The 56,172-nt window shown below is 35.9% G+C and overlaps 5 protein-coding genes and 3 pseudogenes across 7 annotated transcripts in view; 1 reads left to right on the plus strand and 7 right to left on the minus strand.

Moving 5' to 3' along the window:
* Positions 1 to 831, minus strand: part of LOC110772928 (uncharacterized) — a 4,925-nt gene extending 4,094 nt beyond the window's left edge. The window contains exon 1 of the mRNA XM_021977419.2: positions 572 to 831. Coding sequence (XP_021833111.2) covers positions 572 to 622 — 51 coding nt within the window. The 5' untranslated portion in view covers positions 623 to 831. The remainder of the gene's footprint in view (positions 1 to 571) is intronic.
* A 3,481-nt stretch (positions 832 to 4,312) lies between these two features.
* On the minus strand, positions 4,313 to 7,330 carry LOC110772940 ((-)-germacrene D synthase-like; annotated as a pseudogene).
* Positions 7,331 to 12,346: 5,016 nt separating this feature from the next.
* LOC110746130 ((-)-germacrene D synthase-like) lies at positions 12,347 to 15,471 on the minus strand (annotated as a pseudogene). The gene is made up of 7 exons (XR_015835217.1): positions 15,275 to 15,471; positions 14,828 to 15,116; positions 14,367 to 14,739; positions 14,075 to 14,292; positions 13,711 to 13,849; positions 12,976 to 13,221; positions 12,347 to 12,865 (listed from the first exon to the last, which is right to left on the minus strand). The product of XR_015835217.1 is annotated as a (-)-germacrene D synthase-like (transcript).
* A 13,484-nt stretch (positions 15,472 to 28,955) lies between these two features.
* Positions 28,956 to 31,802, minus strand: LOC110772942 ((-)-alpha-pinene synthase-like). Its single transcript, XM_021977432.2, has 7 exons — positions 31,458 to 31,802; positions 30,948 to 31,227; positions 30,462 to 30,834; positions 30,134 to 30,352; positions 29,896 to 30,034; positions 29,545 to 29,793; positions 28,956 to 29,469 (listed from the first exon to the last, which is right to left on the minus strand). Exons 1-7 carry the CDS (start codon positions 31,707 to 31,709, stop codon positions 29,176 to 29,178), a joined length of 1,806 nt encoding a protein of 601 aa, XP_021833124.1. The 5' UTR covers positions 31,710 to 31,802; the 3' UTR covers positions 28,956 to 29,175.
* Positions 31,803 to 32,765: 963 nt separating this feature from the next.
* LOC148295073 ((-)-germacrene D synthase-like) lies at positions 32,766 to 33,926 on the minus strand. Its single transcript, XM_088251802.1, has 2 exons — positions 33,681 to 33,926; positions 32,766 to 33,371 (listed from the first exon to the last, which is right to left on the minus strand). The coding sequence occupies exons 1-2, from the start codon at positions 33,924 to 33,926 to the stop codon at positions 33,078 to 33,080; spliced, it is 540 nt and encodes a 179-aa protein (XP_088107928.1). The 3' UTR covers positions 32,766 to 33,077.
* An 828-nt stretch (positions 33,927 to 34,754) lies between these two features.
* LOC110772948 ((-)-germacrene D synthase-like) lies at positions 34,755 to 38,211 on the minus strand (annotated as a pseudogene).
* Positions 38,212 to 40,656: 2,445 nt separating this feature from the next.
* On the plus strand, positions 40,657 to 42,172 carry LHCB3 (light-harvesting chlorophyll B-binding protein 3). Its single transcript, XM_021977437.2, has 3 exons — positions 40,657 to 40,964; positions 41,085 to 41,246; positions 41,551 to 42,172. Exons 1-3 carry the CDS (start codon positions 40,827 to 40,829, stop codon positions 42,058 to 42,060), a joined length of 810 nt encoding a protein of 269 aa, XP_021833129.1. The 5' UTR covers positions 40,657 to 40,826; the 3' UTR covers positions 42,061 to 42,172.
* An 899-nt stretch (positions 42,173 to 43,071) lies between these two features.
* ATM2 (myosin 2) lies at positions 43,072 to 53,861 on the minus strand. Of its 2 annotated transcripts, none has more exons than XM_021977435.2 (23): positions 52,772 to 53,860; positions 52,257 to 52,358; positions 51,985 to 52,128; positions 51,749 to 51,899; positions 51,600 to 51,627; positions 51,268 to 51,436; positions 51,022 to 51,085; positions 50,873 to 50,886; positions 50,713 to 50,797; positions 49,724 to 49,827; positions 49,492 to 49,630; positions 48,783 to 48,901; positions 48,516 to 48,668; positions 48,335 to 48,424; positions 48,115 to 48,192; positions 47,634 to 47,792; positions 47,025 to 47,228; positions 46,587 to 46,792; positions 46,359 to 46,494; positions 46,032 to 46,140; positions 45,553 to 45,686; positions 44,413 to 44,601; positions 43,072 to 43,892 (listed from the first exon to the last, which is right to left on the minus strand). In XM_021977435.2, the coding sequence occupies exons 1-23, from the start codon at positions 53,168 to 53,170 to the stop codon at positions 43,434 to 43,436; spliced, it is 3,435 nt and encodes a 1,144-aa protein (XP_021833127.2). In that variant the 5' UTR covers positions 53,171 to 53,860; the 3' UTR covers positions 43,072 to 43,433. The 2 variants fall into 2 exon arrangements, with proteins under 2 accessions (XP_021833127.2, XP_021833128.2); XM_021977436.2 differs by having other exon boundaries at positions 43,751 to 43,892; positions 45,539 to 45,686; positions 52,772 to 53,861.
* Positions 53,862 to 56,172: the final 2,311 nt, after the last annotated feature.

Consider the following 56,172-nt stretch of genomic DNA (forward strand, 5'->3'; position numbering starts at 1 on the left):
AAACGCTAAATCCTTTTCTATTCCCACATTTGTAAACAGAGAACCAGAACGAAATCAACTCTGAATTGATAGCCGAGCATAGATGCAGAAAGAAAACTATGAATAGCTAAATCAAAGCAAGCATAATCAGAAGATGCACCTTCAGAGTTGATTAAGATAAGTTGCTAGCAAAATACAGAATAAGAAATAGATATAGAAGGGTAAACATGAACACTAATAAAGAATGCAACATCCAATATGAAAATTTGGAAATAAATAAGTAAATACTAAAGCCCAAAAAAATCCAAAAATCCAAAATCCCAGAAAATGAAAACAATGATAAACTCAAATGAACCCAGAAATGACACTAAAGATATCATATTCATATTCAAGAACCCCAAGAAGAGGACCAACATTTCAAACAAACCAGATTACTAAATTCAATAAATCCATTATCATTTGGGAAGAAAAATTAAACAAAGACAAATAAAACCTAAGCTTAAAAACACAAGAACCCAAATTCCTAAACCAGAAAAACCATTAATACCGACAGAGAAGAAGAGAACAAGTTCAAGAAAGATGAAATCTTTACCAGAAAAGCCCAGTGATCGTTGCTTTTCTTCAAAACCATATTCTTTGTCATCTTCAACCTCCTTGTGTCACGCTAAGAAAGCTCCAAATGGCTCAGACGAATGGGCTTCTATCATCAATCCTCCATCCTCTTCTATTTGGCTATTTGGGAAGGAATTGTAGGATGTTTCAGCTTTCACGGCTGCGAACCGAACGACGTCGTTTCTGCATGGACGGCTGAGATTAATCAACAGAGCCCGGGATGGGAAATGTTATGTGTTGTTCTGAATGGCGATGGCGAGCTCAATCCTTTTGACCGTTGGCGTGATTCAAATTTGATCCAGAAAAAAAAAAAAAAAAATCATTTTCTTGTTATTACCGAATGGTCAAATTTGTCTCTGAAAGGCAAGTCTCAAAATCACACGTTTGTTTGTTAGAGTTGGGATGGAAAATTAAGAAAAACTATTGGGCCTTTCTCATACTGTCCACTTCTAATTATCATATTATTTGCTGTTACTTTTAAAAGAAAGTTGCTTATATTGTGCTTTGAAAAAAATTAGCTGTAAAGAAAAGCACCTTCATGTTTGGTAAATAATTTTTTTTAAGTGCTCTTAGTATAAAAAGTAGTGTCAAAACTGTTTGGTAAATTTTAATATAAAACTGTTGCAAATGTGAATAATAATTAAAATAGACATGATATTGAAAGTGTTATGCACTAATCATGTGGTGGTAATGGTGGTGGTGGTGAAAGAGGTGGTGGTAGAGGCGGTTTATAAAATGCGGTCTCAATATTGCCACTGAAACAAAACTTTTTACCTACCAAAGGTTCGGAACAATACGTAATGCATTTTGTGGGATTTTTTTACGTACGTATGCTTTGTTTGGAGGACCGGCTTGCTATGACTATTCCAATTAAATTGGACTAGTCTCTCGGCTATTGTGTGGTGCACCAATAAGGGTTGTGGACTAGGGCATCAGGACTGGAAAACCGGAACACCAAATCGGACTGGATGAAAAAAACCGAAAAAAAATCAATTGACTAAAAAAGTCAACAAATCAGCATCGAACTGGACAAGACTGATTCCAACTGGTTTCGAAGGTTTTTCACACCACCAAACCGGACCGGTTGTGTATAATTTTTTTTTTTTACAAAATTATATTAACTCTAATGCTACATTTTTAATCTAATAACTAATATTTCCCCAAGCCCAACTTCAAAACATCTCTCTTTTTTATGAAATTTGATCATTTGTTAATTTTCAAGTCCAAAAAAAAATTAAATTTTAGTTTGAATTTGTATAAATAAATAAAAAGTTTCAAAAAAAAAAAATTCTGGTCCAAAATTGGATCAGAATCGGTTCAAATCGGACTAGTCAGTTTCAAAAAAAAAATTCACTAAAATCAGACCGAATCAAACCGATTAAATAGTATCAATTCCAGTTCCAGTTTGAGGTGAAAACCAGATCGAACCGGACCGTGCCCACCCTTAGTATAATGTAATAAGGCCCAATTGTCTCTAAACTGAAGTTTTTTAAACTTGTTTTAATAAAGAGTATAGCCACCCATCTATACTCTTTAAATATAATATAATTAGTTAGTATAGCCGATAATATAATTAATTAGTATAGCGATGCAGCTATACTGGCTTCTAATTTTTTCTAATAAATAGTATAGCGGTGCAGCTATACTGGGTTCTTTATTTTTAAATTTGTTTTCTTGAAATTCATTTAGTGATAAGAGTAGTTTAGAAAATACATATTTTTTTTAAAAGCAAATGTATAATATATGTATGTAGGTAGGTTTCATGTCTAATACACATGTTTTTATTTTATTTTATAGAATTTGAAATTTCAAACAAAGATTTATGGGTATAGTAGTAAGAGAGAATGTAGTATTCTTCATGTAAAGTGTTGTTTGAAAACTGAAGCATAAGCAAAAGCATCATGCCATGTCCTAAAATCCTACGTGCTGTATCAAATACAAAATGCTTCTCTACACGTCTTTAACATATGAATGCATCCTTCAACATATAAAATACTATTATAATTAAATAGTATAGCATACGAATTCAACTCTCAAATTGATTTAGTGTCAAATTTCTCTCTCAAATTGATTTACTGTGAAATTTCTCTCTTCAATATCTGCTTTGGAGATGTCGAAACTAGCAATATCTATAAAGTATAAACTAATGCAACTAGAAGGGTATTGTTCTTTTATTTTTATTTTTTAATAAATGGTATAGCCGTGCGGCTATGCTCCTTTTAAATATAATATACTTAAAGCGTATAACTGAGCGGCTATACTATTTTTTAATAATAAAAAACAGTAGTATAGCCGAGCGGCTATACAATTATAAAAAAATAGAAAAAAAAACCAAGTATAGCCGCCTGGCTATACTAATTAAAAAAAAAAAAAAACCTCCTAGTGTGTCAAAATAAGTATAGCCATGCGGCTATACACTTTAAATACCTTATATTTAAATGGTATAGCCGCCCGGCTATACTATTTAATATAAAAAAAAAATTAAGACAAAAGGACCCTCCTAGTTGCATTAGTTTATACTTTATAGATATTAGCCTTTCCGCATGCGCTTCCGTGCTTGCATGAGGCTTTTTTTTTTTATAAAAAATTTAAATTTATTTTAGAATTAAAAAAGATAATGGGTAGTTGTATTCCATAAAAATATGATCCATTATCTGATTTTTATTTTTATTTTTATTTTTTTTAATATGAAAAAGTGTGAATTTACCATATTATCCTCATTTAATTAATAATTTCAATTCTTAATGTTTGCATTAACCAAGGGCATTTTCTAGTATTTTGAATGTTTTACCATTTTCTGCCTTTTGCTTTATATATATAGATTAATTTGCTAGTTTCACAGTAAATCAATATGGGAGTTCAATTGTTTCTTCTTCTTTTTTTGGTGTGGAAATTTCACAGTAAATCAATAGAGACTCGGGTAATGGCCCAATAGTAATGGATAATGCTCTAAATTACTCTTATCGATAAATGAAAATCGGGGAAAAAATTTAAAAGAAAAAAAGGATCCCAATATATATATATATATATATATTCTCTTATCCGGATGTCTGCACGTTATTATTGTGTGGATCCTATTGTAAACAGGCAGGAAAACAGAGATGGGTAGTACAAAATACAAGGCGTCCGCACGATAATAATGTCCGGATGTCTGCATAAGATAATTTCTATATATATATATATACAGAGTATAGCTGCTCAGCTATACTATTTTTTTTAAAAGAAAAAAATAGAGTATAGCCGCGCGGCTATAGTCTTACTCGAACCAGTCTTATTCAATACTTAAATTTGGTCAAACGTAGTTTAAGTCGATCCACCAAAACGATGCTTTTTATATTCGTATATACATAGAACTTCAATTGAGTGATCTTTCAAATAAGCTTACTCTAAGATAGACATAAAAAATGAGAAATAAAAGTCAATGCACTAAGATTAGTAAAAGTAAATATCCATACAAAATCTATAGTAGCAAACAAGATTTTTGAACCAGGATCTAAAGTCCCAATTTTTTTTTTACTGATAGTATCAATAGCTATTCGAGCATCGTTCATTGTTGTTTCTTCTTCTGGGGCACCATTTTCTTTCGGAAAATGCTTGAGGCACCAACTTTGGGCACCAACTTGGGCACCAACTCTCTAATAGAACGTGAAACCCATTGTATTGGCGGGCTCCACCTCTATTAGAGAGTTGTTGCCCAAGTTGGTGCCCAAAGTTGGTGCCTCTAGCACCACCCCTCTTTCATGTAGCTCTCCACAACTAAGGGAATATGTCCTCTTTCTTGCTCAAGCTACATATAACGACATATGACTGGTAAGGTTAAAAAGAGTTATTCTATGAGTACATACACAGAGTATAAGAGTGCTGCTATTTTGTATCACATTCTACGAAAATATATGTGGATCATGACCATCTCTATTAAAGTATATGTACGTAGTCAGTATTGTAATCAGTAAATATAGTACAAACAATATTGCTCAAAGCATAATACCATAACTGCATAATACCCATAACTACATCTATATGAATAAACGTACCTTGTGGGACCTCATGTCACCCATGAGTCTGCAAAGTACTAATAAAGCGTTTACAATGTTAGGTTCATTACTAATCCATTCGAAGGAGTCTCGATCTTGTGACAATGTCTCCCATTCCAACAAGGGAAGTGGTTGCTAGCATGAAGTAGGATGTACCAAGCGCTATTGACAAATATTCGTCCATTGTTGGTGTGTACTTCTGGTAGAGCCATTTGACTTCATTCAAGTAACTTCGAACTTGAAATTTCGTCTGTGAAATCAAGACACAATCTTTATATGTAACTTAGTTTTTAATTATCAGGTGGGAATATTCAAATGATTTCATAGATGATCTTTGAGAAAATATCTAAAAATTAATTAATTCGGATCATTGAAATATAATGTGTGATGGGTCCTACAAGAGTGTCCCTCAATAGAAACTTTCTATATATAAATACAAGTTAGAGAAACCAATCTAGAAACAATATGGCAGTTTGGATCGAGCCGGTTTATAAGCCTAAATGATATATTTTTTTTAAATTAAAAAAACTGTTATTTAGGTCCAAGTTTGGAAGACTGTAGGAAGGAATTCTTTGTACATATTTGGCTCAGAATTTATCATATATACTAGAAAAAGAAATTAATTAACTAAAAGATTAATTTCTGGCCATGTAATGATGTTAATCGTGGCTAGCTTAAAACATATTAATGAGGCTTACTGCTTCTCTAGCATAGGATAGTGACTGTGATATAAATCTCCCTCTTCTCCAAACTTTTCTTCAATTTCAGTGTAGAAATCAAACATTGCTTGATAACAAAATTTCATATACTCTGGCAGGTTGTCCATGGCTAAGATGTCCCACCTGATGATTAAAATAAGTTAATATAAGACTTGTGTCAAACTGATGATCATTATTCAGTATTTAGCTAAAACTTCTTGCAATAATTAAATTTAAAAAAAATTAATTCGGTTTATATGGATTTCAATAAACCTTTCCACAGCTTCAGCAAAGAGCTCTAGTTCATCAGCTGTGCCATACACATCATAGATGTCATCATCAAAGCAATAACTTTGGCCAATATCATCCTAGCAAAGTAATATTCAGGCTCAAAGTAGACTCCCAAAGCCCAAAAGTAGCTCTCAACTATTCTGTCTCTTGCAAAGGGCAGCTTGTTTACAAAGTCCATGTCCTTCCACCCCCTGAATAAATATCAATTAGTTAATTAGCATTTCAATTAATGTAGTTAATTAACCTTGTAATTTCACTTAGTTCTTTCTGATGGACTTGCTGCACTAGGTTAAAATCCAGCTTTGCCAAAGTTAGGAGAGTTTCATTTTGTGAGTGGCCTTCCTCCTCATAGATGGACAAGTAAATCCTTGCTTCCAGCCTTGTGAAGCCCTTCCAGAATGGTTGGTACAAGGCATGAGTTACTTGTTTCGCAAGTGAGGGGCTTAAACGCTGCGTTCGTGGTGGTGAAGGCAAGCGCCTCATCTAGTAAATCCTCTCCATGCATCCTAAGATGTGTGGCTTCGTACAAGCTTAGTAGCCCTACTACATCACTCACAAGTGTCTCCTCAAACTTCCCGTCCTCGTCCTTGAATTTGTTGAACATGTCTGCTAGCTCCCATCAGCACATGCATTAATATTATTACAAGATTAGAGGAAGAAATTAAAATTAATTAATCTAGCTAGAATATAAAACAAATGTGTGACCAAAGACTAACGGCATGAAACCTTATAACCTTGTTGCCCAGGGGCAGAGCTAGAATTGTAAAGTTGGGGGGGGCCGAAAGTAGAAAATACAAGTATATAAAACACCAAAGCATTCAATACTTACATGTTTAGAGCTAAATATTTCTAATTGAGTCATGTCTAATTTGTTTTAGATAACTTAAATTCTAAGTTGTTTATTACAAATTTTATATATTATATATAATATAATAGAAGAGTGATAAAAATATGGTTGTTGCCTAAGCAACCGGAATCGGAGAGACAAACAGTATCTATTGTTTTCAGCAATACTAACAATCTCCAATCACCCATGTAAATTGTAAAGTAATCAATTGTCAGGCCAAACAGTATACGCACCAAAATAATAAGGGAGCATTTTTGCTCACCACCCTTAACTAGAGGTGTACCCTCACCATCACCTCCAAAGGGTGACACCTGTCCTATTATTAACCTTAGTTAACTTTTTATGTGGAAATCTTAAAAAACAAATAAATAAGGGGCCCACAGCCTTCTCTCCCCTTCCTTCCTCCTTTTCCCCTTCCTTTTTTTTTCTTTTCTTTCTTTCAGCCTCTCCCGACCCATTCTCTCTTCCTTCCTCCTTTTCCCCTTCATCTTTTTTTTCTTTTCTTTCTTTCAGCCTCTCCCGACCCATTCTCCAATGGCCGCTACTTCTCTCCCCTTCCCCTCCTCTTCCTCTTCACATTCTTCAATCACGGCGAGGACTAAAGGGTGGCTAGAGATGGAGGCGACTTGGTCAGGGGTGAGTGATGCGGAGAAGCCATGGAAGACGGTGTCGTTTACGTGGAGGATCTGAGGTGGGTCGGCGAACTCCGATGCGTACCAATGATAATGGGTCGGGAAAATCGACGGCTTGGAGTGGCTGTCTACTCGGAAAAGGAAGGTCTTGAGTGTTTGATCGGCGGTTTGCGAAGCTGAAAATTTGAAGAATGTGAAGAGGAAGAGGAGGGGGAAGGGGAGAGAAGTAGCAGCCATTGGAGAATGGGTCGGGAGAGGCTGAAAGAAAGAAAAGAAAAAAAAGATGAAGGGGAAAAGGAGGAAGGAAGAGAGAATGGGTCGGGAGAGGCTGAAAGAAAGAAAAGAAAAAAAAGGAAGGGGAAAAGGAGGAAGGAAGGGGAGAGAAGGCTGTGGGCCCCTTATTTATTTGTTTTTTAAGATTTTCACATAAAAAGTTAACTAAGGTTAATAATAGGACAGGTGTCACCCTTTGGAGGTGGTGGTGAGGGTACACCTCTAGTTAAGGGTGGTGAGCAAAAATGCTCCCAAATAATAATGCTAATAGTCCTTTTCTATCGAGGGACATTGTGTGGGTTCATTATGAATTTTACTGTTTATTTTTTAAGCTTTCATTTATAAGTTATTAATGTAAAAATTTAGACAAGTCGGAAATCATTAATGCATCAAGTTGAGGAACAAAATAGGCAAACAAGTTATTTCAAGAAAATATTAAAATGACAACCTGTTTGGGGGTGGTGAAAATTCACCCAACTTGGGCACCTTTCGAAAACACAAACAGCCAGGCGTGAAGAATAGTAGCCGGGCTCTAAGGATTACAGCCGGAATCGAAAGAAGCAGCGGCCGGCTGGTTGGCCCATGCCCAGCAGAATCACAGCCTGAGGAGCGGCAGGGCTTGGAGCGGCTAGAATCAAAAGGAGTTGTGGCCTAGGGTGTTGGAGCTTAGCAGCCGGGCTTGGAGTTTTAGAAAAATGGTGCCCGGGTGTTGAAGTTTGAGAGAAATATCGACCGGTGGTGGCACGCCCCACACTCAAAAGAAGAAGGACCAAAAGTTCCTTCCGTCGGCCTCTTTGGCCGAAAAGAGGGAAACACAACCATTGAATTTAGTGGTTAAATACTTTCATATTCGAGTGATTTTTCACACGCATGATGTTTGAGACCCATATAACTTCTTTTATGTACTAATTAAGTTAGATTTTTTTTTTTTTTAAATCACAAAACATCCATGAGATTTATGAACTATCATCTTTTGCTCTTAAGGTTTTTTTTTATATATATTTTTTATTTTTTTATTTTTTCTATCAGGGATTGATAGTCCTCCAAATTAACCTTCGTCTTTCAAGTTGCTCCCTATTGTTTGATTATGTCAAAAAGCCTATTAAATTGCTGACGTGACACACAACCAAGGATGAACCCAGGATTTTAAAATGGGGTGGGCTAATTTTACCTTATATATGCACCGAAGAGTGGAACATAAAGGTACAGCTATTGCAATGTACCAATTCATTCTTTTATTTATTTAATTTTTTTTCACTTAAAGGGATTATGTGTGACAAGGGTTATCAGTGAAATGAAAATTAGCAATAGACTGTTCATAAAAAAATATATATAAAAAGAAGTTGGTAGTAGGCTTAAAAAGTAATAACAAGACTGAAATACTTATCATTTTACAGAGAACTTTACAGAGATGTCATACACAAGAATATCCTGGAATAGTCAAAGAGAATTTAATTCATTAGTTTGTCTCATCTTCTTTTCCTTGAGTGTCTTGTTGGATGAGCGATTAGCCTATGAGTCTTTGGATGTGCTCGTGCATTATTGTCATTAGTAGGCATGGGTGGGCTAAATTAAATTTTAGGCTGATAAAATAACAACTCACCTGGGCTATCGTCTGTGCTTGTAAGTTGTCGTGGAACCCTTCAAACGAAGATAAACTCTCATGTAATGGGGATTGCACGTTTTGCTATCCCTGGTAAAAAACGCAATGACATGTAGGATAACTTTTCCACATGTCATTGTATTGTTGGTCGAAGATACACTACTACAAAATAGTTAAACCACGACACAAAGTAGACAACGGTGCATCTTAAAACCGTCGTTATGTTTTAATAGTCGACGGTGTTTTTAAAACCGTCATCATATATTATCTTATACACTACTAGTGTTAGATTGATTTTTAAAAGACGACGGTTTTTTGAAAGAATTGTTGTCTATTATATGTAAAGACGACAATTTTTATTTACAAAAAAAGGCCACTTGATTTTTAAAAGACGACGTTTGTCACTAACAAGCGTCGTCTTTTAAAACACGCTAAAAAAAGGCCACTTAAGTGAATTCGCGCTCGACAAATTTTCAGATTTTCCCCCGTCTCTGACAACCTTATATCTCCCTCCTTGAAACCCTCCTGAGCTCTCTAAAACACCCTCATGAAACTCTCTACAAAATCATCAGAAAATCGATATCAATGAAGGAGTTGAGAGATTGAGGTCTTCGCAGATCCATAAGATGGAGAGGGAGGTTCTGTATTTGAGAATCAAAGCTAGTTGGATGGTGAAGATCTCGATCTCCACGCTCTTTAACGATGATCTCCATCTCAGGCGTTCAACTCTCTCATCAACCTCAGCGGCTTGGTCCAGTTAGCTTTCCAATTTCGTAGTCGCGATCTAGAAAGACTCGTCGAAATCTGTCGCGCATGCCACTTTAGGCCCATGGCTATCGTCACCACTTCAGGCCCTTGGCCCTCGCACTCCTCTGAAGGTCCAAACCCTATAATTGTCCTAATCTCCTGATAATTGTGAAGATTGAAACCCTAGCCTCCTACCTTTCGAAAGGTTTGATTTGAAAGTCACCTAATCTCTCAATACCCTTCTATATCTTGCTAGTGAATTCTGAATTAGTCTCTTTGCATTTCTGGTATGTTCTTTGTCTCCCTGATTTCAGATTTTCTGTCTCTCTTGATTTGTCTGGTTTGTTTACATTTTTTTTAAAATTTTTGGTTTCTTTTTAGATTTTTTGATTTGATTCTCAAGAGATGAGGAGAAAGCTTGCAGATTTATAACTTTTCCTTTTGCAGGTTTTCTATGGTCTTTTCTATGTGAGTCGTATGTTTTTTTGTTGTTGAAAATTTGTTACCTTCTCTTTTCACCATCATTTTATTTATATATTTTTCCTTTTGCAGGTTCTCGATGGTCTTTTTTTACAAGTTTTCTATGGAAATATGGTCCAATGGTAAAATTTCTCTTCCACCTAATTTTATATGTTTATAATCTTAGGTTTTTTTTTTTTTTTCCTCTCTCTGTCATTTTGATTTATTTACAGGGATGATGGAGGGGACTTCAGTTGTGCATCATTTTTATGTTTGGATGAGGAAGGCTTGGATTAGGAGTACGTAGGTCTTGTTAGGAAAAGATTGTACTACTTATTAATTACCATATGTATCAATTGAATCTTCAAGTTTTATGAAAGAAACTATTTTTGAGTGTATATATTCATTAATAAAGCATTATGGTTGGTTTTCTAGTTAAAATCGTTGTATAGCATCATAGGAAATCAAAATGAACTAAAATGTAGCAGTTTGGGAACTTATTAGACGACGTTTTTTATTATAATAAATCATGATTTTTACAGATAATTAACGATGGTTTTTATAAACCAACCGTACCGTCGTCTTTACAAACAATCCACGACGGTTTTCATAAAAAACCGTCATCTTAACCTACAATCCACGATGGTTTTATTAAAAACCGTCGTCTTTCCTCCCATAATTAACAATCTTTACCTCTAAACAACGACGATTTTCTTTAAAAACCGTCGTCTTTACAGATAAACAACGACGGTGAAAAACCGTCGTAGTTTGACACTCAAAAAGATAGCGGTCGATTTAACGACGGTTTTCAAAGCATTACAAAGACGGTGGATCCCCGTCGTTTTTTTCGTTTTTTGTAGTAGTGATAGCAAAACAGTTCTATCCCCGTTATAGGTAAGTTTTTTTGCTTCAAACAATAAGATTTTGGGTAATTGGGTCGATTTGGTGGTGTGAGGGCTGGTTGGAAGTAATTATTTAAATAAAGAAAAGGATGGGAATTCATTCTTAACAGAAATAAAAACGAAGTAGAATTCAATATTGTCATATACAAAGGTACAGAAGCAGTGTCACAAAACTTTCGGACAATGTTAAAAAAGTCCTCAAAATGGAGCTTTACCCCAAGCCCGGTAATCACTTTTTAAGAAATAGGTGATAATGGCAAGATTAACCTTTGAAAGCAAAAGGTTTTTTTTTTATTTTTTAAAAAAGCAGTAAAGCTACTACAACAATCAGAAATAATGGCCTTTTTGTTCTTTGACTTATTTTCCTTTCATTTCATGTACGACCTTTTCTCTTTTTAAAGAAAATATTAAAATGATAATTATTAAATTAGTGGTGAAATGATTTAGAATTTGAGTGATTTTTTGAACACGTGATCTTTTGAGACCCTTAGGACCTCTCTTATGTACTTATTATGCTGGATTTTTATCACAAAACATCCATGAGATTCACGAACTATCTTTCCTCCTCGAGGCTATTTTCTATCAAGAATACTCCTCCAAATTTGTACTTCAAGTTGGTCCATGTTGTTTGATTTCGTTAAAAGTCTATTAAATTGTTGACGTGGCACACAACCACCTCTCCCTATCACCCCATCCCGCAGCACCCAACCCCCCTCACCCCTCTCACATGTATTATGCTATGTACATGTGCCTTATATTACTAAGCAGAGGAATAATTGTGTTCAATAATATTTATTTCTATGTCGTTTTGTCAATGGTGAAGCTTGATGATTAGATAGAGCCTATGAGTCTATGACCACGAAAGAGAAAATGGGTATTTCTACCATACCTTCATAAATTGTGTAGGTATGGAACACGAGTCAATTGGGAAACCCATGCAAGAGATACGTGACCAAGTTTATTCTCAAAGAGAAGATTTGCAGTAGATCCAGGCCCATGTAAAGAACTGTGTATCAACTAAGCCATTTACCTCTTAATAATATAAATACAACCAGATTCTCACTCTACTAACTAATTTGGTAAATGCGATTGGATTGGACTTTGATGTAAAATTGGATTGCATTGGCTTACAATGGACTTTCCACTACAACTCCAATTACAAGTATATGCTAAAAAGATAAACAAATTTTATTTCATTCATAGCATCAAGTGCAAACAGAAAAACCAAACTAATTAATTCAAATAATGGCTCCAATCATGGAAGACTGGCTCCTTATTTTACTACAGGACTTGGGTAAGGGATATTCTGATTCTACTATGATATTTCTAAACAAACACTGATTTGGGCATCTGCGTGTTTTCTTGTAGGTACCCCCTTCTCTCTCATTTGTGGCAAGCGAAGTATGGTGATCGGCTTCTCAACATGGACATAAGATTACTTGTTGGAGGACCAGAATTTTATGCTCCAACAGAGGACAAGTTCAAATTCTAGGCCTCTAGGGGCACAGGTTCTACAAACAGAGAAACTACAAAATCCTTGAGAAAAATTCCAGCATGAGTAAAGCCATCATCATGCTTGTATACAACTTCAACCACACGTGCAAGATTCAGAATTCGCAGTAACAGGGGCATGGGGATGGTGGTGTTCTGGATGCACGCTTCGTTTATGTCCTTCCATGCATTATTCACTTGCTTGCTTAGTTCGATATTTGCTTCTTCTTCTGTGGCACCATATTCTTTCATGTAGCATTCCACAGCTGAGGCAACATGTCCTCTCTTTTGCTCAAACTGCATGAATATAGACATGAAAGTTAAGGCTTGAAAGGGGGGTAAGGTATGGGGGACAATTCAAATAAACTACTGTTATTTTAATTAGTACTTTTGATATATAAAAGTACCTGGTGGGACTTGATGTCATCCATGAGTCTACCAATTAATGATGCAGCCCTTACCATCTTAGGGTCGTTGAACACCCAATCCAAGGAGTCTTTGGTAGCAATATCTACCATTCCGACAAAGGATGTGGTTGCCATCATTAAGTAGGCTGTATCAAGCGCTGCCGACATGTATTCATCCATTGTTGGTATGTATTTCTGATGGAACCATTTGGCTTCTCGGAAGTAAGCTCTAACTTGGACCTTCATCTGAAAGACCAAACCATTTAATTAGTCTCTAATCTCTCTATAATTTCATCACACACCAAAAAACATAGGGAAAAAACCGTTTTTAGTCACTCAGTTTTACACAAAAATTCAATTTCATCATTGGGAAAAAAATTAAGCCTAGTGACCAAATTGAAATTTCATGCAAAACCAGTGACCAAAAAATAAGTTTTTTTTATCTAGCATATATAATCTATTTATAAAAAAAGAAAGACAGAGAATGGTAAAATATTCAAAATACCAAAAAATGCCCTTAGTTAAAAAAATATATTAAGAAATGAACATATTTATTACATTTAAATTGACTTATTAATATTTAAAAATAAAATAATTATATTTATTATAATAATAAAAAATTCTAATTGGCAAGGGGCTAGTATATGTATAAACTATAATCTCTCTTTATTAATTACAATTTTGTATTGGCACCATTCGTGTAGCCTTGTAATGGCATAATATTACAAGGCTTACTGTTTCTCTTGCGTAGTGGATCCTGTATAAGTTTCCGTCATTTGCAAGAGTTTCTTCAATTTCAACGTAAACATCCAATAGTGCCTGATAGCAAACTTTCATGTACTCTGGAAGATGATCCATAGCAGAGATGTCCCACCTTATCATACAAATAAGATGATATAAGACTATGCATGTCTTGTTATGGCTTATTCAGATACACTACGAGGAGCTGTTATTGACACTCCAAAAAAGTTGTCTTCTCATAATTATTTTGGATGAGTGTTTGATGACTATTTTGGAGTGTCATCTATCAAATTTCCTCTATCACCGAGGCTTTTTTCAAAATACTAATACTAACAAAATAAGGACTATTATTTTAAACCTTTCAACAGCTTCGGTAAAGAGCTCTATTCCTCATGTGTGCCATACACATCATAGATGTCATCAATGATGACTAACACAGCAAGAACTTTGCATAGTGTTCTCCTAGCAAAGTAATATTGGGGCTCGAAGTGTACTCCCGAAGCCCAAAAGTAGCTCTCAACTACTCTGTCTCTTGCAAAAGGTAGCTTGTTTACGAAGTCTAAGTCCTTCCACCACCTGCATGAATTAAGTACATTATGCTAATGTAAATAGGAGATTAAAATTGATTGACAATAATATATAATATTAACCTTGAAATTTCACTTAGTTCTCTTTGATGAACTTGTTGCAGTAGATTGAAATCCAGCTTTGCGAAATTCAGGAGAGTCTCGTTCCGTGAATCACGCTCCTGATAGAGAGATAGGTAATGCCTTGTTTCTAGCCTTGGCAAGCCCTTCCATAATGGCTGGTACATGGCATGAGTTACTTGTTTCAAAAGTATGGGGCTTAAACGGTGCGTTGCAGATTCAAGATGAGTGGTGGTGAAGGTTAAGGCCTCATCAAGTATATCCTCTCCATGGATCCTAAGATGTGTGGCTTCGTACAAGCTTAAAAGTCCTACTACATCATTCACCAGAGATTCCTTAAATTTCCCATCATCGTCCTTGAAATTATTGAATATATCTGCATGATGAGGCATTTTTAAAACAAACCATGATCAGAGGAAGAAAATTAATCCATAATTATAAAACAAACCACGAGGGCTACGTACCGCACGAAATATTATAACCTTGTTGTCTGAGTAATCGAAATCGGAGCGCTGCGGTGTAAAGCTCATTATCAGTTTCTTGGTCCCCAGACTCAGTACTGTCATGGGAGCTGTTGTGAATTTGCTGCAGAAGTTCCTGAATCTCATTTTCAAAATGGTGAGAGACACCCAAGCGCTGAATGTCATCAATCAAGTCCAATTTTTGTGAAGGCTTTTTAACTGGAGCCATTATGATCATCTTCACCTTTTCCTTCAGTTCTTGGGCACGTTGCTTAGCTTTGATGTTTGTTTCCTACAAAAACAGATTGAAAGGCCATTAAAAAGATAGGAACTTCAGCATGGTGCATGCAAATTTAAACCATGAATCTTTTAGTAATGAAAATATACATATTTATTCCCCCCTTGTTCATTAAAAAAAATATACATATTCAAAATAATTGTTGCAGATACGAAGTACAAATAGTATTAGCCTACCACAGAAGCATATGACAGAAAATGATAGCCCCAAATGCTCGGAGAAAAATTAGCACAACGTCGATTAACATCATCAGGAGTGGCCTTAGGGGTTTGAGGTTGATCCGATGCAAGTGAAACTTGAACAGACATTGTATTGCTAGTTAAGAATCTGGAAGAGATCGAAGGTAGAGAATAATGATCTTAATTGCTCAAGGATTGGTGTGAGTTGAAGAGCTATGATTCTTACCTATTTATAGCATTTGTTCATGTTTCCTTATTTGGGTTTGTTTGAATATAGTAAATATTAGAACACATTTTATTCGGAAAGCACATGAGAACATTGATAAGAAGTTGAAGGCTGCGGAGGTTACTGGTGTGTTGAGATTTTTTCCCTAAGTCTTTAGAGCATCTCCAAGGGAGATGTCAAATACCAAACATCAAATTTAAATTTGATGGCAGATGTGGCAATTTAACATCTTAGAGCATCTCCAACCGATATGTCAAAAGTGCCACATAGACATTTAACAGCTAAAAATAACATCTCACACACTCCAACCGATGTGTCAAAGCTGATGTGGAATGAAGGCTGAAGATTGAGGTATTATTTCTAACCGTTAAATATCTCTGTGGCACTTTTGACACATCGGTTGGAGATGCTCTTAGAAGTCATTTTACAAAGGGGTAAACTTGTCTTTAAAATTTTGAAGATAAGGTGAATGGGGAAATATGACAGGTGGGTGGAAATAGCAGCACCCTTAAACTAACGTACTCATCAATTTTGTCCAAAATAACCACAATATGAAGGGAACGTGCCATATTTGATTAGAGGATATGTCTCAAGTTCAACTCATATGAATGTAGAGACGGTGTATATCATCGGTCTACTACTACCAATATTATTGATATTGCCCCCAATTTAACCACTTATAACCTATCAGACCCATTAAATCGGCACTCTCTGATACCAAAGTATTTGAGAATTTATGCATGTATGTATTAATCTCCATAAAGAGGGATTTACAGAGGGATTCAGATCCTTAATTTGCTGCAATTTTCTTTGCTAGAATCCCCTTGACTTTTTTTTATTTTAAAATATAAACTTTACGACATCATTAAATAAAATCTAAGGGTTAAAAATTGGAGACATATATACGTATAATACAGTGGGGAAAAAAAACCAAATAATAATTTTTAATTTGGCAACATAAACACCGTTCTCTCACCATCTGTCTCTTCCAATCTCCCAATCTGCCATCCTCATACCCACCGATCACTTTCGCAACCCACAAAATTCTTTCTCCTCTCACAGCAAAGTAAGTAAATAACCAAAAGACTCTAGTTATATAGCTTCTCCGGTATTGCAGGCTGTTAATGTACGTAGTCATTAAAAATAAATATAAAAACTTAGTAATGGGGTATTTTACTGAAATAATATTATCCCATCAATAATTCGATCGATATATTGTAAAGTAAACATGATGTCATGACACGTCTTTGTCCACGCTGAAAACATGCATTGAAGAGGAGATTAAGACATCATTATGATTGATTAAGCTGAAAAGAGTTTGAGTACCATGCACCTGTGATTTTCATAGGGTGAAATTTGTTGGTAAAATATAATGATAATTGCTATATCTACAGAATTTCGAAAATAAAATTTCATTATAAATTCGAAATAAATTCAAGAAAATAACGACAAGGAAAATGTTAAGAATACTTTACAAATGATCGAGTTTAGAACTTGGTTCTATCTTGTTAAGACGAAATTGCCTTCTAACAGGTGCTTTAGGATTTGCTTGGCAATCTTCTCCCAGGATACAACGATCGACTTTTTGTTGAAATAGCACTACAATCCGAGAGGAAAGCGAACTCAAACTTGTGTATGAATTCTCTCTTACTAACTCACTATATTTCTGAAAATATAATGCTATGAATGCTATAAAAAAACTACTATTGTTGGATGACAATTGATTGAATAAAATGTTGTAGGACCTTTTCTATTTAAAGGCAACAAGTCCTCTGTTCATAAAATATGTGACTGAAAAATATCAACAAATGTGTCTTTTCATGTTGCAACCATAAGCCAAGAAGTGCAATGTTTCAATTTCTATAAAACAATGCAACTTTTCACATCAAGTATTATTATTTTATTCACCATCAAAATAAATAATATTTTATTTTTCCTCGGTTAAGAACATGACTATTCCCAATTGATACATACCAATTCGTAAAAGTCATGTACTTAAAGTCACGGGTCCCACAATTTAACTTCCATTCAATTATTAAAAAATTTAATATAAATATTATAATTTTCTATATCACGGGGCCCAAATAGGACCGGTATGATTCAGTATCTATGTTGATATACCGTAAAAAATCCTGCAAAAATTCAGAAATCTTGCAATTTTTATATATTAAGCCTGGTACTAAGTTTACAAACAATCAAGATTCAAAAGTCTTGTCCAAGACCTGCCAAATTATATGATACATTGAATACATTCACATTGGCTTTCACAAATCAAGCTGAATACAACAAAACAAACAATCAAGAGTCTTGATTCAAGACCAACCAAGAAATGGAAATCTCATACAAAGTTCAAGGGAAATGGAAATCAAATATCACATGGACTTTTACAACAAATCAAGTCTAATACAAACAAAACAAACAATCATTCAAGAGTTCAAGTTCAAGACTTGTCAAATTACAAAGCAAGAAATGGAAATCTCACATAGGCTTTTACAAAACAAATCAAGCCAAATTAAGTACAAACAAAGACAAAGACAAGTTTCGGGGCATCTTACCATTCCAAATTCCCAATTGGGGTTTCGGGCTAGGGTGGAGCTCCAGATTCAAGAATAATATACTTGCAAAGCTACATCAAACTGCAGTTTCAGATTCAATCATAACAATTTTTATAAACACAAAACCAAAATCAAAACAATTTCTCAATTTTGAAAACAAATTATTGCAAACCAAAACAACTTTCCATATATGAATACCTGAGATCGGACTAGAATAGCGGTAGCAGAGGGAAACGGGTTTGCTATGGTAGGCAAAAACTCTCAGATGTTTATGAGCCAACTCCAAAACCCAAAATCTAAATCCACAAAAACCAAAAACTATAGTACGTAGTCATTAAAAATAAATATAAAAACTTAGCAGGCTGGGTCAGCCACCACCGTCCCTTATGGGTGTTTTAACCTCTGATGGGCTTCCTTGCCCCCATGTCATTTAATATTTTGTTTTGCTGGGTTAGGGTTCCTGCACTAAGCTGTGTCTAGCAAGTGCTCCTTTCCCAGCGTATGCTTTTCTTGTATTCTCCTTTTGGCTCCCCTGTTTGGGGTTTATGAAGTATCTTTTATGACCCAAAAAAATACGTAGTCATTAAAAATAAATATTAAAACTTAGCAGTTGGGTCTTTTACTGAAATAATATTATCCAACTTTAACTGAGAATTAACCCATCAATAATTCGATCGATATATTGTAAAGTAAACATGATGTCATGACACGTCTTTGTCCACGCTGAAAACATGCATTGAAGAGGAGATTAAAACATCATTATGATTGATTAAGCTGAAAAGAGTTTGAGTACCATGCACCTCATAGGGTGAAATTTGTTGGAAAAATATAAAGATAATTGCTATATTTACAGAATTTTGAAAAAAAAATTTCATTATAAATTCGAAATAAATACAAGAAAATAACGACAAGGAAAATGTTAAGAATACTTTATAGATGATCGAGTTTAGAACTTGGTTCTATCTTGTTAAGATGAAATTGCCTCCTAACAGGTGCTTTAGGATTTGCTTGGCAATCGTCTCCCAGGATACAACAATCGACTTTTTGTTGAAATAGCACTATAATCCGCAAGGAAAGCGAACTCAAACTTGTGTATGAATTCTCTCTTACTAACTCACTATAATGCTATGAATGCTATATAAAAAACTACTATTGTTGGATGACAATTGATTGAATAAAATGTTGTAGGACCTTTTCTATTTAAAGGCAACAAGTCCTCTGTTCATAAAATATGTGACTGAAAAATATCAACAAATGTGTCTTTTCATGTTGCAACCATAAGCCAAGAAGTGCAATGTTTCAATTTCTATGAAACAATGCAACTTTTCACATCAAGTATTATTATTTTATTCACAATCAAAATAAATAATATTTTATTTTTCCTCGGTTAAGAATATGACTATTCCCAATTGATACATACCAATTCGTAAAAGTCATGTACTTAAAGTCACGGGTCCCACAATTTAACTTCCATTCAATTATTAAAAAATTAAATATAAATATTATAATTTTCTATATCATGAACGGGACCGGTATGATTCGGTATCAATGTTGATACCGTAAAAAATCCTGCAAAAATTCAGAAATCTTGCAATTTTTATATATCAAGCTTGGTACAAAGTTTACAAACAATCAAGATTCAAGAGTCTTGTTCAAGACCTGCCAAATTATATGATACATTGAATACATTCACATTGGCTTTCACAAATCAAGTTGAATACAACAAAACAAACAATCAAGAGTATTGATTCAAGACCAACCAAGAAATGGAAATCTCATACAAAGTTCAAGGGAAATGGAAATCAAATCTCACATGGACTTTTACAACAAATCAAGTCTAATAGAAAAAAAAAAACAAACAATCAATCAAGAGTTCAAGTTCAAGACCTGTCAAATTACAAAGCAAGAAATGGCGCTTTTACAAAACAAACTAAGCCAAATTAAGTACAAACAAAGACAAAGACAAGTTTCGGGGCATCTTACCATTCCAAATTCCCAATTGGGGCTTTAGGCTAGGGTGGAGCTCCAGATTCAATAATAATATACTTGCAAAGCTGCATCAAACTGAAGTTTCAGATTCAATCAGAACAATTTCTATGAACACAAAACCAAAATCAAAACAATTTCTCAATTTTGAAAACAAATTATTGCAAACCAAAACAACATTCCATATATGAATATCAGAGATCGGACTAGAATAGCGGTAGCAGAGGGAAACGGGTTTGCAGTGGTAGGCAAAAACTCATAGATGTTTATGAGCCAATTCCAAAACCCAAAATCCAAATCCACAAAAACCAAAAACTATAGTACGTAGTCATTAAAAATAAATATAAAAACTTAGCAGTTGGGTCTTTTACTGAAATAATATTATCCAACTTTAACTGAGAATTAACCCATCAATAATTCGATCGATATATTGTAAAACATGCTGTCATGACAGGTCTTTGTGGCCCACCGTGAAAACATACATTGAAGAGGAGATTAAAACGTCATTCTGATTGATTTGAAAAGAGTTTAATTACCGTGCATGCACCTGTGGTTTTCATAGGGTCAAATTTTCATATACTCAATCCATGCTTATCATATTCCCATTACTTTAAGTAAGAGGAAAGAGAAAGTATTTTTGTCCACTACCTTTAAGTTCTTTAACCATGGTGTAGCATTATCATTCTATTAGCAATAATGCTAGGGACGGCATCAGATTATAGCTCTTCAGGATTAGTAACTAATTCTGTACATTTAGTTAGCTACATTCTAGCTTAGTTAGTCACACAATCTTTGTATTAACATTGGTATAAATACCAAAATACTTCATTTTGTAATCATTGGTTCATTCTAATACAAAGAGACGATTTTTCTCACCAGAGCACTACAAGAAAAATGCCCATTTGCGATGGTCGATGCGGCCGTCGCAAATACATGTAATTTTATGCGTGGGTGATTCCCGCCAACATAATTGCAACACCTTAATTAGTAACGTCGCATCTCACATCGCAAATAGGTTTGGAAGTGTTAAATTTGCGACGTTACTTGATTGCCGTCGTATATCTCCTCTTAGGATGAGAGACAAAGCATCGAAACTCAAAATTTGTAGGAGGAGCTTCAATTTCCCACACGAAATCAAAACCCGATATCTTCTGATTTGTCATAGCCCCAAATCAATACCCTTATGGGGTCTGAATGAGATATATGCAAGTTCAGGGTGGGAGAAAGATAGGCTAAATTGTAGCAATGGTCTCCGGACTAAGACAAATTTTACTTTTCGTCCTTCATATTGCTAAATTGTTAAGATGGTACTTTAATTAATTTTTCTTTATCATATTCAATCCCGATGTGGCCTTCCCAAAGTGAGCTCTAAATTGACATTTCGTGATACATATGGGACTTCATAACTTGAGCCTTTAAAGTTTCACTTACACTAAGAAATATTCACGGACGCCTCCACTTTCAGAAATTGTCCTTTATGTCATCTCAATCAACTTTTTCGTTAAAAATGATAACATGGCATAGACAAGTCCCAATTGGGATGGGCAAAAACATATTTTCACACAAAAAATTTAAAAAATAAATCTCATATATATACAGAGAGCTTCCATTGAGGGATACCCCTTGTAGGGCCCACTCCGGATTGTATTTCACTAATCCAAACAGTCTATTTTTTACATACTCATTCAAAGATCATCTCTACAAAAAATCACTTGAATCCGATATCATTTGACCACTCAATTGAGTTATTGAAATTTTGGTACTTTCTTGAAGCACCGTGTTCATTGATTTTGTAGGACACAATTAGATGTCGAAAAGGTTTCCGATTTGTCTAATTTTTTGTAAGGATGATCTATGAATGAAGACCTAAAAAATAGATGGTTTGGATCGTTGGAAAAAAAAAAGGTAAGATACTTTAAAGGGCGTCTCTCAAATAAAATTATTTGAGGGATCCCTCAATAGAAAGGGACTATATATATCTTTCTCTCTCTCTCTCCCGACCTCCATCCCTCTCTCCCAATTAGAATCAGATGCCACAGACAAAGTCTCATCGATATTCATATATCTAATAAAATCATGTTGTGGAATTTCAATTTCTCAAGCATCGGTCGCTCCTATAGGTATGACCTTTTTTTTTCTTTTTTTTTTGGTCGAAATTGCAATTCATTGCAAACCCCTAAAGGAGTAGAGAACAGTATAATCAAAGCCGAGCAAAAGCATCGGCCAGGAAACTAACAGAACAAGCAAGAACAAATCTAGCTAAAACCAGTACAGTATAGCATGAAGATCATGTTCCCGAGCCAAAAACTAAAACGTCAAAAGCCAACAAAAAGGCATGTAGCCCACATAAAGGCATATAGCCCACAAAGAGGCATTACACCCACATTCAACATAAAGCTCACATTAAACATAACATACATAAAATAAAACACAGTAAACCTAGCCGCCACAACCAAAGAGAACCTCCAAGCCGCCACCACAAACAAAGAGAGACTCCACGACTGTAGATGGACAAACCACCAATCACCACCATGAAGAACCGAACACCCGTAGGTCAGCAAACCAAGCCAAACATCCCTCAAAATATAGCCCCCCCGAGATTCACTAACAAATCCAAAGTTAACCCAACCAATACATCCAAAAGACAGCAGCCAACAAATAGAAAATGAGAAAACCCATTCCACAGCCAAGAGGGAAAGAACCAAGAACCTGGAAGGAGGTGGTGCAAGCACCCGAGCTAGAGCTCTACACACCTTCCAATAAATACGCGCCAAAGCGCGTTCACAATTTGCAGCTACAAACCAAGGATGAGGCCAGATCGAAGGGGATGTGAAGGAATCCAGATGAGCCATGGATTTTGGGTCGATATGGAGCAGGATCTGCAGGGTAAATATGGTGGTGATAGGGGAAATCATGCCCATGGTCTTCATCCCACCAGATTGAAAAAAGGGGGAGAAGGAGAGAAGTTTGTTTCAAGGAGGAAGGAGGAGGAAGAGGAAGAGGAAGAGAAGAGGAAGAGGAAGAGGAGAGGGGAGGGGAGGGGAGGAGGGGCAAACCACCTCCCCCCCAAGATGCGGCGCTGAAGAGGTTGAAGGTTTTGTTTCTCTGCTAGGGTTAGAGAGAAACGGCGCTTGGGTCCAAATTGCACTACCAATTCATTTCTCATTTAAGTTATAAAAATGAACTTGGTGTCTTCTAGGGGCCTCAAGAAAAAAAAAATTGAATATCATCACCAAAACCCATCAACGCCACAAACCCATAAGCACAAGAAGAAGAAGAAGAAAATTCCAACAGTCCAATCCAAGTGGGGCTGCAAGGCTCTTGGTTTGTTCGCAAAGAGAGAGAGAGAGAGGATGGGGAGGGTGGGGTGCCAAGAGTTGCAGACCCAAGTCCAAGCCACAATCCCAACAGTCCAAACCACAAACCCATCAACGTCACAAACCCACCTGAAGAATTTTTTCAGAGAAAAATTCTTATTGTATGTTGTCATAAAAAATAAAAACAAGACAAAAATTAACTCTGGTGTGAACTATATTTTGTTCTCAATTTCTATTCTTTGAGAACTAAGAAAAGAACAGGGAAGAAGAGTGGATCACATGAAAAGACAAATATGCCCTCATTTTTAACGGAAAAGTTGACTAAGATGACGGAAAGGACGATTTCTGAAAGTAGAGGCATAATTAAAGTACCACTGTAACAATTTAGCAATATGAGGGACGAAAAGTAAAGTTTGGTCTTAATTCAAGGACCATTGCTATAATTTTGCCAAAAAGATATATATGCATTAACACATATGCATATGCTCATGTCCACATGCGTTGCATATGTTTTAGTCTTACTTTTGCTCTTCTACTTTATGCATAAAAAAATTTAAGCTTTTGAAACATTTTGTTTCCATGACTAATTAGAAACTAATTAACCAGAGTTTGGTGGAGAAATTACAACTCATGTTATTATATTTATTTAAACACATGTGTTGCGCAATATCTTAGGGTCACTAAACACCCAATCCATGGAGTCTTTTGTAACCAATAAAGGATATGGTTGGTAGCGGAAAGTCGGATGTGTCAAGTGCTGCTGACATATATTCATCCATTGTTGGTGTGTACTTCTGGTGGAATCATTTGGCTTCTTGGAAGTAAGCTCTAACTTGAACTTTCATCTGACTGACCAAGCCAGCCATGTAGTAAATCTTCAATCTAATATTTCTATATAATTAATTGTGTATTAGCACCATTATTTTTTCCTTCCCCTTGATTGAGGCTTACCGCTTCTCTAATGCGGTATAAGTTTCCCGCATTTATAAGCTTTTCTTCAATTTCAGTGTAGAGATCCAACAATGCTTGATAACAGACTTTCATGTACTATGGCAGATGTTCCATGGCAGATATATGTCAACTGGCTCATTATGTGTTATGAATAATAAGGGACATGTCTTGAAGGGTCCTGGGATTATCTCAGAAAAATTACATTGACAGGATACTCAAGAGGTTTAATATGGAGAGTTACCTATAGGAAAAGGTGATAAGTTGAATAAAGATCAAAGCCCCAAGAATGATCAAGAAGGGGAGGAATAAAGGACAAACCATATGCTTCACTTCTGGGATGTGATGTATGCACAAGTCTGTGTTCTCAGTAGGTTTCAAGCAAATCCTGGAGAAGCTCATTGGGTGGCAGCTAAAAAGGTTATAAGGTATTGAAAGAGAACCAGAGCTTTTATGTTAGTATATCATCAAGTGGAAAACCTTGAAGTGATTGCATATGCAGATTCAGATCATCGGGCTGCTCAGATGATAGGAAGTCTACAATGTTTTTCTCCTAGCAGGAGGTGCAATTTCCTGGAAAAGCGCAAAGCAAACCTCTATAGAAACTTCTACCATGCAAGCAGAGTTTATAGGCTGCTATGAGGCGACTAGGCAGGTTGTGCTTCAAAATTACATTGGGCACAAGAAAGCAATTGTTTTCTTTACAAGGAATAACAGGAGAACTTGAGCCACAAAACTCATGGACATTAAGTTTCTTATGGTTCAAGATGAAGTCAAAAAAAGGTTTTCTAATGAAATATATTTTGATAAAATAAAATAAAAAGATGAAGTCAAAAAGTCAGTCATTATAATATTGTACATATTGACACTCAATCTATGGTGGCAGATCCTATGACAAGGGGTTTAACAGGGAGTGTTCAAGGGCTGGTTTCTCAAATGGGAATACATGAGTCTTTCGATTCAGTTGATCAGTGGGAGTATATATTCATAGAAATAACCTCGGAAATATTCACCATGGGGTCAAGGGTCAATCGACGTTGCTTAAAGACGAGGCTGGTTCCTTGAAGACGTTGCTTATTAAGAGATTGGTTGTAGTATTAAGAGATTGGTTGTGATCTTGAGTGCTAGCTGACATATTGTTTAGGATGTAATCTTACATGTTTGACTTCTTCAACAAATCATATCTTCATGCAAGATGTTTAACAATGGATTCAATTTTTCTCATGCCACCAGCATGTAAAATATGTTCATGCAAGATGTGGGTAGCACGACTTTGGACTTTAGCCCCCTCAGTTCTACCAACAAAGTTAAAATGTTTAGATTCCCTTCCTAATAGATGATTTCCCTTAATCCAATTATACTTTCAGGTTTGACCTTTTCCCTCTAGTTTCAAAAGGTTGTAGGATGCAGCCGAAAAATAATAATAGATCTAACTCTAACTGATTTAGCTTTCTCCAATATCCTACTTAACTTCATGAATATGTATATATATCCACCAACTTCAGATAATATTTCTAATTTCCCATCAAAAACTTAATATGTTTATAATAATTAGGCTCGCTTTACTTGCAATGGCAAGAACTCACGTTTTATTATTACCAAGCATCTAGAATGGATGAAGTGTAACAACCCGATCCAAAATTAATACTTAATTAATAAAATATTCAGGTAAAAGACAATTTTACTCCGAGAATATTTAAATGATTTAAGAGTTGACTTTTTGTTCGGGAAAAACTTGGGCGAAACTGTAATATCCCGGTCTGAAAAAGTAATAAAATAATATAAGTAAGAGAAAATAAATTTAAATGAGAAAAATAAATTGAAATAAACAATAAATTAAAAATATTTGAATTAATTAAGGTTTTTGAAAATTTAATAATTAAAAGGGGCAAAAAGGTCATTTTAAGTTTGGGAAGGAATTTGGAAATTTTGAATGTACCGTTGCATTGAGCACGTCGAGACGAGTCGTAGACACGTAGTGGACTCGAATCGGAGTTTTAATGAAGAATTGGAGACTAAAAACAGTTCAGTGGCAAACTTGTAAATAAGTTGAAGTTAAATTTAGAAAAATCCGGAACTCTCTCTCTCCTCCCTCGCGCGCGCCCAGACCCTATCTCTTCTCTCTCTCTCTCTCCTCGACGGCTCTCTCTCCCTCTCTCTTCGATTCTCCCAATTCCGGCCACGGCAAGGGCCGGAACCGGTCACGTTCGACTCATCTCCAAGCCAAGATCTCGACCCACCCAGTTTCTCCCAATACTTGGGTTACTGATACTTTACTACGCGTGGCGTTGGACTCTCTGGCGTGCAATAAACTAACAATGAGAGAAAAAAAGGGACTATTATACTATGTCGGGGAAAGTTTAATATTTAAAAAGATTATGATGGGTATGCCGTGATTTAAAGTAAAGGGAAAGGAATAATTCTAGAATTTACTTATTAGTATTGCTGAAATTGTTTGGATGTGATTTGAACCGGGATTTTTGTAATTTAGAACTACGTGTGGCTTGATCCCTCACAAAGGAGTACGTAGGTAGCCTGGGGTCTTACCTAGGTGCAGCTGTGAACTAAAGTTATTTTTGGAACTTTGTCGGTGGCCCTTAAGCTCGTGTGAAAATGAGGCTTGATTGATTGATTATTTGTTTTGTCGTTCGACTAAGTGAGTGTTGTTAAAATGTGGTTGGGGGTAAGACAGATACGAAGCTCTCGTTTTTGGAATTGTTGTACGTTTTGGACCAAGTCCTTAATCTACTTGCGATGGTGTTTGGTTGTTAAACATCACTTGATGGAAATTTGGGAAGTTGTTTTAGGTTAATTACGGTGGACATGCTTAAATTAGTTAAGTTCATTAATGGCATCGTTTAATTTCATTATTTGACTTAAGAACATTGCCGGTGGTTCTCCTTCGAATTAATTGAAGGCCGGAGGCCTATTATGTAAATTGCATATTTTTGACTTGTGCCTGCTGCCGATTGAGTTATAATTGAGTTTTGACTGGGTAAAACTTTTGGGAAATGTTCATTTTTTTTAGGGATACTCTGCCGAAGTTTCGGCAAAAAGTCTCGTTCTTTAGTAGGTGGGCCCCGACATAATGTAGAAAATAATTCATATGAGTCATGCTTGCAAAATAATTTATAACCCCGACGTTTTTTTTTCTTCTTGAATTAGAGTAATCTAGAACATTCCTGATTGAAAATAGCTAGGTACTAATAGTGAAATGGTCGGGGCCAGGTTGTTTGCCCTCGGTGTAATTTTTTAAATTTTCAATAAAGTTTCTTCGTACAGTTGAGGTTCTCAAAAAAAAAAAAAAATATATTGACCATAATCTTTTCCATCAGGGTTAGATTGGATTATAAAAACTTTCAAATGGAATTTTGGATTATGATTTAGAAAAAATAGTACAAGTGGGGGAAAGAGAGAGTCCATAGACACACTTCGACCTGAAATTGTTGTGGTTGTTCCCATAAAATATGAGAAAGGCTATAGGTCTTCTTTTGTAAAAAATTTGGATACAGAGTTTTTATTTCAGAAATTGGATGTAGAGTTAAAGTATGTAAATGATAAGAGAAATGAGAATTAGATAATAAAAGAAAAAAAGAACACTCATGTTTGTAATGTATATTCTTTTATTATCAATGAGGTTGAGGGAATTCAAACTTACAAAACATTTTCTAACATTAAAACTACAAAACATTTTCTAACATTAAAACAAATGTATCACTAAATTAAAAGTTTTTTCGTTAGATTACTAAATTAAGAGCTAGGTGACAAAAAATTACCCAATCAATTTACAAGATTGCGAGAGATTGTTAAGCAAATGATTATTTTAAATCTCATTGGTTTAACTTTCTCCAGTATCCCAATTAATTTGATCAACCCTATTTTTCATATACATATTCCACCAAATCTTAGAAATTTTTTAGATGAGACTGTCACATCATCCGTTATTAATCCACATATTTTAATATGAGTAGACAACATAATCAATAAATATCTCCCTAAGGATTTAAGACATATTTATTCAAACGACTATGTACAACTGGTGTTCTAATTTCCTATCAAGAACTAACTGCGTGTTGACAAAGGAGAATGAAGTTACAATGGCATATAGTATCTGAGCTGATATATTGTTTTGACGAGTTTGCCCATTCTGCACGCCATTCGCTTTCATAAAGAGAAATTCAATCAGTTTCCTCTTTCCTTTGAGGCATCAAAATATTCATGAGCTGATTATTTCGCATCAAAATATTCATCAAATTTATTATTATATTGATTGTACCAAGAGCAAACAGACAATCTCCAAGTTACTTTATTCAACCAGTATATAGTAAGGCTGGCTTCTTATTAATTTACTACCCGGCCTAAACCGACCTCTATTCGTTTGGCTAGTTGGGGAGACCTTATTTAATTTATAGCAAAGAGAACAGGTCCAAATTCTAGGCCAACTTCAGAGACAGGGGTTCAACAAACAGAGAAACTACAGAATCCTTAAGAAAAATTCCAGCATGAGTGAAGCTATCATCATTCCTGTATATAACTTCAATCTCACGTGCAAGATTCAGTATTTTGGATGATCTTCTACCATTCAAGAATAAATTATTGAAAATGATTAAAGAAGACAGATAAATCAAAACTCAAGAACTGACATTTCTTTATTAAAGTTGAACTTCGTCTGGCCAAACATATCTATAAGAAGATACACACATGCAAAATAAAAGGTAAAAATCTTAGGAGAAAGAAACAATACACACATTATTCCAAACAAACTGGGCGGGGCCCAACACCCCCTTCCCTAGAAAAGACTCGATCAAATCCACGCTTGTACAAAAGGCCATCTTATCCAACTCACAGCGGCACAGGATTAATACAGACTGAAGCAACACTATCTTTAGTGACCTTCCCAACACGTGTGAAGCCATCTTCCCCCTTGTAAAGAAGATCAGCCACTCGTGTTAAATTAAGAACCCGCTTAAGCACAGGCATCGGCACAGCAGTTGGTCTGAGAAACTCCTCGTTTATGTCCTTCCACAAATCCATAATTTGTTTCTTAAAAACTTCAACTGTCTCTTGCTCTGAGACCCCATATTGCTTCATGTAGCAATCAACACTGGAAGCAACATGCCCTCTTTCTTTCTCAAACTGAAAAAATAAAATCCAAAATTAATGTCTTTTCAGCTCATATGCGTGTACATAATTACTATAATTTATACGTACGTTGGTCGAAACAATATCATCCATGAGCCTGTAAATGGTGTTTGCAGCTCTGACAATTTTGGGGTCATTGAGCAACCACTCAAATGACTCCTTTGTTACAATATCTCCCATGCCAATTAAAGAGATGGTTGTAAGGAAGGTGTAACTTATAGAAACCGTTGCAACACTCATGTACTCCTCCATGCTTGGAATTCGTCCTTCGTGGAGCCACCGGGCCTCATTGAAATAGGATCGAGCTTGATCTTTCATCTGAGGCATATATATACCAGTGAAAAATGATCAATTGAGCAAGAACAAAAGTGTATATTTTCAAAAGCAAATGAAGTTGTGATTCAATCGTGTTTCACATACAGCTTGTATTGCATAAGGAACTCGGTATGATCTTCCTTCCTTGACCATCTCCTCCTCAATTTCATTGAAAAGATTCAAGAGTGCATGGTAAAATATTTTCATGTAGTCAGGGAGTTCATTACTGCAATTGAGATCCCACCTGAAACAGATAATTAAATTAGGAGAGTTTTGAGACAAATTAAATGAATATTCTCTAACAAAAAAAGCAAGAATTAATTGTTTGTTTCAAATTATTAACCTGTCAATTGCTTCAGTAAAGATCACTAGTTCTTCAAATGTGCCAAATGCATCGTAGATATCATCCAATATCGTTAACAAGACATTCACTTTCGTCATAATTTTTCTCCCCACAGAATACTGAGGCTCAAAATACACTCCCGCTATCCAAAAGTACAACTCCACCATCCTATCTCTTGCAAATGGCAGCTTCCTTTCAAAGTCTAGTGCTCTCCACCACCTAAACATTTATATGTAAATATATTACTCCCAAATTGAACTTTGCAAAGTAGATCCCTCATCATGTCATGCACACAGATATGATTAAAAGAGAGACTTCATTATTTTACCTAGTAATCTCTTGTAGCTCCTTTTTGTGTAAAGGCTGAACAAGATTGAAATCTAACTTTGCAAGTTTCAACAAGCACTCATTATGTGAAGCTTCGTCTTGGTAGATCGACATGTAACGCCTGACACCTAATCTCTCTAGACTTTTTCTCAGAGGTCTCTCTAAGGCCTGAGTTATTTGTGCAGCCAATGGAATGCTTACACGGGTTGTTGCGGACTCAAGGTGAGTGGTGGTGAAAGCAAGAGCCTCTTCTAGTATATCTTCTCCATGCACCCTCAGATGTGTTGCTTCATAAAAGCTTAGCATGCCAGACACATCAGCAATTAAGCTTTCCTTGAAGCTACCATTTTCATCTTTGAACTTGTTGAATATATCTGATTTTGATGGTCAAAAAATGGACAAAAAGATAAGAACTAGAATAATAGTAGCCCAAAGTCTCTCACACCACACTCCACAAGTATGTCAATTAATTCCTATATAAACCTACCACATGAAATATTATGTCCATGTTGTCTGAGTAGTCGAAAACAAAGAGCAACATTGTATAGATCACCATCATCATCACTGTCATGGTCATGAAATGTAGTATGCATGCGTTCCAGTGCTTCTTCGATTTCTCTTTCGAAATGGTATGCCACACCAAGGCGCTGGATTGCATCGATTAACTTGAGCTGATGTGAAAGATCACCTGCACTAGTTGTGAATACTTCCCTCCTCACAACTTCTTTTAGTTCGTCAACTTGCCCTTGCTTATGAGCATGAGTTATCTGCAGCAACAAATTAAATGAGTAAAAACATGTCGAAGAAGTTTTTATAAAATTGAAATAACCAGCATATAGTTAATGAGAAAGAGTAATGTTCTCTTGCGAAAGACTTTCGTTGGCAAATTCTGAATCTAAACCACATAATCAAACGAACATCATAAATATGTGAATAAGATTCATAGTATTTGTTCTAGAAGAGTTAAAAAAAGTTATATATGATATCCATTACATACCATGTCTTGTGAATCATCATAATTGATGAACTGATCTCCCCAAATGCTTGGGTGAAAATTTGCTGTCCTACGAGCAATTTCATTTTGTGGTTGAGCTACTGAACCAACTTGGACAGACATAGTTTGCATGCTTTTTTTTTTGGTAGGGAAGGGAAAGCTTAGTCGGTGTTGATCACAATGCTTGTACAATCGTGTATATATAGGCAAGCATCGGGATATAGGCTTAGTTAAGCGGACAGACATAGTTTGCATGCTTTTTTTTTGTAGGGAAGGGAAAGCTTACTCTGTGTAGATCACAATGCTTGTACAATCGTGTATATATAGGCAAGGCTCAGTTCAGCGGAAATCAAGAAATACTATGGCGATTGGCGGATACCAGAAAGTAGATTAATATATATAAAAAATCACGTAATAGTATGCATGGCGATTGGCGATTGGCGAGGTGCAACTGTTGTCTCACGTTCTTTGAATGTGATTGTTTTTAACAGGCCAGGCCGCCAGGGTGAATCAGCAAGATTTGTTTGCTTCCTTTCTTTTTATTTTTTTATTCTTTTGGGTCCTTTGAGCAACCTATGAGATATAAGCAAGCTCAGGGTGGGAGAAAGATATATATATATATATGCATTAACACATATGCATATGTTAATGTCCACATGGCGACGTCGTTTCTGGATGGACGGCTGAGATTAATCAACAGAGCCCGGGATGGGAAATGTTATGTGTTGTTCTGAATGGAGATGGCGAGCTCAATCCTTTTGACCGTTGGCACGCCCAATGATCGGCCGAATTGATGTCCACTTCTAATTATCATATTATTTGTTGTCATTTCTAAAAAAAAAGTTGTTTATGTTGTGCTTTGAAAATAATTAGCTGTAAAGTAAAGCACCTTCATGTTTGGTAAATAATATTTTTAAAGTGCTCTTAGTATAAAAAGCAGTGTCAAAACTGTTTGGTAAATTTTAATATAAAACTGTTACAAATGTGAATAATGACTAAAATAGACATGATGTTGAAAGTGTTATGCGCTAATCATGTGGTGGTAATGATGGTGGTGGTGAAAGAGATAGAGGTGAAGGTGGTGGTGAAAGAGATGGTGATAGAGGTGGTTTACAGAAGGTGATCTCAATAATTCAAAACTTTTTACCTACCAAAGGTTCGGAACAATACGTAATGCATTTTGTGGGATTTTTTTATGTACGTATGCGATTGGATTGGACTTTGATGTAAAATTGGATTGCATTGGCTTACAATGGAACTTCCACTACAAGTCCCTACAACTCCAATTACAAGTATATGCTAAAAAGTTAAACAAATTTTATTTCATTCATAGCATCAAGAGCAAACAGAAAAACCAAACTAATTAATTCAAATAATGGCTCCAATCATGGAAGACTGGCTCCTTATTTTACTACAGGACTTGGGTAAGGGATATTCTGATTCTACTATGATATTTCTAAACAAATACTGATTTGGGCATCTGCGTGTTCTCTTGTAGGTATCCCCTTCTCTCTCATTTGTGGCAAGCGAAGTATGGTGATCAGCTTCTCAACATGGACATAAGATACTTGTCGGAGGACCAGAATTTTATGCTCCAACATAGGACAAGTTCAAATTCTAGGCCTATAGGGGCACAGGTTCTACAAACAGAGAAACTACAGAATCCTTGAGAAAAATTCCAGCATGAGTAAAGCCATCATCATGCTTGTATATAACTTCACTCGCACGTTCAAGATTCAGAATTCGCAGTAACAGGGGCATGGGGATGGTGTTGTTCTGGATGCACGTTTCGTTTATGTCCTTCCATGCATTATTCACTTGCTTGCTTAGTTCGATATTTGCTTCTTCTTCTGTGGCACCATATTCTTTCATGTAGCATTCCACAGCTGAGGCAACATGTCCTCTCTTTTGCTCAAACTGCATGAATATAGACATGAAGGTTAAGGCTTGAAAGGGGTGAGTTATGGGGGCCAATTCAAATAATTAAGAAACGAAAAAAACAATGTGTCTACATTAGAATTTGAAGAAAAAGTAATCTTATCTGATACACATACGAGGCAAAGGACTTAGATCAACAACAACATATGTGTAAACTAAACCCAACTTTTGGTTGAATTTTTGGATTTATCTCAAGTTAAAAGTTTGGTTTTGAGATCTATCTCAAGTTCTCTATAATTCAAATAAACTACTGTTATTTTAATTAGTACTTATGATATATAAAAGTACCTGGTGGGACTTGATGTCATCCATGAGTCTACCAATTAATGATGCAGCCCTTACCATCTTAGGGTCGTTGAACACCCAATCCAAGGAGTCTTTGGTAGCAATATCTACCATTCCAACAAAGGATGTGGTTGCCATCATTAAGTAGGCTGTATCAAGCGCTGCCGACATGTATTCATCCATTGTTGGTATGTATTTCTGATGGAACCATTTGGCTTCTCGGAAGTAAGCTCTAACTTGGACTTTCATCTGAAAGACCAAACCATTTAATTAATCTCTAATCTCTCTATAATTTCATCACACACCAAAACTCATAGGGAAAAAACCCTTTTTAGTCACTGAGTTTTACACAAAAATTCAATTTCATCATTGGGAAAAAAAATAAATCCTAGTGACCAAATTGAAATTTCATGCAAAACCAGTAATCCAAAAAAAAAAAGTGTTTTACCCAATATATATAATCTATTTATAAAAAGAGAAAGACAAAGAATGGTAAAATTTTCAAAATACCAAAAAATGCCCTTAGTTAAAAAAATATATTCAGAAATGACGTTTATGACATTTAAATTGACTTACTAATATTTAAAATAAAATATTTATATTTATTATAAAATAAAATAAACTCTAATTGGTAATGGCATAATATTATAGGCACGAAAATATTAATTCATGCGGCTTACTACTTCTCTTGCGTAGTGAATGCTATATAAGGGCTCGTTCGGTAATGTTTTAAGAGGTTGTTTTCATTTTCAGAGAACAAAAATGAGGCAAAAACACGTTCAGTGGCCCAAAAACAGAAAACACTGAGAATGTTTTCATAGAATGAAAACAAGTTCATGTGTACTTGTAGAAAACAGAAAAAAGTTGTTTTCATTCTTGTGGAAAACATTTTCATAAAAATAACTCACATATTATTATTTCAAATTGTACTACCAAACACGTTTTCATTGTTTTTGTTTTTTGAAGATGTTTTCTAATTAATCTACCAGACGCATTTTCATTTCCTGAAAATGCAAATTCGTTTTCTTGTTTTCATTCTCTGAAAATATTATCAGAAAACATTCTTAGAAAACGTTACTAGACGGGCCCTAAGTTTCCCTCATTTGCAAGATTTTCTTCAATTTCAACGTAAACATCCAATAGTGCCTGATAGCAAACTTTCATGTACTCTGGCAGATGATCCATAGCAGAGATGTCCCACCTTATCATATAAATAAGATGATATAAGACTATGCATGTCTTGTTACGGCTCATTCAGATATATTATGAGGAGCTGTTATTGACAATCCAAAAAAGTTGTCTTTTCATAATTGTTTTGGATGAGTCCATGATGACTATTTTGGAGTGTCATGATCATCTGTAAAATTTCCTCTATTGCCGAGGTTTTTGTCAAAATACTAATAATAACAAAATAAGGACTATTATTTTGAACCTTTCAACAGCTTCAGTAAAGAGCTCTAGTTCCTCATTTGTGCCATACACATCATAGATGTCATCAATGATGGTTATCAAAGCAATAACTTTGCATACTCCTAGCAAAGTAATATTGGGGCTCAATGTATACTCCCGAAGCCCAAAAGTAGCTCTCAACTATTCTGTCTCTTGCAAAAGGTAGCTTGTGTACAAAGTCTAAGTCCTTCCACCACCTGCATGAATTAATTACATTATGCTAATGTAAATAGGAGATTAAAACTGATTGACAATATATAATACATTAAAAATTTCACTTAGTTCTCTTTGATGAACTTGTTGCAGTAGATTGAAATCCAGCTTAGCGAAATTCAGGAGAGTCTCGTTCTGTGAATCACGTTCCTGATAGAAAGACAGGTAATGCCTTGTTTCTAGCCTTGGCAAGCCCTTCCTAAATGGCTGGTACATGGCATGAGTTACTTGTTTCAAAAGTATGGGGCTTAAACGGTGCGTTGCGGATTCAAGATGAGTGGTGGTGAAGGTTAAGGCCTCATCAAGTATATCCTCTCCGTGGATCCTAAGATGTGTGGCTTCGTACAAGCTTAAAAGTCCTACTACATCATTCACCAGAGATTCCTTAAATTTCCCATCACCGTCCTTGAAATTATTGAATATATCTGCATGATGAGGCATTTTTAAAACAAACCATGATCAGAGGAAGAAAATTAATCCATAATTATAAAACAAACCATGAGGGCTACGTAGCACGAAATATTATAACCTTATTGTCTAAGTAATCGAAATCGGAGCGCTGCAGTGTAAAGCTCATTATCAGTTTCTTGGTCCCCAGACTCAGTACTGTCATGGGAGTAGCTGTTGTGAATTTGCTGCAGAAGTTCCTCAATCTCATTTTCAAAATGGTGAGAGACACCCAAGCGCTGAATGTCATCAATCAAGTCCAATTTCTGTGAAGGCTTTTTAACTGGAGCCATTATGATCATCTTCACCTTTTCCTTCAGTTCTTGGGCACGTTGCTTAGCTTCGATGTTTGTTTTCTACAAAAACAGATTGAAGGGCCATTAAAAAGATAGGAACTTCAGCATGGTGCATGCAAATTTAAACCATGAATCTTTTAGTAATGAAAATTTAAACCTTGTTCTTTAAAAAAAATATTCATATTCAAAATAATTGTTGCAGATACGAAGTACATATTGTTGGCGAGTCCTTACTTAGTTAGGATTTTAGGTTCCTTACTATGTTAGGATTTTAGTTACTTACCTATTTGTCTAGTCCAATTAAAATTAAGATTTATTTCCTATTTTATTTAGGATTGTACTTATATAAATACCTCCATATTGGAGAAGAATAAAAATATGAGAAAATATGAGCGTATCTGAGCATAACTAAATATTTACCCTACTTTATTTGACATGGTATCAGAGCCAGGTTTTCTTGTGACCTGTGTTTGCGTTCTCCTTGCAATTTAAGTGCTCTCCTCCCCTCCTCTTTAAGGGAGGGGGGGGGGGGGGAGGGGGAGTGAAAAGGATATGTTTATTGACGTATCCCCATTAGCTTGACATATTCCCATGAAGATGTTGCTTATTTCGTGACTCCGACGACCTCTTCTCTTCAGGGGGAGAGGAGGAGTGAAGAGAATTTGTCTGCGTGAATTAGCTAAAGTTGATATGGAAGAACTGTTGTTGTTATCGTTGCCTCTACTACCGCAATTGATGTTACCGTTGTTGCTGTTTATGTTGCCTTTGTTTGCTTCGCTTTCTGTTGCTATGGTCATTGCCGATGATGTTGCTGTGTTTTGATATGTCTCTACCCTAACCCCAGACACTACCTATTTTCGTTGCACTATACATCTAGGTTATAATCCTAGTCTGCCGTCGCCACTGTCTACCTTGCTACCGTCATCGCTGCCTACCTTGCTATTGTCACCGCTGCTCATCTATTCCACTGCAATTTAACCACCTATCTGCCATGGCTGATTCTGCTACATCTCAGTGTTAGTTAGTGCATGTTTCTCAAGTACCATTGATCATATGGCTTCATCGACCCCTTCTCTTCAGGGGGAGAGGAGGAGTGAAGAGAAGTTGTCTCTGCTGTTGCTGGTGCCAATGCCTTGTATTGCTGTTGATGATGTCTGTTATGTCTCTGCCTTGTTGCTCTTGTTGGTGCTAGTATTGTTGCTCATGCCTTTGCTGGTGTGTTTCCGCTGTGGTCATGCCCGTTGACCTTGCCTTTTCTCTTGACTTTCTTTACCTTGCCTTACCCTATTTGTTAGGGTTTGGCTTTGCCTTGCCATGCCTTACCTTACCCTATTTTTAGGGTAAGACTTTACCTTTGTCGTGCCTTACCCTATTTTTAGGGTTCTATGCCATGCCTTGCCACCTTGCCTTTGCTTGGCCTTTATTTGCCTTACCTTGCCTTACCCTATTTTTAGGGTTTGGTTGCCTTTGATTTTGCCGTGCTCACAGGGTTTCTGTGTTCTGCCTTATCTATTGCCGTGCTCACAGGGCTTCTGTATTCTGCCTTACCTACTGCCGTGCTCACAGGGTGTCTGTGTTCTGCCTTACCTATTGCCGTGCTCACAGGGTTTCTGTGTTCTGCTATGTGCCCTATTTTTTTAGGGTTTGCTCTTGTGTTTTCACTGCGAACTTTGCTTTAGTTTGTCACTTGTTTCACTCGTGGTTGACGAAAAGACCTTCTCTACAATTGGTGCTTCTCAAGTATGGTGTTCTGTGACTCGCTTGTCAAGTTGGGCGTGCGAAATATCTTTGCCCAACTTGAGGGGGAGTGTTGGCGAGTCCTTACTTAGTTAGGATTTTAGGTTCCTTACTATGTTAGGATTTTAGTTACTTACCTATTTGTCTAGTCCAATTAAAATTAAGATTTATTTCCTATTTTATTTAGGATTGTACTTATATAAATACCTCCATATTGGAGAAGAATAAAAATATGAGAAAATATGAGCGTATCTAAGCATAACTAAATATTTACCTTACTTTGTTTGACACATATAGTATTAGCCTACCACAGAAGCATATGACAGAAAATGATAGCCCCAAATGCTCGGAGAAAAATTAGCAGAACGTCGATTAACATCATCAGGAGTGGCCTTAGGGGTTTGAGGTTGATCCGATGCAAGTGAAACTTGAACAGACATTGTATTGTTCGTTAAGAATCTGGAAGAGATCGAAGGTAGAGAATAATGATCTTAATTGCTCAAGGATTGGTGTGAGTTGAAGAGCTATGGTTCTTACCTATTTATAGTGAAAGCGTCTGTCTTTGTCTCTATCCCTCACCCTCTCTAACCTAGAAGGGCACAGCTGGAAGATACCCAACATGTGTTAAATATGAATCCCAACAGAAATTAAACGATCTCTCTGGAAGTGTTGGGATTTTGAATTTCTTTCACAATTTTAATCCTTTGTTCATGTTTTCTTATTGGGTTTGTTTGAATATAGTACATACTACATTTTATCAGGAAAGCACATGAGAACATTGATAAGACGTTGAAGGCTACGGAGGTTACAGGTGTGTTGAGATTTTTTTCCCTAAGTTCTTAGAAGTCATTTTACAAAGGGGTAAATTTGTCTTTAAAATTTTGAAGATAAAGTGGATGGGAAAATAGGACAGGTTGGTGGAAATAGCAACACTCTTTAAACTAATGTACTCATCAATTTTGTCCAAAATAACCACAATATGAAGGAAAGGTGCCATATTTGATTGGAGGATATGTCTCAAGTTCAACTACGTACCAATATGAATGTAGAGACGGTGTATATCATCGGTCTACTACTACCAATATTATTGATATTGTCCCCAACTTGACCACACTTATAATCTATCAGACCCATTAAATCGGCACCCTCTAATACCAAATTATTTGAGAATTTATGCATGTATATATTAATCTCCATAAAGAGGGATTTACAAAGGGATTCGGGTCCTTAATTTGCTGCGATTTTCTTTGCTAGAATCCCCTTGACTTTTTTTTAATATAAACTTTACGGCATCATTAAATAAAATCTAAGGGTTAAAAATTTGAGACATATATACGTATAATACAGTGAGAGAATAAAAAACAAATAATAATTTTTAATTTGGCAACATAAACACCGTTCTCTCACCATCCCAACTTACCACCGTCTTCTCTCTCTCTTCCAATCTCTCAATCTGCCATCCTCATACCCACCGATCACTTTCGCAACCCACAAAGTTCTTTCTCCTCTCACAGCAAAGTAAGTAAATGACCAAGACTCTAGCTATACATAGCTTCTCCGGTATTGCAGGCTGTTGCTGTGGTAGGCCAAAATCCAAATCCACAAAAACTAAAAACTATAGTGGCTTTTTACTGAAATAATATTATCCAACTTTAACTGAGAATTAACCCATCAATAATTCGATCGATATATTGTAAAGTAAACATGCTGTCATGACACGTCTTTGTCTCCCACACTGAAAACATGCATGAAGAGGAGATTAAAACATCATTCTGATTGATTTGAAAAGAGTTTAATTACCATGCATGCACCTGTGGTTTTCATAGGGTGAAATTTTCATATACTCAATCCTTGTTTGTTTATCATATTACCCCGACGTTTTTTTTTTCTTGAAATAGAATAATCTGGAACAGTCCTGATTGAAAATAGCTAGGTACTAACAGTGAAATGGTCGGGGCAGGTTGTTTGCCCTGTGTAATTTTTCTAATTTTCAATAAAGTTTCCTTCGTACTGTTGAGGTTTTCTAAACAAAAAAAATTAATAAATATTGGCCATAATCTTTTCCATCAGGGTTAGATTGGATTATAAAAACTTTCAAATGGAATTTTGGATTATGATTTAGAAAAAATAGTACAAGTGGGGGAAAGAGAGAGCTTCGACCTAAAATTGTTGTGGTTGCTGTTGCTATAAAATATGAGAAAGGCTATAGGTCTTCTTTTGTAAAAAATTTGGATACGTAGTTTTTATTTCAGAAATTGGATGTAGAGTTAAAGTATGTAAATGATCAGAGAAATGAGAATTAGATAATAAAAGAAAAAAAGAATACTCATGTTTGTAATGTATATTCTTTTATTATCAATGAGGTTGAGGGAATTCAAACTCACAACATTTTCTAACATTAAAAAAAATGTCACTAAATTAAAAGTTTTTTTCTTCAGATCACTAAATTAAGAGCTAGTCATAACGTACAAATTGCTCAAATAGAAACCTTTAAGCAGCATTACTTAACAAGAAAAAGTGTGACACTAAATTCCTTTAGCTCATTACCTCTCCCTCCCTATTCATTTTATTTTCAAAATTGCTAAATGTGCTTCATCATGCCCCCATCAATCTGAGACATCCAGTCACAACCACCATTCATTGATCCATCAGCCACGTGGCATGGGCCCCATACAAACACTGAATCTATATGTGCCACACAGTGAAAATAATTTTCCCAACAAAACAAAGGGCTGGTTGTGAGTTGTGATGCGATGCCCTAAGATAAAATGTGGATAGAAAGATATGACTTGGAGATGCTTAAAAATCCTTTGAAGCCTTCTCATTGGTTGATTCAAACCCTCAGAATCCCCACCATAATTTTCCCCTCCTCCATTTTCAGCCACCCATCTGTGCATAATATTGCACACAGCAGCTTCCTTTTCTACACACTTCCAAGCTGCAACACAAATCTTATTAACTTATCGGAAGACAAAGTCAACTGAATTTCCTGAAAAGCTTGAAAGTCATGGCATCTACACTAATGGCAGCAACTGCTAGCTCCAGCACTCTTCTTAGACCAAACCCATTTCTTGGCCAAACCAGAGGGCCAAGTCTCAACACTCTTAGAGATGTTGCCCCAATGGGAACTGGGAAATACACCATGGTATGCATGTTTTCCAAGTTTCCATCTATCTTTGTAATTGGTTTGAATTTGGGTTTATGGATTGGGTGGCCAAGGCTAATTTATGGGTGTCAACTTCTAACTTCTTGGTGACATGAACAGGGAAATGAGTTGTGGTATGGGCCAGACAGAGTGAAGTATTTGGGACCCTTTTCTGCTCAGACTCCTTCGTACCTCACCGGAGAATTTCCCGGTGATTACGGATGGGACACTGCAGGGTTATCAGCTGACCCAGAGGCCTTTGCTAAGAACAGGGCTCTTGAGGTAAGTTCAACAGTTCTACCATTATTTCTTACTCAAAGATACATCATCAAATTGGGCTTTTTTTTAAATAACAAAAAAAAAAAAATCAAAACGAGTCGAACCTAAGAGGGAAATTTTCTCTTGCCAAACTGTTAGATGAGCATGATGAAAAGTGAATGTGCGGTTTTGATTCACAATCTGTCAATATTTCCAAGATCTAGCAAGAGACCCTTACCTCATATATATAATTTGGATTATGTGGTGGTAGCAGCAATTCAATTTTTTTAGTGACGGTGCTTTATTAATGCTGTGCAACTTAATTTAGGTGATCCACGGCCGGTGGGCTATGCTTGGAGCACTAGGCTGCATCACCCCAGAGGTGCTTGAAAAATGGGTTAGAGTGGACTTCAAAGAGCCAGTGTGGTTCAAAGCCGGAGCTCAAATTTTCTCAGAAGGTGGCCTTGACTATTTAGGCAACCCCAACCTTGTCCATGCTCAGAGCATCCTGGCAGTGCTAGGATTCCAAGTCATTCTCATGGGGCTTGTTGAGGGATTTCGCATCAACGGTCTTGACGGCGTAGGAGAGGGCAACAACCTCTACCCTGGAGGGCAATACTTCGACCCTCTCGGCCTTGCCGATGACCCTGTCGCATTTGCTGAGCTCAAGGTCAAGGAAATCAAGAATGGGAGACTAGCCATGTTCTCCATGTTTGGCTTCTTTGTCCAAGCCATTGTCACTGGGAAGGGTCCTCTTGAGAACCTCTTGGACCACCTTGACAACCCTGTGGCCAACAATGCATGGGTCTATGCCACCAAGTTTGTGCCTGGGTCATAAATTAATCTTCAGTCCTCTAATTGATTGATCTTGTTTGGGAGAATGTAATTGAATGGATTTTATGTAGATGTTAATATAGTTGCTGTTTTAATATTGGTCACTTTTTAAGAAATTCACATTGCGTATCGGCTCGAGAACGTGACCTGAAATCTTGTGACATTTGCTTTATGGAAACATAGAGCAAACTTAATCATAAATTCATAATGTAATTATCTCCAACATAAGAACGCAACTGGTGCTCCAATGTTCGACTGAGAACCTCTGACTGCCCATTCGACTAAGAATGATATATAGGCCGAGCTGTGGAAAAAATACTTCCCTACTCCGGTGTCATCGGCATTGCCCCCTTTTTCTTGTCTCTAGATTCCAAAATGACTTGACATGAGGCATGCTGAACATCAAATTGGGAGGGCTAAACTATAAAAGCTAAATGGGAAAGATGAGCACCCACATTAGGTTTACTAATCTATTTTACGGTAATCCTCATTACACACAACTATGATTCACCAGGCAACTGCATTCGTAAATTTCCATCCATTCCAACCGAAATAACCCCTTCACATTAGAGACACCAGGCAACTGCATTCGTAAATTTCCATCCATTCCAACCGAAATAACCCCTTCACATTAGAGACACGTGCTTACTTATCACAAAATATGAATTGCAATGGATATCAAATTACACGAGTTAAATCACCAGAATTGAAACTAAATGATTAAAGTGGAAAATCCGGCAAATTGCACTGACCAAAAGTGACTGTCAAAAAAATAATAATAATTCAAATTTTAAAAAACAGAAAATAAAATGTTGCCATCTCGCCACGCTAAAAAGGACCTTATTACAGAATAATTCTACAATTCTATACGTAATCTGTTTGTAGAAGGAAAAGAATATCTATATATATATATATATATATATATATATATATATATATATATATATATATATATATATATATGTGCGTGTGTGTGTGTGTTTGTGTATGGGAAAATAAAGTACTAACCACTTCATACACGAGGCAATATGAACTTTTCTCTTCCATATCTTCAGTAACAAGATCTACATGGTAGGGCGTTAAACCAGTACCGACAGATTATACACAAATTACCTAAGCTATTTAAAGATGAAATAGCGGCTGAAAACACTTAACAATTTCCCTAACTGGCTATTCACATAATTATCCATATTTCCACCAAGTCACAAAAATTTGGTAGATATACAAATTTCTCTCCCTAAACTACCCCACACCAAGGATTCATCGATATGTGATGCCATATGCATAAACAAGGGAGCAGCTGCTGAAGAAGGGGAGGTCATGTACTTAGAAAATTACTTTCTCCAATCATCCTCTAAGATGCTACGATTCACCATACTAGGATGCTCTTGAGCTTATCTTTCCCCACCATTTCCTACTACGCCTTTTTTCCTCTTCTGAATGCCAAAGTTTATGAACCTTTGTCTTTGTCTCCCGTAATCTTGCCTTGTACTCTTTCTTCCATGACTCAAATCGGTGTTTAAGTTTTCGTAGCTCTTCCTCAGGATTCATATTTACACCTGAATGCCCAGGTTTTACCTCCACTAGAGCTTTCGCATCATCATCAAAATGCTGTTTCCGCTGCTCAAATTCCTTCATCAGATTGCTGACTGCATGCAAAGTACCGTTAGTCTCACGCCCTCCTCCATTGTTGGGTGTGCTTGCACCAGGAGTTCGAGATCCCATGGACAAGGCTTCTTCGGAATCATAGCGAGGTGATGAAGCAACAACTAGTCTTCCAGGTTGACCAGCAGTATTGTCAGAAGCAAGACTCTTTCGGGCTGCAGCAAGACTCGTCTGCATAAAATCATCACAGGTATGCCTCTCAGTCTCAATAAGCTTTCACATATCAGCTGGTGTTCCCATCTTATTTTACTTTATTGTTGGATTTGTTGGAGAGCTGACCACATACTTGATAACTAATTCTCAATAACCTTACTTTACACATAATGGTCATTTGAATTTTTATATTCAATAAAAGGAACCATCCATTTTTCTCATAGGAGACAGAATATACATATAAGGTGAATTATATGCAAGTGTGTGCCTCTTTGAATGTGAAGATGCATGTGTATGAGTGTGCATCCACATTGGCTGTGGTGAAGTAAATGATCCCAAAAGCTTAGGACTAAGGTGTGGACTCAACGATGCCATCAAGCTCAACTCAAGCACATAAGCCAACAATTTGTTTCTTCTAAGTAGACATAAACCTTGGCTGCCTGTTCGACTCATTTCACTTCCCTTTTAGTTCAATAAGCACAATATGTTTTGTGCATACTTTTTGAAACTGAGATTAAGCATACACAAGCAAACTTACTTGTAAAGACGCCATCTGCTTTTGCCACACGTCCTGCATAGATTTCATCTTTGCATCATATTCTGACCATCTTGTCTCAAATTGTCGTAGTTGCCCCTGCAATTCAGCATTTTCCTCTTCCTTCCGCACCAGAGTTGCTTCAGCCTGAAGCACCCGCCTTTGAAGCTCTGCCAAATCTGATGGCAAATCCTGCTCAGCAAAGATATTCCACTTTCAGTTATTCTTAGATGAAACCTCAGACATATAACCGAGTAATTTCAATAACAAAACCTTCAAATGGTAATATTTACCAGGATGCATGAGTATTTATTGCAATTTCTCAGTTTTAAGTGTAAATATATATCCGTCTCAAAAGAATATTCTTTACAGAAAGCAGATATTCGCAATACATAAATTTTGGAGCCTTGGTGACAGTCTTCTATAAAGCGTGCCACCTTAAAATTTCATAAGCAAGGGCAATAGAGTTTGTCTAAAAATACTGTTAAAACCTTAATGGAAAAGACATTTTATTTCACATTGAAAACTCGAGCATAAAGCGAATCCAGTGCTTTTGAAAACTCAATATTAAAGTTAATGGACGTGCTCTTGGTTATATCGGATAAAGTTAGATTTCTTATGCGGTTCTGTACAAGTATTGAATAGATTTTTAGACAACCAAGTTAAAAGGGGTTAAGATCTTCGCATAAGGAGAACCCTCCAATTCCAAATACCCAAGCGAAAAATTTCAAAGTGAAGTAAGTGGTTGAAACAAAAAACCCTTTGAAAAAAAAAAGGAGAGAGAAACCAAGGGCACAACAAAAGAACCATTGAGAATAGAACTAGATTGAAGAGTTCCATTGGCTAGCCTCATGGATTGTTAAGCCTATCCCATGGAACTCTTGAAGATCTCCAAATAAGGAAAACTCTACAATTTCAAACACCCAAGCAAGAAGTTTTGAAGCAAAGAAAGTGGTTGAAGAAAAAAAACAGAAAGAAAAGAAGAAAAGGAAACCGAGTCTCAATACAAGAAAACCATTGAAAATAGGAACTAAAGAGCTCCATTGGATAGGCTCATGGAACAGAGATTAGTCATGAGGCAAACAGAAGAGCAGTATACTCTAGCAAGTAGCAAGTAGCAAGTAATTACTTTATCGGGAGTACCTTCACTTCTGAATTCTTCCTGCCAGCCTTTTGTTTAAATTTCGCATTCTCAGGATGTAACTTCTTCGAGTTTTGCGGGTGATCAAGAGTTCCACGAGCACCAGCTCTCCTTCCAGCTTTTTCACCAAGAACGTCTGCATCTTAAAAGTAGCTTCCATTAAAACTAAAATGTACTAAATAGAGATTGTTCCTTAATATAAATGAATCAGACAAAAAATGGAGTTTAAGCTACAAATTCAAGTGTGTTTAAGACTTCACAACATAAAAGGCAGTGCAAGGTTCCTGAAGAGAGTGCAAAATTTGTATTCAACCAGGGTTTTGTTTTTCAAAAGAAATATCCAATTGCATTCGACAGTACTACAATGTTTGATCATAAACCAGTTAAGTATCCTAACCAAATGGAACTAGAAAATTAGTAAGCTTTACTTGATTGTAACGTTGTGGTTTATTCCATAATAAAACCAGTTCAGTATCCTAACCTTCCTTAAGTTGATGGAAATGGTGACGAGCCTGATTACCACGGAAGTATTTTTGAATACCAATTATTCCTTGCAGAACTTGCTTTCTCTTATCCTCCAATGAAGCAATCTGTGAACAACCAGACTCAACAGCATGAGGAAAACCATCAGACGAAATAAACTTAAATAAACCAGAAAGAGATGTATTAAGTCACTGCTATAAAACTCTTTGGAAAAAAAAGGGGCAAATACAGGCTTTCATAAACCAGAAGTCAACAAGAGAAAACTTATCATGAGCTAAGTGGATAGAAATGAAGAGAAAAACTGAAAACTATTACAGGAGCTTACCTGCCCTGTTCGAAGATACACTTTTGTATAGCCAATTTGATACATTTCAGGAAGGACATTGAATTGTTTTAGAACAGCAATGGATAGACTTAATGGATCCTGAGGTACGCCAGCCCCCAAAAGTAGAAAACCGTACCTACAATGAACAGACACAAGAAAAGATAACTCAGCATTTGTGAAAACCAAAAACAACTAAAAAGCATAAACTAGGGTTCACTTTATACAAACCTTCCTGCAAACTCTTGATGTGTCATTCTAGTAGGATATCCAGATCGTGTTATCCTGACAACCTCCAAAATTCCACAACACCTAAGTTGTTGTAAAACAAGGTCTACTTCGTACACACCAGGAAGCTGCTTACTGTTTGGCTTTATGCAGCGAATGAAGTGAGGTCTGCTGCCCTCCAAATGGTGCATTAGTTTAAATAATTGACCCTACAAGAATGCATGATAATTTTTAAATGTTGAAAAACTCAATCGGCTATGCCTCAGAATACTGTTAAACAATTTCAAAGAAAATTTGAAAATTAAAGGTGAATAAATAAGATCATCCAAAATCATCTCGTAAGTCACATCTTAATCAGATTAAATTCATAATTTTGGCATCTGATCTAGACATACAAGAGCTACTCATATATCCAGCTCAAAGTTGTGCAAGCATGTGTACCTTGAACCTAATACCAGTGCTTGGTTTTGGAGGATCCAATGAATTTATCTGGCATGAAGTATTTTCAGGTTTCTGGAACTGCTTAACCACTTTGGAGGCAAACAACTGCAGAAGTTGGCAACTGCATGATGATAGGAGTTGGATGGAAACTGAGGGCAAAGGATCTCTGTTCTTTTCGAGGAAGCCACTTGTGTCATATAGAACCTAAAAAAAACTCAAAGTGTTAATGAAATTATAACACATCATGAAAATCATAACCATTTGTATAAATGTAAAGGTCCTCAAACTTGCATAAATCTATACAGGCCTCTGAAAACATTGAGTTTTTCTGTAGCTAGCATGCTATACTATTTCTACCCCACTGTGGGATGATGAAAAGAGATATCTGCACCAATGAATTCAAAAACATTGTCAAGGTGCCCCTGAGGCACATCTTGAGGCAGTGCAGCAGAGAAATGCAGGTAGGTTTTTTTTCCAAAGCACTAAGGCCAAACGTGACAATACCAAAATGGGTAGAATAATTCATTAAGTTGGCTTGTATGTATCTAATAGTAAAAGTTAAGTCATCATAAAACCAAAGTTTGTGAACATGCTCAAGCAAAAACTAACCTCTCCAGCATGATGACGAATACTGAAAGCTCTGCCTCTTTCTGCTTTAAAGCAAGAATTAGCATTCAAGTGTTGCTTAAATTTCTCAGCAAGAGTCAAATCATTTGCCTTGGAGAAGTTTGACTCCACGTCCAACAAAGATAGTAGCCCTAAAGGTTTCTGCACACAACACAGAAAAGAGTGGCATTAACTATAAAGGCAAATACTTTGGTAATTTGATGAGAAACAAATAAAGAGAGAAGAGAAGATTAATAGCACCAAACTCAGACAAATTACTTTTATAGCTATCATGCAATGTAAAATTCTTCTATGATATAGTAAAGCATTTAAATTAAGGTAAACTAAATTTGTAAAGAACGCCCAAACTCTAATTGTCACAAATTTTACAAGTAGAAGTGTACTAAAGTGGAGAAGAATCTAATTAACTCCTGATTGAAAATTAGCAAGTCAATGATGTAGAAGGCTTTAATCAATGAAATACCTTCTCAAAGACATTCAAGCACTCTTGGTTGTCTTCAAAATCCACTTTAGTCCAATCAATCCCCTCCAATTCATACTCCTGCAGTAGAAGGAATAAACAGTCACATTACTATTCATGCGTTTAATCATAACATCTAGTTGGACAAGATTTAATGAAGATTCTTTATAAGCTGCTTTGACACCAAGCGATCCTAAAGCTACATTACATTTGAGATGCTCACCTCCTGCTCAAGCTTAAATAAATGCCGGTTGAAATGTTGTTGCAGCCTCTCATTTGCATAATTAATGCACATTTGTTCAAAGCTGTTCTTCTGAAGAAGGAAAAAAAAAAGGCATTATGATCATTACTGAATATACAAATCTTATCAAAAATATCACCAAAAATGAAATAAATGTCTATACCTGAAATGACTCAAACCCGTAAATATCAAGTATACTGATGGATCTCCCAGAACGGCAGTTTCCCACTGCAAGTGACTTGTTAATTTGTTCTACAAGCCAGTCAAACAAGCTCGCATAGATAAATTTTGCCCATGCATCCCTTGCATCAATTGCCTGAATAAATAGAGAGGGAAAAAAAACCTTCAACTTACGTTAAAAAAGTGCATTTAAAAGATGTCAGCCAGGACTCGAGGATGAAGAGATAAATTGTTGCACAACTTAACAAACCTGTTGCAATGTCAATCTTTTGTCAATACTAGCATTGGCACCATGGATTTCATGGATGGATAAAGCTAGCATCAGATCCTGGGAACTACAACCCATCAGCATGGCAGCATTGGTTATAGCTGCCAAAGGGAAATATGAAAAGAAGTTAATTATATGTAGACAACTATTCACATCCTCAAGTGTAAGTTTGAAAATAATATATGTTTGACTTCACAGAACAAACACACACTAAGACAGAAGATAGTTATTTCAAGGAACGACAAATGGACCTTAACAACAAAACTTCTGACAACAATGGGAAAGACGCAATTTTGAAGGTCTGTTTAAATAAAGAAGTTAAAATGCAGTGCTTTCAAATCCCATTATCTGTAAACTGTAGTTTGGATAACCACATTTAGATCGACTGAAGGAAGCAACCATCAAATCAAACCATAAACTCAAAGCCCCATGGCTTAAGACTTCCATTGACACATCAAACCTATTACTTCCACATATATATGCCCAACATTCTAGCACTATTTGACAATATCACTATGCAGTAATAGACCTCAAAATGTCATATAGTGATCCAGTTTAATACCAAAGTAAAAAACCTTGGTTGTTACAACTTTCACCAAAAATTCAAGGTTGGCAATGCAACTGCCTTAGAACCAGCATCAGGTGCAAAATACTCATGGAAAGATCACCAGGGGAATCACATATATCTTACCTTCATCAGCCAACACTTCCACATGATTTTCATTCTCAGTTGCTTGAAATGATATGTTTCCCAGCCATAATACTGCAGCCAGCATTGAAAAAACATGTTCTTGATCTTTCTTAGAAACTCGAACAATGTCTAGTGCTTCCTGGGAAAATGCAAAAACAATAAAATAAGGGCAAAAGTGCTGAGGTACATTGACTGAATCAATGGTAATAGTAACAACTATCACTTTAGTTACCATGAGCATATGAAACTTCTCTGCATCATCTACACCATCAATTGCCAAGCAATTACTCTGATTAAGATACTTGTACTCACTAGCCCTTTTAAGTTTTAGCTTCTCTGCAACCAAAAACATAGAATGATTCCCAGTAAATGTGAATCAAACTGACATGTATAGAAAAAGTTCACAGTAGAATAGACAGCATACTGTTGAAGGTTCTAATTTATTAGAAAACAAAAATGGAAATGGTTGTCATAAAACTTGTATAGTATATGACCCCTTTTGAAAGGTTTCCATGCCAGCTTTTGAAACACAAGCGAGGGCCATTATCAATCACTGATCACTGCTAAACTACTGTATAAACCAAGTTCTAAAAAACAATCAAGAAGACTGGAACAAGCCAACTCAATACTTCTAATATGTGGCTCAATTGCCCGAGGGTGAGGGGGCAAATTTACTTGTACCAAAAGTAAGCTCTATTGGTTCAGGTCTAGCTAATTTGTTAAATCACATAAAACTTTCACCCCAGGGGACATATTGACTTGTCCCAAAAATGAAATAACGTCTATTGGTTCAGGTCTAGCTAATTTGTCTAATCACATATAACTTCTGTAGTCTAACTTCCTGTAATATTTGATGAGGAAAATTAGTGATTCCTGTAATATAACTTCCAAAACATTAGGTTACATGCCAACAACCACACAGAAAGTTTTTTTTTTTTTTTTTTTGTTTCTTTCTTATAAAAAGAATTGAACCTAAGATCTACTCTTCACTTGATCTCACTTCATGTACTTATGCTAAGGCAACAAATTACCAGCAATATAGAGATTCCCAAACTTATGATGTGACAATTTCCTAATCACAAGAAGTCTAAGGATCCAATGAAAAGCACATGAATTTAGAAAAAGGTTCAGAGGTTTGGCTGAGGTCTGCTATTTTGCCACAACGGACCCATATGGTGAAAAACACAAGAAGAATTGATGATTAGAAAATAACTTCCCTACCTTTAAGCATTGATGGAGCGCCAGCACAGAGTTGATAAAAGATATGGTACGACCTCTCACCATCTTCCAATCGAGCGACTCTTGACTGCTCAAAGGAGACATTATAATTTCAGATAAGGCACATTGAGATGACTTAAGTTCATATGGAGCAACTAATTACCTTATCCAAAAAAACTGTTCACAATCATTAAAGGCGCATTGGTGTTGACATGTACATGCATTGGTAAAAACAAGTCAGTTACTATGATTGAATTGATAGTCACGTAATAGTATACAGAAACAGCAATTTATTCAATTTAAACAGCTTACATGTTTCGATTTTGGCACCACATATTTTTCCCAGTGTGCTAAAATGAATTTCAATCAACTTCCCCTGCAGCAAATTAGAAATAATGTTACCGAAACTGCATATCCTTCAGACCTCATTTATGAAATGGGAGAAAAGAGACCAGCTACCATTGAGAAAATAAATGACCAACTCCAAACAATAAAGTTCAATAACAAGAAAAACGTAGGACCACTGCCTGGAAACACGAAAGAAAGAAAGGAACTCACAAATCGGCTGGCATTGTCATTTCTGGATGTTTTTGCATTTCCAAACGCCTCCAGTATACAGCTGGTCTGAAGGATTGCATGCTCTATGCCACAACTGCCACCACCAAGAGCAGCCAAGTATTGCATTGCAATTTTTGCTGTCTCAGTTTTCCCAGCTCCACTTTCCCCACTGTAAGATAAAATTTAATGACTCTTTACTTAAGACTACATTGTGATTTTAATCGAACTATAATAATGATCTTTATGATCTCATACAGGATAACACTGTACACAAACCATAACCACAAACAAGCTTCTATTAAAAGAAAAACTATAACTGAAAAGACTCTAACCTTATGATTATGGACTGATTTACATCATCTGCAAAATATTACAGCCAGGAAAAGGGTAAACACTAGTTACAGACACAAGTTAAACAATGCCACCAGAGAAGGAAACTTTCAACACAATGGAAAATATATAAATAAAATTTGTCATGCACCTCTTATCATCTCATTGTAAGCACTATCTGCGATGGCATAAACATGAGGTTTGTCTGCTAGTTTCTGCCTGTAAGCTGTGACCAAATCATCTCCATAAATTTGGACATCTTTGAAAGGATTGATTGCAATCAAAACTGGCCCTGCTTTGCTCTACAGAAAGAAAACAAGAGAACTGTAAAAGGAGAGACATAAATCTGACTGGAAAGCACAAGCAACAAGAAAATGTGATACTTACATAAATCACGTCCTGAGAATATCTACTTTGAAGATTGTAAAGAACGGAAGGCTCATTCAAATAACTAAGCTGCATAAGATCATCCACGCCTTCCAGAACATCTGGGTTTGCAGGTAAGAGCTCAACTCTGCACACCTTGATTACCTAAAGTAACAGAACAAGAGCATACACAACAGTTGTAAAATAAAAAATAAAAAAGTGCCAACACTTTTACAAGAAGCTTATAAAAGTCAATACGGATTTGGGGTGAGGCCAAAAACTGATGAACTTACATTTCCATCAGAAAGTGAAACAATTGCCTCATCCCCTGAAGTTGATTGTATTGTTCCTAACTCCCACAGCCCACTGCGTAGCCGACACCAAACATGAAGTTTCTGAAACAAAATACATGCAACATAAATTCATGTGTCGCAAATAAAATTCCTAAGTTTAAAGAACAAACTTACAAAACTTCCACAGATCATATCATACAAAAATTATATTTTCTTAGGGACGAATAAATTGAATGCAGATTTAAAGCGTCAAATGGATCATACAGTTGGTCGGGAACCTTAGACGTCCGATATTACAGTATAGATTTTCATCACAACTAAAATTCAAGTTCTCGTGAATCATCGCAATCAAATAAGACAAAACCAAATAGCTTCAAGACCCAAAACATATCTAAGAGTAAAGAAACATATCTAACACCGGAAAGTTCAGTCAAGACACAAAGGTAATATCTAAGAGTAAAGAAACATAAAAACAAAACTAGATCAGTGAATGAACTGTCACCCTCCAAAATTACCTTATTGATGAAATAACCAATGTTGTCATCCCAATCCGACTTTCCAATCTTCTCCGCCCGAATTTGACACTCCTCCGGTGCTCCATCGTACGGAGACTCAACATTCTGATCTTTATCCATCCTCTTGACACCAAAATGACCTGCCTTGAACCCTGAATCTCTCTCTTTCCTCTTGTTCACACTAGACAAACACTCTGGCGACCCCTCTGCGTCTTCGACCTTGAAGTTGTTGGGCAAAGACCGGCGCGCTGACGGCAGCCGAGCCTTGGAAGTGGGCCGAGCTGGCAATGCCGGCGGCAATTCCTTCGGCTTCTCGCCCTCATCTCTTCGCCGAAGCGAATCCAACATTTCCTCTAACGAGCTCCTCGCTATCACCGACGGAGACGCCGATACCATCATTTTCACAACAAAAAGCTAGGGATTCAGTCTTTGCAGACCCACCCTCTCCCCCAAATTCACCGAAATTCACACCTCAAATTCTCAATTCAACCTCTAAGACTTGGACTCCGAGCCAATTCAAAACCAGCATTGCATTGCGAAAAACAAAAGACAAAGAACCCAAAAACCCTAAGATCGAAGTGTCCGAAAATCCCGGTCCAATTCTTCAAAATCTATCATGAAACTGAAAGGTCAAAACCCAAAAACAAAAGAAAGCGAAAGCTGAATTGGGATTCGTACGGACGGCGAGCTAAGGATATGAAATAAGCTCTCTTTTTCTTGTTACGGGGAAAAGCAAACCGAGAAGGAAAAAAAACCAACTCCCAAAACTGGGTTTGCTAAATCGAGGGGTTTACGATTGGGGATTCTGATACTGAAAGCGTGAGTTACGAGGTTTTGGTAGAGATATGATGCAGAAGAAGAAGAAGAAGGAGGAGGAGGAGGAGTATAAATTGGAGGTTACGTTTGTTGAGGAAACAAACCTCTTTTCGAAAAAGAGAAGGTAGGGAGAGAGAGGAAGACGATGAATTGGAAAATAAAGAAGGAAACGAAAAGCTGTTCCGGTATGTTTTCTGAAACAGAAGAAGGATGTTTTTGTTGAGTTTGTTTTTTCATTTCTCAGTTTTTCAAAAGCATAAATTGGAACCACCTGGAGTTGGAGCGTGGGAAGCTATATAAAATATAAAATAATATATAAATAAATAAATAAATAAAAATAAAACAAAAATATGAATATAATTATGATAAATATATTTGTTGACATGTTGTTGCTTTAAAGCATTGTTTTCTTTTCTTTTTTTCTTTTTTTTCTTGCTTGAATTTAAATTTTTTTCTGTTTTCAGAGAGCCGTTTGGATCCGATAAGGATAAAAAAAATTATATTAAAAAAAATGCAACTTTTGAAATAAATGGGGCCTACTAACCTATTTGGTGTGACGAGCTACAGTGATAGTTGTTAACTAACGAGGTTTTGGATTTGGACGGGGATTTTAAGGAAATTACAATAATAGCATCCTATATTTGGATTGGTCAGTTCTTTTTCGTTACCTAAATTCTTTTGGATAGGGACTGGTCAATTTTCTATTTTCCCACGATTTGCTTATCACACCCAACAAACTTGAAAATGTCAAAATTACCATTTATTTATTTAAATTTCTATCTTTTATAATTACTTCCTTACAATGGTTGACCCCTTTTTTTCTATTTTTTTCTATTTATTTAGAAGTTTCAAGGGAAAAAATTAATAGGTATTTATGTAAAATTAGAAATTTCTATATTATTTTTTTTCTCTTTTTGAGTAATTGAGTAACTTCATCAAAAGAAAATACATCAGTTACTAAGAAGATAAGATATTTCTTAAAACGGTCTGTTATAAGTAAGTCCATTGTAAATTGAAACATTTTTTTGGATTCTTGGGTTAAATTCCTTTTGTAACCTTTTAACCTTCTAGAGTTATTAGGAATTTTGGAAATTTGGATGAACCTTTTTATACAATTTCTTTAGGGAGCTAATTATAATTTGAGGTGAAAGACATATCAGGGTAAAGTAGTAGGTGAAATACTATTTTGCACATGTATTAGGTGAATGACTCAAACCCCAAGTATAATATTAATACACTGCCATTTGTTTTTTAATAAACAAATGTACTCCCAATTTCTTTTTGGGTAAAATAGACAGTCACTTTTAATAACTAAAAATCATACTCAGCAAAGGATTCAAGAGTGTAGTGGTTTGGAGTATTTACTCCCTCAGGCAAGGTCTTGGGTTTGAGTCCTAGCATCCGTGTAGTGTATGTGAGTTTAGTATGTTATCGCCCCTATCAATAGGAAAGATCCTTTAAAAAAAAATATCATACTCAAATCAGGACATTTTCAAATCTAATTGGACCACCCTTCACAAACTTTAGCAAATAATTCAAAAAAATTATATAAACTAAAATAATGGTGGACCAGATAGCAAAACTTCATTCTGGTCCCCTAACAATAATAAGCATAATGCATATCCTTTCCTTTAAGTATGAGCCATCAAAATACTCTTTCCATTTTCACAAAAAAAAAAAAAAAGTACTCTTTGCATTAGACAAATGGACAAGATGAAAATATATTTGTACTTAATCCATTGTTTGTATATACTTGCTTAGAATATTAAGTAAATCACTTCCAAAGTAACCGAAGAAATCTTTCACTTAAATAAATACTGAAACAAGCAAAAGGTTCATATTTTGGTTCACATATCAAAATCAGAGCTAATTTTTTTTTAAGCTAAAGTAACGGAAGAAATCTTTTAGTTTAAGTAGTACCAAAAAAAGCAGAATATTCCATCTTAATTCATAGAGCACATCGCCATTAATAATTTAATTTCTTTTTATCGTTCAACATTTATCATTAAAAAGTTTGTAACTCAAGTGATTAAAAATATTTACCCAAATATCTGAAATTTTAAGTTTAATTTCCTTTTCGTTTTAGATATCGCTTGTGTCCCTTAGCTTTTAAATCGTTATTTGGAAAAAGAAAAAAGCTAACCATCATAAAAATCCAAAAGGACTGCTATCTAGTGAATTTAGATTCTGTATTTAAAGTTTTCACATGAAAGAATAAGATGAGTGATTATCCACAAAAGGGTAGATGAGTAATTTGAAGGTAGCAAGTCAGACTTAAATGAATTCGTAATTTAAATAGAAGGAGAAGAGAACTAATCATAACGGTAACGTGGCCCGCGCTAATTAGGGCAGAAAGCGGCAAAAGGAAACTGATAAAAGTCAATAAATAAACAAGTTGCAACAACTGTCTGTGGCCCAACAAACAAACACCACCTTACCCCTCCGGGATTTTGGAACTTAATGCTCGTTGCTTTCCCTTTTTAAATTGCCAAATCCTTTTCCTATATCATGTTGCTACATCAATCTAATTTGTGACCCCATTTGGTTGAATTCAGAGTCATGCTATATTAGTTTGAATTGTGAGA

Source organism: Prunus avium, chromosome 4 (genome assembly GCF_965620075.1).
Source record: "Prunus avium chromosome 4, drPruAviu1.hap1.1, whole genome shotgun sequence".
In the NCBI taxonomy this organism is placed as follows: Eukaryota; Viridiplantae; Streptophyta; class Magnoliopsida; order Rosales; family Rosaceae; genus Prunus; species Prunus avium.

Coding starts and splice junctions, on each gene's coding strand:
- LOC110772942 (XM_021977432.2), bottom strand. CDS start 31,709: ATGCAAACTATGTCTGTCCGCTTAACTAAGCCTATATCCCGATGCTTG. Junction 31,228..31,457: donor ATGATGATTCACAAGACATG/GTATGTAATGGA, acceptor TTGTTGCTGCAG/ATAACTCATGCTCATAAGCA. Junction 30,835..30,947: donor TGGACATAATATTTCATGTG/GTAGGTTTATAT, acceptor CATCAAAATCAG/ATATATTCAACAAGTTCAAA.
- LOC148295073 (XM_088251802.1), bottom strand. CDS start 33,926: ATGAAAGTCCAAGTTAGAGCTTACTTCCGAGAAGCCAAATGGTTCCAT. Junction 33,372..33,680: donor ATGACATCAAGTCCCACCAG/GTACTTTTATAT, acceptor ATATTCATGCAG/TTTGAGCAAAAGAGAGGACA.
- LHCB3 (XM_021977437.2), top strand. CDS start 40,827: ATGGCATCTACACTAATGGCAGCAACTGCTAGCTCCAGCACTCTTCTT. Junction 40,965..41,084: donor GAACTGGGAAATACACCATG/GTATGCATGTTT, acceptor TGACATGAACAG/GGAAATGAGTTGTGGTATGG. Junction 41,247..41,550: donor CTAAGAACAGGGCTCTTGAG/GTAAGTTCAACA, acceptor AACTTAATTTAG/GTGATCCACGGCCGGTGGGC.
- ATM2 (XM_021977435.2), bottom strand. CDS start 53,170: ATGATGGTATCGGCGTCTCCGTCGGTGATAGCGAGGAGCTCGTTAGAG. Junction 52,129..52,256: donor TTTCACTTTCTGATGGAAAT/GTAAGTTCATCA, acceptor CTGTTACTTTAG/GTAATCAAGGTGTGCAGAGT. Junction 49,631..49,723: donor AGAAGTTTCATATGCTCATG/GTAACTAAAGTG, acceptor GCATTTTCCCAG/GAAGCACTAGACATTGTTCG.